Raw genomic sequence first — 59,981 nt, 5'->3', positions numbered from 1 at the left:
CTTCTCTTTCTTGTAGTTGTTCTTCTTGTAGGGCTTGGGAACATACCCAAGACCATACTTTTGATTGTTTGACCTTTGCTTACTCAAAAGGTCATCCAATCCCATCTTACTCTTGGTTGTGGTGAACTTGGCAAGTTCTTTCTTCAACCTAACATTCTCCTCAAGAGTAGTTGCTTGCTCACAAGCCGATTCATTAGGATAATAGTTGAGACCATATTTGGTTACCAAAGATTCAAGATATGTATTGGTCTCAACATGCAAAGATAGTTCCTCTTGTAAACGAACATGTTCCGCAACAAGCTTAGCATGCTCACTAGTAAAGGTGGTGGAGGAACTAGCAACATTTTTATCAACAATAGAATCATTCATTGATTCAAGAGCTTTAGAGTAGGATTCTTGGAGTAGGTCATGGTTCTTTCCAAGTTTCTTGAGCTCATCCTTGACAAGCTTGTTAGCTCTTTCAAGGTGGTCAAGATCCCTAGTGAGAGAAGCATGAGCAACTTCAAGTTCCTCCTTTGATGCATTAAGCTCTTGGGTCAATAATTGAGCCCTTTCAATAGTTTCAAGATCCTTAACTTTATCTAGTTCATAAGTTTCAATTTGTTGCTTAAGACCTTGAGATATGCACCTTTCGGTTTTTAGCTCTTGTCTTAGGAGATTGAATCTCCTTTCCTTATCATTCAAATGATATTCTAATTCCTCAATGGACTCATCCTTTTATTTGAGAGAGTCCATCAAGAAATCAAATTTGACAAGAGCTTCACCACGAAGGGTGCATCTAACATTGTAAAGTTCCTTAAGCACAGTTAATTCATCTTGATTTTCGACTTCATTGTCAAGGACACTAGACAAAGAAGGTGGGGGTTCCATTACCTTGGTTTCTCTTGCCATAAGACAAGAGCCAATGGTTGTAGATGAGGAAGAGTCGTCGGAGTCATCATCTTGAGTTATTCTTGCCATAAAGGAAGAACCAACATCATTCTCCGTGGAGTAATCCTTGGAGTAGTCATATGTGAAGAGTGACCCGGGCTTAGAGAAAGCCAAGCCGGCCACTCCGGCCTCCTTCTCCTCATCTTCCTCTTCTTCATCGGACAAGTACTCGGCCCCAACAAATGCTCTTCCCTTGTTCCTCTTGTATCGGTCATTGATTGGGTTTGGCTTCAATCTTGGCTTGACCCCTTTGATGAACTTTGGCTTGTCTACCCTTTTCTCATAAGGGCACTCATTTGCAAAGTGGCTCTCTTCATCACAATTGTAGCAAGTTCTCTTCTTCTTCTTGTCATTGAGGAGCATTGGCAACTTTCCCTTGTACTTCTTAGCAAAGAAGGCAAAGTCGGTAGCGATGTCACTAGTTGAGGTCATCTCCTCATCTTCCTCAATTTCATATGCTTCTTCTTCTCCATGGTCAGCTCTAGCCTTGAGAGCAAGGTTGTGTGACGCTTCATGGTTGTGTGAGGCTTCATCAACACGGTTCATTGCCTTGAGCCTCTTTCGGCTTTGGCCATGTTTTCATTGGCAGCCACATAGGAGACAAGATCATCGGAGTTGAGATCGGCACTCTTGGTCATGATTTGCAAGTTGAGTCCAAGGTTGGTGTCTTCTTGTTTGACGGCAATCATAGCAATGACCTTGGATTTTATGAAGGCTTCGTTCATCTCGAATCCGTCATTGTACTTCTCAGCACCAAGTCCCTTGATCCTTACTTTCGAGCACCAAGCCTAGCATAGGCATCGAATACGGATTCTCCATCTCGAATCATGAACTGGTAGGCCTCTTGCTTTGCGGTCTCATAGAGAGATGATTGGATCAAATCGGTTCCCTCTTGGAGTACTACGATCCGATCCCACAACTCTTTAGCGGAGACAATGTCATCAACTTGATCTAGAAGCTTGCGGTTGATGCCACTTCTAATCTTGTCACGTGCGGATGCATTGAGTTGACGGTTGTAGAACTCGGTGGAGGTCAACCGAACGGGATCTTGTGGCTCCCGGTATCCATGAAGAATGATCTCCCATAGCTCCACACTTGCAGCTGCGAATATGAGATTCCATAGAAGATTTCCAATGTGGAAAGTGAGTTCCATCAAAATGGGGAACGGTCCCACTATGGTTTATATGAGGCATGGGTGAAGTGTTTCTAGGATAGTCATGGTTAACTTCATGGAAGGATTCCTTAGAGCCCGAAGCCCCACTAGGAGCTCCTCCAGTAGTTAGGTTCTTAAGCATGACGGACATTTCGCCATTTGGCTTTGTAGTTCATCCTCCTTTTTCTTCCTCTCGGCATCATATGCCAAGAGTCTAGATTTCATTTCTTTAACCGAAAGGTTAGAGTCATCATCTAGACCCTCGAATAGTTTTTCCATCTCACTCTTAAGGCGGTGAAGCCCTTAAAAAGAGTCCGAGCTCCGATACCAATTGAAAGTATAGAGATGGTAAACCTAGAGGGGGGGTGAATAGGTTTCTACTGATTTTAATTCTTTCTTTGCAATATTAGGCTTTGCGGAATATAAAGGTGAGCCTAATGCAAACTAGGTGAAGCAACCTATATGAGGATACAACTAACTCGAGCACGAAGGCTCTCACAGAGCGATTAAATCACAAGTAAGGAGTTCGGTTAGAGATAACCGATAGCACGCGGAGACGAGGATGTATTCCCGTGTTCCCTTGCTTTGCAACAAGGTACGTCACGTTTGGAGGAGTGGAGGTCCCACGAAGGATTCCCCGCGCCACGAAGGCTCACCCTATTCTCCGGAGCCTATCCCACGAAGGAATAGCTCTCTCACTTGTGGTAGACTTTGAGGTAGCCTCCAAACCTTCACAATCTTGCCCGGAGCAGCATCCACGACCTGGATGCTTCCGGACTCCTCTTGCCCACCTAGGGTTTCCAAGGAACCCTAGGAAGCAAGCTTCTTGATGAATACAAGGGGGAATAAGATTTGGCTTGGTAGAACGGTAGATCGGGTCCTCCTCTATCGTTTCCCGGAGGGATTTGAGTTTGGGTGGAGGAGGAGGGAGATCTGAGGCTTTTGGTGTTTCTAACAATGGAGCATGGAAGAAGGAGCTCAAGAACAGCTTGTAGTGTAGTGCCTAACTGTTCAGAGGTAGAAGAAGGCCTATTTATAGTGTACTTCGAAATATGGCCGTTGGTCACTTGCCACATCGCCAGATTCCTCGAGGAGCCCGGTCGACCGGATCCGGCGCCGGACAGAGCCGGTCCACGGCCCGGTCCGACCGGGCCACCGACCGGACCGGCCGGTTTCCAACCGGAGCCGGGACCGGGTCTTGACCGGGCGGCGCCATTCTTTATCGGATAGTGCCCGGATGGCACAGGCGCAAATGCCGGTTGCCGACCGGGACGCCCGGTCTGGAGCCCGGTCCGACCGGGCCAGGAACCGGAGCAGCCGGATCCAACCGGGCTGGTGACCGGACACTGACCAGGCCAATCTTCATCCTTTACTGGATCTCGTCCGGATGGCACCGGTCCTGGGTCCGGTTGGTGACCGGGTCGTCCGGCGCCAGGGCCGGTCCGACCGGATCTGGGACCGGCCAGACTCGCGGACCTTGCCGATTCTTCATCGAATTGGGGGGTCTCCCGTTGCCTTCTTGTTCTATCGATACACCATTATACCTCTTTGGCTAATACCTGTGAATTATCTTGTAGACATGTATTAGTCCAAATACTCTAGCACGGTGTCATAGTTACCAAAATAATGGATAAGGGTAAAATACCCTTACATTTAGCTCTCCCCGAGAAAAAATCGGCGCCTACCCATGGTCCACCCTACCTTATCTGACGCGTAGCTCTCTTGTGTGGAAGAAAAATCGGGGGTGGCTGTTGGCTCTGAATTTCTGCGTTAGCACATTCATGATATAAGGCATTTTAACTGTCTCCGATTTTCTTGCCACGCTCTCCCTTTTCCTAATTCAATCTCAGTTCCTTCTTTGCCGTTCCTTAGACACAACGAAGCACATACCCACGACCCAGCGAGGCTTGCAGGCTACTTAGCGAAAATGGAATCGCGTGTTCGGGATGGCGACCACGCAGTTTGGCAAGGAAGAACCTTTCTGACGGAGCGCAGCGACGGGCAGCCAAATCAGAAGCAGCGGCGGCAGGAAGGACGGTGGGAACTGCTCTTGTCCACAGCTTGGCTGCGTATCTCATGTAGGCCAAGTTTTCCACTAATGTACATGTGCGCATGTGTTTTGTGGAGCTCGAGCGGGCGACATAAACAAACGCTAAGGCACCATTTGTATCTGAGCGGGTCGAAAATGTGTCAGCAACCAGCTCCAGCGGGTGACGCATAGTAACCGGGCTGTCCGCAGCGACGCAAATGCGGCGCATATCTGCGCCTGGGATGCGGCACAGACGCCCCAAATGACCGCTCACTTTTCCACCGAGCCCGCCTGGCAGCGAGCCATAGGGTTGTATCGAGGGCATCGCTTCCGTGTCTTCGCCGCAGCCTTCGCCATCAATGTCGCGACTGCCTCTTTTGCACATGCACTGGCGGGCGGCGGCTAGGCTTCTGTGCCGCCATCAATGACATCGTGTCCCGAGCGGGTCCGGCCTTAAAAGTCGACGACATCGTCTCTGGCATCGCCCACACCACGGACACCTCCACTCCAACCCCTCACCATCGTGCGCCACCGCATCACCATGGGGAAGAAGAAGAACGACTTCGAGGCGTCCCGTAGCGGCACCAAGAAGGCGGAGCGGACGCACAGGGTGCCGCTGTCCGTCAACGTGGCGCAGCTCATGTACAGCAACTGGACACGGTGCGCGGGCTGGCGGGACGTGCACCTGCCTGGCGGCGGCTGGCGGCTCAGATACCTCCGTGTGCCTGTCCCGCTGGTGCCTCCGCGCGAGCCAGAGAGGAGCGCCGAGATCCGGCATCGGCGGTGGTACCTGCTGTCGGACCTCCACGCTGATCCCGCCTACGCCATCGACTCCAACACCTGGCGTACCTGGCGCAAGACCGAGAAGGATCCGAGGAGGATGGCAGGCTTCCTCGGCAACATAGAGTTCCCTTTTGACTACCACCGCCGCCTCTTCAGCGAACACGGGAGCCGTCGGCACCTCCACAGGACGACGAGGAGGACGACAACTACAACTACGCGCTGGCATACCACAACGAGGAGGCCAAAGATGACAGCGAAGACTGCGTCGCCTGCATTTTCCAGGAATGGCAGTTGGCCATGGCGGAGGGCCGGGAGTTCGAGTACCCGGCGACAATGACGGACGACAAGATCACGAGGCTCGGCGTCCTCGTGTCGGAGGTGGACCGACCGGTGCAGCCGCCGCTGCCCTGGTACGCCACTGACATCATGCCGCCGGGCCTCACGGAGGAAGAGGCCCTACGACGGGCGCTCGAGGACTCGGCCCCGCAACCGGTGCAACCGCCGCCTTCACCTTCGCCGTACAACCCGTGGGCAGCTCCACCTCCACCACCGGAGTGGGCTGCTCAACCACCACCACAAACGTGGGCTGCTCCATCTCCACCACCGCCGGCGGCACCGGTGTATGTTCCGCCGCTTGCCAACTGGTCGTGGCTGGTACTGGAGCCCGTCGTGATCGACAGCGATGACGACGACGAGCAGACGTAGGCGTTCTTAGGCAATCCTTATGCCTTGCGTCCTTCGCTCTCGATAATTTTGTCTCGGTCACATCGACTTACTATCTCAAAAAATCCCTCCGTGTAAATCGGCTAGAATTAACAAATCTGTACTATTAAGGTGAAACTTGTGAATGTATGGTGTCACATATCTAGAAATTACAAACCAAATACCACCCATAACTGATAGTCATTATCCCTCTCGTCCTTCGCTACCGATACTTTTGCCTCGGTCACATCAACTTACTATCTCAACAAGTTTTCTGTTGATCCATGGTATATGTTCATGCTCTGGTTTATTAAGGAGTTATAGAAAGGTTATGTACCCAATTTAAATACGTTTACAATTTTCTCATTATTAAATAAATCCACGAAACATTTGGGGATCATAAATTATAGACTCTCATTTTTATCTGTTCGAAATGATAAAGATTAAACTGAGCTTATTTTCCGTTATTGTTAGAACATTATGTTGAATCTTGTATTGTTGACACTCATATGTATTAATATCAAACTCCATTATGAAATTGATGCTTTGAAAAATCTAATTAACCGCAAGTTCGTTATGGTTTTTAGGGGAAGCCTGGCACCTATTATACATCGGCATCAACACAAAAAATTTGGAGGGCTTCCAAATTTGAAAAATGAAACACTTTCCACCCTTGGTACATCTAAAATATATTAACGGTCGTTTGCTCCGTAGCAAAGCACGGGCATTCTGCTAGTCCAAATAGAGGCCTAATTTGGTTTTTGACTGTAACCGGCCCAGTTGCTCAGCCGTGGCCTTTGAGGCCGGTTCTTCGCGTGGCCCAGCAGTTCCGCGTGCATCGTGAGCTCGTGCCCCGCGCCCTTCCCGTGCTACCCCGCCGCCGCCGCCACCGCCACCACACGCCTCCTCCGTCCACCGTCCGCCTCCCCCCGGAGCAACGCGCCGCTGCCGGTGGAGGTCGTGTAAATCCGTGAAGGTCAGTTCACCTCGACCCACCACCCTCCGTCCTCTCTGTTCCACGCCAAACTGCGACCGTATTGGGTTAGGGGTTTCACGAGGGAACCTGCCTTGTAGAGGCCGTGATGACTACGGCGATGGCGATGAGGAGGTCAGTAACGGCCCTGAGCCAGACCGCCCTCGCTCCGAGCTCGAGGCCCGGCTGCCGTAGAATCCGCCGCGCCGCGTGCTCCAGCGCGTGGCAGGACGGGGAGTCCGAGGCGGCGGTGCGCGACATCGTTTGCTTCGGCGCCGGGAGCCTGGACGAGGTGGGAAGCAGTCTGGACCGCCTGAACCTGGCCTTCTCGCCGGCGCTGGTCAGGCGGGTGGTCGACTCGTGTAGCGAGAGGAGTGATTCCGGCAGGAGGCTGCTCCGGTTCCTGTCGTGGTGCCGGTCAAAGAACCCTGGGGCATTGGGGGACAGGGAGCATGACAGGGCGATTGCCGTGCTCGCGCAGATGGGTGACCTCACCGCGATGAGAATCGCCGTTGGAGATGGGGAGAAGGATGGGCGGAGGATGGCCCCGGAGACGTTCACTGCTGTGGTCGAGGCTCTCGTCAAGGCAGGGAAGGAGGATGAGGCTGTTCGGTTGTTTAGAGGCTTGGAGAGGCAGAAATTGCTGCCTCAGCAAAGTGTTGGTGCTGGAGGGGAAGGCATATGGTCAAGCAGCCTTGCCATGGTCCAGGCATTGTGCATGAAGGGCTACGCTCGTGAGGCGCAAGGTGTTGTGTGGCACCACAAGAGCAAGCTCTCGACGGAGCCCATGGTTAGCATCGTTCAACGTAGCCTCCTCCATGGATGGTGTGTACATGGAAATGCTAAAGAAGCTCGGAGAGTCCTTGATGATATCAAGTCCTCAGGCTGCCCACTAGGGTTGCCGTCGTTCAATGATTTTCTCAACTGTGTTTGCCATAGAAACCTCAAGTTTAACCCTTCAGCTCTTGTTCCCGAAGCTATGGATATTTTAACAGAGATGAGGTCCTGTGGTGTCACCCCTGCTGCATCCAGCTTCAACATCTTGCTTTCTTGTCTGGAACGAGCCAGAAGAGTGAAAGAAGCATACAGAATCCTTTATTTGATGAGGGAAGGAAAAGAAGGGTGCTCGCCTGACTGGGTCAGCTACTATCTCGTGGTTAAGGTCCTCTTTTTAACAGGGAGAATTATTAGAGGAAAAAGGCTCATAGATGATATGCTTGAAAATGGGGTGCCTCCGACGGCAAAGTTCTTCCATGGTCTCATAGGCATCCTTTGTGGAACTGAGGAAGTTGATCATGCTCTTGATATGTTCAAAATCATGAAGAGTTGTCAGTTAGTAGACACTCATACGTATGATCTGCTTATAGAAAAGCTTTGTAGGAACGGTAGTTTCGAGATTGGAAAGGAGTTATGGGATGATGCTACTAAGAGTGGCATTGTGTTAGGCTGCTCAGAGGATCTGTTGGATCCCTTGAAGACACAAGTATTCAGACCAGTTCGTCCTGCAGAAAGCCGGACTTCTGAGAACCATAAGAGTTTGGTTCGAAATAAGAAGGTTACTGCTGTTGGAGCAAGAAAGAAGGACAATACTGCTATTGCTTGCCCCAGGACAAAGTAGAGAGTCTAGGTAATATGGGACTATAGTCAACTTATATGAGTAAATTTGCTTCTCTTGGTTTTGGATATCTGATGATAACCCTTGTTTTAGTTTTTACTTAGTAACTCGATTCATCCTTTGTCAAAGTTCTCCTGAAACTGGCTTCCACTTACCAGTCTTATCTGGAATCCAATCCACGAATAGTGTTTTAATAAAGCCATGTGAACTCACTTTAATTCAGTGAAGCTGTTATTTTTGTATGCGGTACTTTATTGCTATTCTGCCCATTATAATACTTTGCAAATGAATCAGTTCGGTACAGCAGCTGTTCTTGTTATGTCAAAAATCTCTATGCAAAGCCATATGTTATGATTAGAATGTTTCTTTTATTTTGCTGACCTTTCCCCTTTCTATATTACAGTTCCGTTTTGAGTGCACATTGAACTTTATGGACACATCTCAGGAGCAACAAGATTTTGGTGTGCTACTGAAGCAGGGGGCTGAAGGAGTGAGTCAAATCTCAAGTCGTATCTTGTTGTAGTTTCTCCTTCTACTTGTTCTCAATAGTTTGTTTGCTTCTTTGCAGAGGGTATTTGTTTCGACATTTGTGGGGCAAAAATGTGTAATCAAAGAACGCTTTTCAAAGAAGTATCGGCACCCAGTGTTGGACTCAAAGTTGACTCTAAAACGATTGAATGCTGTCAGTCTCCTAAACTCATATGCTTTTCTTTTGAGATAAGCTCTTTCAGTAGCCCTTTTCCAGTTTCCTTTACTTGAAGACGAATTGAAGTACTTTCAAAGATAGACAGTATCAGTTGCAAATTTCTTTCTTACTCCCTTGTTCTTGAATACAAGACCACTACAAAAAATATAATTTTCATCTATACAAGGTCACTATCTTTTCCCGAGAAGAATTGATTAGATTTCTCTCTCGTACAATGGTGCTCATTAATGTGAAGGTTGCATGCAACCATAGAGATAGAGACACCACACGCAACATGTTTAATTAGCCTGAAACACAAGAAGTTACCAACATTATTAGTCGTGCTATTTATTAGTTGATTTTATTTTCTTGGTATCTGAAAAATGGGATAGTGGCCTTGTATACAAGAACGGAGGGAGTATTTTGTTTATCAAGCAGTGAAGAGGTCTCCAACTCTATGCCTTCAAGGATAGAATTATAGAATTCTCTGTAGTCATGTGTTAAGTTGTAACCTGTAGCCAATACTGTTTAGCACTACATCTGAGATTAGAATTCGACTTAGCTTGGTCTCCTTTCATATTTAGGAAGCTCGATGCATAACAAAAGCAAGACGGCTTGGCGTTCCTACACCAGTTCTGTATGCTGTGGACCCTCTTCCACATACATTAACCTTTGAGTATGTGGATGGCTTGTGCGTGAAAGATATACTTCTTGGATTTGGGTCAGACGGGATTAATGAGGAACGCCTCAATGACATTGCCACACAGATAGGGAATGCAGTTGGCAAACTACATGATGGAGGCCTTGTTCATGGTGATTTAACAACTTCAAATATGATGATCAAGAACAACACCAATCAACTGGTGCGTACAATATCCTTTATGTTACTCTGTTTTTCTTGTGTATTTTCTGTGTTGACTTACAAGACAAGGGTTCTTAAGAATTGCATCTGGAATTCAGTTTACCACTTCATATTTTCATGTGGCAGGTTCTTATTGATTTCGGTCTGAGCTTTACATCAGTTATTCCCGAGGACAAAGCAGTGGACCTATATGTTCTGGAGAGAGCTTTGATTTCCATGCATTCTTCATGTGGGGATGTGGTAAGGAAACTGTATAAAACAAGCCTACTATGAGTTGTATTTTGTATCTTCACTTAATTCCATCATACTGATACTTCTTTGGGGAGAAAAAGGTGTGTATGGTGCCATATTTGCATGTACCCCCTCCATGCATTTTTGGACTAGGTGTAGCCAAACTTTCAACACTTGGGGTACTAGTATGAGCAAATATGTCTGCATTGACTGAGTGAAAGTAACACTAATAGTCCATCGTGGATATGTACTTTCAGTACACTCACTTTTCATGTTACATATTTTTGATAGAAATATAGAATATAGCATTCAAAGTTCTCTCACGTAGTCCGTGCAATGTCCGGGAAATATATATGCGGAGGCCACAAGGTTGGATTCATCTGTCGTAATTATCATTCTGCGATTGTTAATATCCATGTATTGTATCACTTCCCAGCTGGTTTTCACTTGATCCTGTTTTAGAAGAATGGTGCTTCAAGAGAACATTTGTTTTGACAAAGCAAAATCTATTAGCTCCCATCTGCCCGGTCTTATGGTTTTTCATGCACGATAGGAATGATACTTGTTGCCTTTGTTACTGTTCTGGTTGTGTGTATAACAACTATTCATTCTGCTGTGAATCAGATGGGAAAGATCCTCTCAGCATACCGAAAAGCTTCACGGCAGTGGTGCTCCACTACGAACAAGCTAGCCCAAGGTGGATATATGATTCTGGCCCTTGTGCAAATTATGATAACCATTTGCTGTCTTGTGTTAACCCATGGCTTGTTTCTGTTCTTCACATGGAATTTTCAGTTAGGCAACGGGGCAGAAAACGAACAATGATCGGATGAAACTTGCGTGGAGTTTTTGGATCCTATGGAGGTTATCTCGGACAACTGCTACCACCACCGTGTTAGTTTACTTGTAGCGGTTCAGTTGAATTGACCCCTGTTAAATTTGAATGGGGGTCAAGTGATTTATCTGTAACAATGATGATTGATGTACTTCCATTAGGATCCATCACATATTTGCCCAATCCCTACCAAATCTCAACTTCAAATTTGTGAGTTTTGATGATTTGTTCTGTATTGAAGAGAACTAGAAGTTTATTTTGATGGCGATGAATGTGGGTTGGTGGAAATTTCGTGATAGTCGAATTAGATGTTGGAAAGTGGGCGTGCTCCATACATCTGTAGAATTTTCAGTCATATAATCAAGTTCTGTCGCATGAGTTCTCAAATTACTTTGCGCCCTCGACTACAACATCCCATCGCCTCCATTCTCTGTACCTTGGTAGTTTTCATCCTGCTTCACGTTTCACTATGCTGCGAAATTGTTCAAGGTGGAGCCAAATCTGTGTGGGCTGCCGAAAAAGATGCAAAATCTATGTAAAATTCGGCATCAAAATACGGTGGCCAAATCCCCAAATACAGTATGATCGGAGATCGGAGTCGACAAAACTTGGTGGGCATGAAAATAAAAAAAAAACATTCCTTCGCCCTGCCGAGTCCCAATATATTTTCGATCCCCCATTTTCCCTTTCCAAAACCCAAGCAAACCCCTCACCACTCCGCCTCCCCACCATCACCACCATGGCGCCCGGTGCCCTAGCCCGCATCCTCGTCGGCCGCCGCGCAGCATCCCCGCTCCTGGCGCGTCCCTTCTCCGCGAAGGCCCGCGCGCCGCGGCGGGCGCCGGAGCCGGAGCCCCTGTCGGAGTCGGAGGACGACTTCGCCGGCGGAGGCCAGCTCGCCCCCACCGAGGGCATCAGCAAGCCGCTCGCCGACGTCCTCAAGGAGCTCGGGAAGAGGGTTCCCGAATCCCTCATCAAGACCCGCGTCGAGGACAATGGGTTCGCCCTCAAGTACATCCCATGGTGAGCCCCCTCGATCACTTCTGTACTGATGGTTAATTTTAGGGATTTCTGCTTGCTTCTAAAATTATTTGGTCGTATATGCGTATTTATGTGTCAGCATCAGGTTATATTTGAGCAACGTCGTTGAGGGCAAATATATACTACGCAGTTTATTTTACCGTGGTGGGATATGGAGTGAGTCAATTGAAGCGTTCAACCTAGTAAAAACTTGTTATATGTTAACTACCGCGAGCTCATGTTCTATCGTCCCTTGAAATAGACTTGAATCTTAGAGCAGCTCAAAGTGTTGGTTTGAACCTGTACTTTTGTTCCCAGTTGGAGCTGGTGATTTTGGTAAAATCTACCTGGATGCTGGTGCATGCCTAATTTGGACGAAATGTATCATGTTTCTATCGAAAATTGCGATCAATGGGTTTACTATTTTGGGTTTGATATAAAATTGGGCTCTGCTACTGTCATCACTTGAATATGTATTCTTGCAGCAGCAATTCAGGAGAACTGTTATGAACATCACATGCCTTTCAGTTTATAGACTGGTTTTATCGTATCAAAATAACCAGAGAGAATTTGTCAGAAGAAAAATAAACTGAGCATTGCATGTTTTGGCGTTTGTTTGTCGTGCCTTGGAAGCCTGCTTGATAGATTCGTTAATTGAACCCTTAATTTTTCCGTTTATTGTCGAAAATTACTTTAATCGCATAGTATGAGCATACAGTTTATATATGTGCCTTTTCTCTTGCGTCCTTGTGATCTCACTTATGATGTCTTTTGCAGGCACATCGCCAACAAAATTCTGAATGTGCATGCTCCAGGTAAATTTCTGTTCTTCGTGGTATAATTTATGTGTCCTCTCGAGGAGGGCTTAAGTTCAATGCAGGCCAAATTGTTGAGAAACCACATCCCTTTTTTTCTTCTACCATTTTGTAATCCTTTGCAGAATGGTCTGGGGAGGTTCGCAACATAGTCTACTCATCTGATGGGAAATCTGTATCTGTCGTCTATCGTGTTACCCTCCATGGAACTGATGCAGAGGTACCTTTCTCCTGTCCTCGGAAATGCTGTTGCATTTGGTTTTATTTACTGGATCTGTTTTTGGTTTACGCTACTCTTCCTTATTAAGTGTTTGAATCTGTACTTAGTTATTTGATCATGGACTATGAATGCTAGAAATATATACTCCCTCCGATCCGAAAAAACTGTCGGAAGCACAGTACATTTGCGTTTTACAAATAAACCCATCTAAAACAGGAAAATGGTGATCCACTCTGTTCTAGCACGGAGGAGACAAATGGATCTCCATTGCCGGCTAGGTAGCAAGTCCGCCGGCCCTGCAACGGCGAGCTGCTGCGCTGCCACCGGCGGCAGGTCGAAGGACGGCGAATCCTTGTGGTGCGGGCGTTGCCGCCGCGTCGCCCGCGTCGTGGTGCTCGATCCCTGGAGCAATCTAGACAGGATCTTAAGTCCAGACAAGTGTGTCCTCGGCGGCGGCATTGGCTGGCCGGCGACGTGGGAGGGCTTCGAGACTACGTCGGGCTGCCGTTCGGGATGCGGCGGGATTAGTCGTGGGGGGCGCACCCGGGATGCACACTCGTGCTGGGCGCCGCCGACGCGCCGCCGTGCTTCGTCCAGGATTTGTTCTGTGCGGGAGAAAGGGGATTGGAGTGCGGGCTGAGTTTAAAAGAAAGACAAGGTTATTTCTGTAAAATGACCCGTCCGGCAGTTTTTTCGGATCGGAGGGAGTACAATATATAAATGGATCATAAGGTTTCTATGTGGATATGATGAAGTGGAGACCATAGCTATCACTCAGTGTTCCATTAGTGACACAAACTCATCTCAGTGTTTGCATCACATTTACCAGATAGTTTAAGTCTTCTACATTCAGTTGATGACACATTCTAAACTGCTGTGAATGTACATAATTTTTCTTAGTAAGGGCTAGAACTAATTAAAAAAAAATCGGATATGCTTCTTTTCAGATCTACAGAGAGGCTACTGGAACTGCTTCTGTTGCTGAGGATACAGGCTTTGGAGATCCTGTTCAGAAGGCTGAAGGAATGGCTTTTCGCCGAGCTTGTGCCCGTCTTGGTCTTGGACTTCATCTCTATCACGAAGACTTGTCATAGATGCTTATTGTTGGTTGTTTGTGGTATGGACTTCTGCATGTCTCTTGGTACGCATGCGCTTGCCCTTCAATAGGATACCCAGGCTACCCTTTGGTGCTGGACATGGTAGAATGTGCCGGCATATAAAACCAAGTATTTTAGGTTGTCGTGTAGGTGACTAAATGTAAGCTACTAAGGGGATCGCTGTCCTGAATTATATGCTTATTATGAATCAGCATGTGCCGTTTTCTGAATGTCTTTCTTCACAAATTTCATGGAAATTTGATTTTCTATGTTTTTTGTTTATTATATTTTTTATCTGCAGATTTCATTTGCGTGCTAGCAGGTTTCTTTGTTGAGAGGAAACATGTTGCTTGTTATTCATTGTTCTTTTGGTTGCTGAATAAATTTTGATCCCACACTATCCTATGGTACTTATACCATCTGTTGTATTTGCCTTCAGGCTGAAGTGTTTTAAAGCTTATTATTTCTTTGACGTTATGTCGCAGACTGGTGAGTCATTTCCTCCTAAAAAATGGCTTCATGAGTATATCATGAAATATTTCCTCTTACTACAACATCTATTGTTACTTCAGGTCTACGAAGTTACTAATTGTTACAATATCTCACTTAAGCATCTATGAATAGTGTGCCTTTGAACATTTGCATGTGGATATACTGTATCCGCCATTTTTGCATGAGAACATCTGTGGAAGTTGCATTTTTATGTGATGTTTATATTCGTTGACGTCTATTGCAAAAAAATTGATATTGTTTGCAACTTTCTCAGGCTTCGACGAATTCCTAGGTTGCAGATAGTCTAAACTACCATTAGAACGTTGTTACTATTAACTGTTTGTTGCCATCTTCACATGGAATAGCAGAAATTCTTAACTGCCATTGTATATGATGCTAGTGATGTGGTTGTACAATTGCAGAATTTGCCAATAGTTGTATAAAAGGCCTACCATAATTTCTATTAATAAACAAAATTTCTATTAATTTCTAGACCCAGGGTACATTATTATTTAGTTAGACCAAGCTTTAATAGATTGCTGCAGCTGAGGCACAATATTAATGTTATAAACTGGTTATTGTTGTATTCAAACCGAATTACACAATTTGATAGCTGGTATTATAAACAGGTTATTTGGTCTTCATATAGGAATGCAGAATTAGGCATGCACATTGTTCATACTGGTAGCAGTTAGTTGACTTTTTTTTAAAAATATCGTAGTAGTCTGAGAATATTGGCAGTTGGCACAGCTTCCCTTATGGTCCTTACCCACGAGGTAGTTTGGTAGAATCTCTACAGCTTAGAAGGCAGCGCTAGTGATTTTCTCCAGAAGACCAACTTGTAACCAAACAATTAGCTCAACGAACAATTGGAACTCATACAACTAAACTACTACTGGACAGGTTTGAATTTTGCCTTGAAACTCTCAACCTCCCAATTTCCATCTGATGCTATATGAAGTGAAGGGTGAACACTTTCAAGAGATAATTCCACATTACTTCTTTCAACTACTAAGCACCGAGATGAAATTAGATGAAAGACCATCGAATAAGAAATTAGCTAAAAACTATCGAATAAGAAATGCGCAACACAGCGGGTGGATTTTACATTGCATTACATGGTGAGCTACAATGTCAATAGAGAAGGTACTGACTATAGATTAACAGAGTATTTAGCTAAATCCGTGCGATAAAGTAATAGACTTCTTGTCCTAGAAGTACCATAGTACTACTTTATTATTACAACCACCATATCTGATAACAGTACATTAAAAGCATTAAGGCCCCTCTCCAGGCTGGCATAGAGAGAGGAAGGGAGTGGATCCTGGGCCTAACCATGGGTAGTGACACTGGGGAAGATGAACATCTAGATGAGTGGGTGACCCAAGACGATAAAAATATGTCTGTGGGTCCATTGGGATTATTGAGTTACACAGCAGTGCTTGGTATACCTCCAAAGCCATCTTGGGGTGCCATCACTGTGTTAGAAATGGCAGGAGGTAGTGCTAAGTGCCAAAAACAAACATTAACACTCCTGAACCTGTCTCTGATAAGGGGCACAGGCTCTCCTTAGAGCCAAAACCCACCTAGATGCAAACTATAAACTGAATGATAAAGGAACTGTTAGTTGGTGCATCTACTCAGTGCATGGAAAAGGTGAGTGGTTGGTTAAAATGGTAGTTATCACAGGATCTGTTGTTGTAAAGTTGCTGGTGGGGGTGGTCGGGGGTGGGTGAATATGCAGGGAAATGAAGTTATAGACTGGCTAGATGTCAAATTTATTTGCTCTAGGTAACACCCATGAATAGAATAGTAGGATCTGCTAAATGCTTCAGCCAGAAGCACTTTCCCTAAGCTAAATACAGTATGAATTCCACTGATGAAATTTTGGAGTGGCATGCTAGCTTAATAGGTTGTCTACATGTCAGTTTTGTCCAATTTGGCTCAGCATGAACTCCCACCGGGGATCATGCCTGATTGTTAGGGTTACTTTTTCCCACAGCCGTCTCATGCTAGGGCAGAAATTAACTCTCTTGGATGAAGTCCTTCCTTGGACTGTGGTTAAAATGCCTGGTTTGTGCTTGACTGTTAGTACAACCCCATCCTTGGGGCATCAAGCTTTGAGCCCATCCTGGGGCTGAAGCTCATTTCCAATCACCACATAACCATGTGGGATGTGGAGAGAGGGACACTTGGACCGATCAATATGGGATCAGATCAACGGTAGTTCCCTTTTGATGTTAGAGATGGATGCATGGACTCGACGCAGGAAGTAAAAACGAAACAATGACGATGACATAGGAGACCATGGTTAGGCCAAGGATTGCTCTGGACCAGCAGACACAGCAAAGTGTGAGGGAACGAGCCGGAAAGGATGAGCAGCTTGAGTTGGACTTGGCAAGGTTGGAGTTGCGAGAGCCATAGTCATGCCTGTTTAATGGGGATACACACTGTCAAGATATTAGTATCACAACCAAGTGAAAAGAAAGAAAATCGACTAATTTATGATAACATAATAGGTTATCTTTGCCTACAGATACAAAGAATAATATTTGTAATCATCCTTTCTACGGAGTACTTTAACTTAGATGCTTGTATTGTGGGTAAGCTGACAGACTGACAAATCCATACCGGAAGCTAATTTATTAGTGATGTGGTAGAGCAGACTGAGCTTATACTATACTGAAATATAGGCTTTTTTGCATTTTCTTTATCAAGAGAAATATATGTATTAAGCTCTAAAAGGTTGTATTTAGTGCTTTGTTTAAATAAATACGGCTGGGCATGAACAAAGAAAGCCATACTTCTAGAAAAATATCAAGTAGATGTGTACAAGATGCTAGTAGTACCTGCTTGGGCTTGAGGACTCGCTGCAAGTGACAATGGCCCTCCATATTGTTGTGCAAAGCCGGTTACAGCAGCAGCTGTAGAGGTCACAGTTGAGAATGGGAACATCTGTGGGTATTGCATGTTGTAGCCCTGTCCACTTGCATAGGTGGGCGTAGTGTTTCCTGACTGCCCAAACTGGAAATATGGATAAAAGGGACTGGTTCCAGTCACCATGCCAGTTCCTGCTCCTCCATAGAATGGGTACTGGGTTCCTCCGTAGATGTTGTAGTAGTTCTAATCAACAGAAGAATGAGAAATATATGTAAGTCCTATGTTATAATGTATATGAGGAACTCTGTTATGTACAGTTTATATCATACTCAAGCTATGTTTACATGCAGTGTGCATCTGTTTAGCTTAAGTAAATGTTACTCTAACCGTTCACTCTGTTTTATTTTCTGTCAATTTTCTTGCTTGATTTCATTAGATAATGTTGCTTTGTGTTAATGTTTCTGATATTATCAGGGAATTTAACACAGCAATATTATAGCATCTGTTGAACAGAAGACAAAGTACTTTCTAATTTTGCCAGATAATATCCTTCTATATTGAAATCACTAGCTTCATCTTCCCTCCCTCCATATATACTCTAGTTCTGTTGCTGAACCTTTTTTATACAAAATGGATTTCTCACCCATATCTGTTGATATAGCAATGCACTCCAATTTTTTGTCTGGCTCACACTTCAGTATTTAAATTCTGATATATATCTTTCTATTTGACCCAAACAAGAACATCATTGGCATCTAGAACTTGCTACAGATGCGCTGCATGCTGCCTGACTGTATATGTCATTTGAGCTGGATCTAACTGGGCCATAGCTGAGTGTTGCGGCACTAACTGCAAACCAGTACTCTGGCCTAGAGTCAGGTCAAGATTCACAAGATCCAGAGTCCAAGCAGGTAATTTGGGTCCTTCTGCAGCCAAAACAGAGGCAAGAGGTTGGCCTTGGATAGACTTGGCGAATGGGGACACAAGCATGTGCTGTCATAATTTTATTGGGTTAACAAGGGGCGCAGCTGATGGAAAGATGGACCAAGTGTTTAGCAGGTTTGGTCTAGACAAACCAGGGCCCATGCCATGTGCGCTTGTACAAAGGTAAATATAAGTTGCTAGGACCACAAGGCACTATGTATACTTTTAGCACTGCACTGCTTCATAGACGATTCGTAATTGATTGGTGTTTTTCTAGAGATGGACACTGTAGAAAAATTGGGCCTTTGATCATATTCATTCATATGGAACCATGTTTTGAGGGAAAATAGAAAACATCCATCTATCCATGAGTATAAGCAATACTTAATGTGGCAGCCAACCAGTTACACTCTCCAAGTTGAAATATAATAGTTTTGGAAGGATGGTTTCGAGGCAATCAGGGCACATCATTACCAAAGAACATCTAGGACAGCTAGATGGATCTTTTTAAAAGTGGCTACCTTATTTTTCTAATGACAAGTATGCCACAAGAGTTTTTTCAGGGATGTGTCCAACTAAAAACTACTTCAGTGTCACTGTGCTAGTTGTACCACCATATGCATATCATTTTCACAGTACTCAGAACCAAAGGAAAATGGAGATTTATATCAGCAACAAAACAAAACGAGTAGGCCATGGCACCATGCATCATTTATGTGGTTGCATATGGCAGTTAAAATTGTTCAGGAACATTGAAATCACAATTAATAGGTTTCCCAGTAGGAAAGTGGAAGCATGATCGTGCAGATGGCATTTTTCTTAATTATTCTATCTATGGTTAATTGTTATGTGTATTTAGTGGTAGAACTGATAGAAAATATTTAACATGTTATGCATTGTCGAGTTGTTACTGCCTTGCTGGTGACCATACTGTTAATTCTCTCGTTTCCATTAAAACAAACATAGGCTGCATTTGAGCTAATATATAGGAGATTACATGCAGGTTTGATCATCAGTCCAACTTAGGAAAAGGTGATTCTTTAGGAGCAACGAGCGACGATTGCAAACTACCAGTGCATAACAATGTGAGTATGAACACCATTAGCCTACTTGTTTTGTTTTGGAAGCTCCGGACTGGCTTGCAGAGCCGGAGGCAAAAACGGTCAGCATTCCTATGGTTATTGCACATGATAGCATTTTATGTTAATGAAACATATTTCGTTGACATGATGCCCACCATTAGCTAACATTTGTGTAGTGCTATTTTCCATACACCATATATCACAAATGCTTCTATCATGGTCCTTATGATAAATGCACAATGCAAACATGCAAGGATGCACTTAAGAATGTCAGCATAACATCGTGCAAACTTAAAGATAATGCACTTTATCTTTTTTTTCTCCACCCCAGTGAAAGGAGCATAATTCATTAGTAGCAACTCTTGGTGGATTCATAGAACTTATTGACAGTGGGAAGATTAACTTACTGCAGGATAACTGTAGTCTGCAGAATAGGGAGAATACCTGCCATAGTGAAAGATTAAGAAACGTTAGTTGTGTTTTTACAATTTAATCATGATGCATTACATGATGTACTTCATAAACCAGCTAGCTGCTTAGCATGGGAGGGAGAGAGAGTGACGAGTATAAGATTGGGCCGTCATGTGCTAGAGCACGCACCGTCACTTTATGGAGTGTGTGTAAGAGAGAGGTGTGTTGCATGCAAGCTAAAAAGTTTACAAGCCGGTCGCCATTGACCAAAGATAGCATGCCAAAATGCACATGTCATGCATGTGACAAGCGCCCCCGTCATAGCTGGTCCTTGCACATACCGAAGCGGATTGCTCACCACATGAGAACGAGAGTGGGAGAGAGAGAACTTACCCATAGACATGGTAAGGGAGCCCCTGTGGGATGGCATAATGAGGGAAGGTGGCCTGCGAAGGAAAAGCTGCACCCAGCGCACCTTGGATCCCTGCCTGCTGGCTAAAGGACTTCATCACCCTAAAGTTCCTAGCGCCTCCTGTAGACATCATTAGGAAAACAAAGGTAAATTACCCTACCCACATTCCTTGCTTATAACATTATCAGCAAAAGACCGGGAAATTCAATTCGGAACATGGGAGCATATGCTCCTGCCACCGGAAAAATATTTTGAAATGTTCAAAAAATTCGAACAAAAAATTTCTTGCTTACGTATCAACATTTTACGTGTGTAGACCAAGTCTTGCGAAAAACCGACATTTTTTGTGACTTGTGCGAAAAAGATAAACAAAACGTCTCATACACAACCATTTTTTACAGAAAAATTTGTCTTTTTTACAGATGACACTCAAAATGTCGGTTTTCTGTGGAACCACTTTGTGAACGTGTAGAATTTCGAGATGTATCTACTAAATTTTGTGTTCAAATTTTTCAACATTTTAAAAGTGCATTTAAAATGAAGTTTAAAAACCGGGAGCATATGCTCCCGGGTGCCAAAACGCCACTCCCAAAAGACCCTTCTGTAAAAAGCAAGGTAAGCATGCACTTGTTCCAATGCACCTCTGATGAATATATTCACAGTCAAGCCATTCCTAGTCAGTCAGTCTCTGAATTGCTAGACGACATAATAGAAGTAAAAGATTCTCGAATCTGGCCCTGGTTACTTTAAGATTAAGGCTTCACCGGTTGGATTTGTTATTTAAGGCTAAGATTGTTAATTAATATAGTATTGCACATTATCGAGAACAAGGCACTTATTCCGAGGATGACTAACAACTTTCTACTTCTAAATGTTGTTTCCCCTCTTATCTACCTTTTCCAGCAAGTAAATGGTCAGAGGTTATCCTTTTTAAGGCTATCTATTTGCAGTTGCAGAGAAAGTTTCAGTGATATCAATGGACGTAGGGCAATCAGGTTGCACTAAGCAAAGTTAGCCATTTTTAGCTTTTTATTCTCTACTAAATGCCAAGCCAAGATCCTAATGGACCTAATCAAGCACTTAGTTAAGGAGCAAAGCTAGGCATGTTTTGCTTTTTTAATTAAGTTCCTTTGTTCCAATCGTACGAAGGTGCTTTTGCGCATAAAATCATAACAGCTAAGCTTGTGATAATGGAGCTACGTACATAGAACTCGCAGAAAAATGCAAGAGACAGTGCATCTATAATGATGATGCTTTTTCTTTCAAGAGCTAGCTTTTAGTGTTGGCTGTCCCCAACTCAAGACAAGCTGTCATCAAAAGCTTTCAATTAAGCTATAGCTAGCTATAGCATTTTTTCACTCAATGTTACTTTACTTTGTGTAGCTGGTGAGTGAGATAATGGGAGATGTCTAACCGTGCTGAGGGGTTGGAGGCCTGGATCTCTGCACCCCAAGGGATGCAAGGTTGCAGTTGGCCCTCCTCCCGTCGATCACCGGCGCCGGATCAACGCAAGACCTCATCGCCGCATCCGGCTCCCGGAAGGTAACCTACAACACCGAATTTCCAGTGCATCCATTGATATTGCAGCAAAGAAAAAAGGTAGGAAAGAAAGCAACACATACACTAGAAGATTAGGAATTTTGCAAACCAAAACCGACTGCAAACATAAAGGGAAATCAGGGAGTGTGTCTATAGAAGGAAGATAGAAAGCATACAAATCCGTAGCCCTTGGATCTTCCGGTGTTCTTGTCGGTGATGACGACGGCCTCGAGGATCTCCCCGAACTGCTCGAAGTACTTCCTCATGGTCTCCTTCTGGGTCTCCCACGCCAGCCCGCCCACAAACACCTTGGTGTAGGTGGTGTCTCCGAACTGCCCCATCACACTCGGCGGACTCATGAGGCTAGGTTCCTTGATCTTCTTCACCGACGCCGGCGAGGAACCAACTAAACCAGCTGCGACTAAGGATCTGAATTGGGCTAGGACTAGCAGTTCTTGTTAGAGGAAAATGGTGAAGTGAGGAAAAGCTAATGGTTAGAGGAAAGGGATGAGAGAGAGAGGGGAAGAGAGTGTGTACAGCGGAGGGGCAATATATACTGGCGTCTGCTATGATGCACCATCCTTGTCCTTTTGGTCCAAGCCATGCCTCGTATAATAATACTAGGCGCCGGGAGACACACCCACCCCCGCCAGGAGGGCGTGGAATGACCCAAATGCCCCTGGTGGGAGTGAACAGTAGTTACAGGGTGGCGTTAGGCTGTCCTTGTCTGTAGAGTGGCAAAAACGGAACGGAGTTGGGGAGGGGATTCTGACGGGAATTATGGGGGCTTGGGACCTGGAGCTGGAGCTGGAGGACGAGTCGTAGGATGTGGAGGTGCTGGTCTTTGCCAACTTATCCGAATCTCTGCTCTTTTCTCTCTCCTTTTTGGTGGTATTTGGACCAGCTGAGTCGTCATTGCTATACCCCTAGATAATAATCTTTTGTCTTCAGCTCGTGACACAAACATTTGGGGAGCAGTTTAAGCGGGAGTAGAGGTCATCGGTGGTGTTCACTGCGACGGCAACATATTTGGGGTCGGTTAGCACTTTGTTAGGCACAAATTGTTTTTTTTGCATTATTTTTGTTAGTAATATTTAAGCATTGTTTGCTTCCGTGTTCATCCGAGTCGTTGCAGCTGGCGCATTTCGCCAACCCGCGAATATCCTAATCCTCTACACCGAACATTGGGCCACCAATCGTGGAAAGTTGTGTTATTTTCAGCTACATGAAGATGGACGCACACCATCGATCTGCAAACGAAGATCAGCGGAGCAATGGCTGGAGATTATGGTGACAGCTTGTTAAACCCTTGCCCCTTTGAGAGATCTGTGGTGGAGCCTCTGTTCCTTCCCTTGTGCATAAAGCACATACAAAAGCGTGAGGAGATATTCGATGATGTGCACTGGCTGGCAAACCTGAGGAGAGTGCGCGATGCGGAGTGCCGTCAGATCCGATCTGGAGATGGACGGCCAGGGTTGCCCAGACCAGCTGGAGTGGCCGGGGACAAGGACGCTGTGCCAAAGCTTTTACCTATTATCTCTCTCTCTATAGCTCCTACTAACTACGTTTCTCCCTTGGCCTTGAAGCCACCCCTGATAACAACAGCGTTGTTCCATCACCCGGACAGCAACGATACAATCTTTGACGCCCGTGTGTATGTACCTATCCATGCAATATCTTGCTGCCGACGAAATAGTTGTCCACTTGTTTTCACTGACAAAGAATACACCAAAATGCGTATGTTGTGAGGTTAACCTGGCCCCAGAATATAATTGTTTGCCTTGTCTTGGTTACTGTGGGAGTTGAATTATTGAATTGTTTCACATGGAACTCCTGTGTCTTTAGAGACCAAATTATTGTGTCGATCGTAAAGATATACTTGCTTGCAACCGGATAAGAGAATACAAAGTTCGTTCAGGTGGTCGATCAGGAGTGCGAGAGGTTAGCGAAATCAATAAAGATGGGTGGAGCGTCCTTGTCTACTTTGTGAAGGTTAGCAGATATATGAATATCAACCTGACGGCTACTATGTATATGTATGGTCTGCCTTTTAGCCGACGGAGAGTATAAACGTGTGAATTCTGGCCGCCCAGCCCACAATTCGGGACAAAGTGCACACCTATTTGTGAACTGCATTTTGGTGGGAAGTATTCTTTCCGGAAAGGCAATCATACGTACATATGTCGTTTTCATAACGTCAAGAAAAGTGGAGAATTTCCTGAAATATGTCTCTCTGCCCTCTTGCCTTTTGCCGTCCCGGCTTAATCAGGGAATCATACTGTGTATTGATGTTGTTATTGGTAATTGCTTATCAGTCCTTTTGTAGGTTGTTCTTTCTCTAATCATTTGGCCACCTGCTTTCACTGCAAGGGAATCTTTTTTACGATCAGCCGGAGTATTTCCCCTCGGAGAAGGGAGGAATCTGAGGTTATAGTCCAGTATAACCTGACTCTGTTTCAGAGTCCTTGGATTAACTTCTCCCCGTGCCTGCTGTCCTTGTTGACCGGTGACCGAGACCGGCGTAGAACAGGGACACCGCCGTAATTTTTGACATGCCGCTTGCTGCTTGTGCGGTTGCGCCTGGAGCGGGACTGTTCAGTGTTCACGTCCAATTTATCTCTTTTGCAGTTTGGAACTTTGGATGCTCTGAACGCGCCAGGAGCATGACCTCCAGTCGCTGTTCATCTTCGTATGGTTGCCGTTGCATCATCAGAGCACGCGCAAGGGCATGTTTGGAGCTCAAAAGTCACTCTGAATTCCTACAAGGGATGAACATTTCCCGGTGAATTTCTAAAAATTGTTGAGAAAACAGGGTCTATTGCCTAGCCATATATGCTGGCACAAGAATTGCGTTTCGAAACGCAGTGTTGGCCATCTTTCCTCTCTGCGTATGGGTACAGTGCATATGGTCCATTGCAAATTGAAAGTGATGGGGGTTCGTGTCACCCGGCGAGCACGGAAAAGAACAGCGGCGGCGATGAAACCTGAAGGTTGTGGAAAGAGCGTGCTGTGCGCCCATGCTGCGGAGGACTTCGGATTCCACTCTCAAAAGCCTCTCGACTTCTTCCAGTAGTGTGCGATCTTGGCCGGTGCCGGTGGCGTAGGAACGGGCATGATAGTCTCCCCCGTGAAAGAAAAGATTCGTCTGAATTTTTTGTTGGTAGAGCAGCAATGAATTCTCGCCTGTCACTTCAGTTGGTGGCATCCGGTCCAGCACCCGTCAGCGTCTGGTCTAGCCAGTTCTGCCTGCTTGTCCTGGCACGCAGCTGCCATGTTTGATCTACATTAGCATGACTCGTTACGAGGATTGCAGTTCATGAGGTTAGATTAGCTACTAGCTTGTACACATGTGGAGAAAAATCCACCTGAAGTATACTCAAAAGAAACATACTCGATACATGATATGTGATCCCATCAAGACATTGCAGACGCCTTTTAGATCGTTTTTTTAAACGATATACTCCCTTCTTGCCTGTCCCCTGAACCCTGTCCGCGTGCCGTTTTTTAGCCTTTTTCTCATTTTCATCATTTTTCAGAATTATAAACTATGTTTCAACATCATAAATAGTTCAAACATATGAAATAGCAAACTTTGAAATCCAAGTACCTCACATCGGGCATAGTACCAACTCCAAAAGGACAACAAATCCCACAAAGTATGAATAAACAAATAAATTGATCAATCTTCTCGATTGATGGCCACTTGTTTGTTTCCTCCATTCTCGAATTTCCCATCTGTCCCCACTCGGGCTCTCTTTGGCAAAATCATCTCTCAAAGATTCATACAAGGCAATAGTGGACATCTCATGCTTCAAGACTTACTTCTAAAGCTTCTTTCCCGGTGCCGAGGCGAGCCGCATTCTTGGTGGACTGATCATTGCACCTTCCATTTCGACTCTTGGTTTGGTTCTTGGTTTTTTGCTTGAGAGATGCAACAACATCTATGCATTTGGGAGCTTTGTGAAGCTCGAGCCAAGAATGAACCAACTTGAAACTTCACCCTTCATTTTGGGCTCACAAGACATCCAAAGCTTAGGTAAATCGGGCGGTCATGCCAACACCACTTACCCTCCGCCCCTTGATACTATCATATGGGCCGGTCAACTTGTTGCATTTCACTAGGAATGAATGGCGCACTCGCCAGTGGCTATGGTGTGATCTCTTCTTATAGGCAGTGGAGGTGCATGGGGTTTCATAGGTCCTCTGTTGATGAGGGAATATCCAACGGGATAGGCCCATAGGAGCGATTCGCTATTCAAGACTAGCGTGGCCCATTACGGTCTCTTCCCCGTCCGGACTCGCAGAGGTCCAGGATGACCTGAAGGCCCAATTGACCCACCGAAGATCAACGTGAAGAACAAGCCAAGGGATCAATGGTGGATAGCCAAGGGATCAATGGTGGATATTCGAGTTAGAGTTTAGGTGACTTACCCGTATGATGAAAACCCTAGGTCAAGTCACCTATATAAGGCTTGGCTAGGGGATAGTAGCCGAAGATCACATTCGCCTACCTTAGCCTCCATCTACGCCTCCAGCAACTTGTAAACACATCTATCAATAAAATCAAGCAGGAGTAGGTCTTTACCTCCATCTTGAGGGGCCAAACCTAGGTACATCCTGTCATGTGTCAATCTCGTCCAGGACATCCAATGTCGCCATCACTCCCCACCTCATATAAGCTACCCATGAAGCATCTGTCTCGACAATACCACAACATATGTTGCGAATTTCCTACGGGGGCCTTCATAGAAGTTGTTCGGTTTGGCATTGCGGAGCCCATCATTTGGTGCAACTGACATGTATGGTTGGAGCCCACCATTACTGATGGCTGTTAAGTTTCGTTTCACATTATTTTCTAGTCCTTTTAACTTTTTTTTTTGAGAAATAGTCCTTTTAACTTCGATAATCTTCCATCAAGTGATTCTTCCCATATATGATTGGATATCATCATAAAAACATTCGTTTCTGCAAAGAAAGAAATTTCCAAAGGGATTTGCACATCTATGCATTGATTAGTGATTAATGGAAGGTTTAAGAGATAATTTCATCAACATCTTGAATATTATCCGGTTTAAACGAAGATAAAAAATGGTTGCAAAACCATTCATCAAAAACCCAAGCTTAAACCTTGATCATCCTCAATTAGGAAACAAAATCATGAGGAGCTTCGAGTTTAAACCGAAACAATGAGAAGGTAGAGGTTCACTTACGATTGGTAATCTTAGTAACTCACACTTCTTTCACCTACAAGCTTAGTATAGATAGAGTAGTAGAAAGATCATTGTATATGCTTTGCTTTGCGAAGACAACTAAAATAAAATTTTCATTAGCATGAACAATCATACGAGTAACAATTATTCCAGTTCTTTTAGTTAACACTTGCTGCTGAGGGGACACTTTTGGAAGATTTGAAGCATAAACATATTAAGAGTGTGAGAGCATGTTATAAAATGCATATGATTACACTATCTCATTAAGCACCAAGATAATCAAATCATGCCTCTCTAACACTGTTTTCTAATTAATCATTGTTTATTTCTAGAACTTCGGTTCTTTGGTAACCAGACCATGAAAAAAAGTGGCATATGTCAATCTATTCGGTTTCGTGATCTCTCAAGTTAGCAAGGGGAGTGCCCAAATTAATTTGCAACATAGAGCCATGAGACAGCCAAAACTCTTATCCACAATAATTTTTCTGATACATATGTTTTATCAATTCATAACCAAAATCCGAGAGTTATCTCGAGTTGATCGTTCAAAACCCAGCAGAGTTTTCAACCCATTTATGGACATGGAGTGCAACAAAAAAAAGTGCAAGACACATGTAAAGCAATACCTTAACTTTGATTTAACATAGAATCAGACTATATCTCTCTCCAAACGAACAGAAAGAAAGAGAAAAACAAAAAACTAGGATCAACTAGGCCCTCTTGAGGGATTGCTTAAGAATAAGAAAGAAGAGTGATATGAACACATCATAGAATAAGGTTGGAGGGAAAAGTCCGGTTTGAACCTGGGTGCATGTGAACCCTAGTTGGAAATGCATTTTCCAAATGTTAAAAAATTCTGAAATGAAAATATCCGGGTACATACGCATGTTCCATGTGTGCGTAGAAAGTTTTCGCGGAGAAACCACTTTTTTATTTCAGAATCTAAAAAAGACAAAATACGTCACATATATACTGCTATATAGCCCTGCAAAATTTCACTTTTTTGCCGAGACAAAATAAAAGGTTTTTTCGTCACGTAACTCATGTCCAGAACACATATTTGAGATCATCTAGAAAATCATTTTGTGTTTCGATTTTTAAAACATATTTTGACATCACAAACGAAACTTTTCAAAAAGTAGGTTCACATGCCCCCATGTTTCATATATGCAGTCTCAAGGTTGGAGCCTATTTATAAAAATTATATAAATATATATGTAAGCAACCCTTGTCGAAAAAAAATACATGTAAGCAACAAGACCACCGGTAAAAAGCTCAGTGCATCAGAATTAAGCCATTAATTGCAGACTGATCCTCCTACTATTACTGATTAGACCCTAGTCCAAAATGTGATTACAACGACTGCGCCCGTACTCCACTTGTATTAAACCACACGAGGCGTCGTACCAGCAGCGGTAGAGCTAGGCTGCCCCTCTCAACATCTGCCGGTGGGCCTGGCGACGCAATAATTCCCGAAATAATTGGCACCCAACTGATCCGTGGGAGAGAGTACTCCGGCTGTCCCACGTGACGGCACAGATTGGAGTGTCCCCCGGCGAGGAAGGAAGAGCAGAGCAGCTGTAAAGCGGGGCCCACCCAGTTGTTTCTGCCCGGAAAGCCACCGTCCACTGCCTCCCCTCGCCGTCGCCGCGCCACGTGCGGTCCAGGGTACTACTACTAGCCCCAGCGTGCTACACTCATCATGTGTCGAGCCCACTAGACTGTTTTACCTGCACTGCTGGCTGCTGCACCTTGTGATTATCAGTGGGAGTTTTTTTTTTTTTGAGAAACACAGTACAAACGTAGACGCTCACATATATGCGTATACCAGTGGGAGTTCATCGTGGAGTTCAGGAAAAGTAGTGGCATCTTGGCAATTTGGATAAAAATAATTCAACATTGAAACAAATTTTAAAAATAAAATTTCGCGAAATAAATTCACATATCTAACATTTTTATGTCCCGCCTATCATTGCGTGCCACCTCATTATGTGGTGATAGGCTTGGGGCGTGGTGCAATGGGGCAATTTACACAAAAATAATCATTTTCTGAAAGAAAAGCACAAACTGACTCTCTGGTCGAACTATTTCACCCATCTAATCCTTTTGTGTGGCGCCCTTTCCATCGGCGCCACACCTCACTATGTGGCGCCCATGCGATCGGCGCCACACGTCCATGCAGACGTGGCGCAGTGGACGCTGACCAGCCGACATGGCAGGATGTGTGGCGCCGTTCACATTGGCGCCACAGATGTCAACTTATATGTCGAAAACATCCAGGGGCTCCAGACGCTTAGTCGCCATTATGTTGTTTTCGAGAATTGTCTTACAGTATGTTTCGGACCATTATGTTGTATGCGTGGCGCCCATGGCATCGGCGCCATACTGTGAAGTGTGGCGTCCACGGCGCCACATATTGAGTTGGGTATAAAAATCAAGAAAACTGACTTGGCATGGTTGCAAAGTGACTACTCATATCAATAGCAATTTCATACCACTGTCAGCAAAGAGAGTCCTCGAAAGCATATACCACAAGTACACTCGGGTGTATGTCTTGATAGTGTCACGGTTGGCCTCTGGCGGGCAAGTACCAAAGTGAGTCCTGATCCAAAGGAAAGATGCGCTAGCGGGAGCTCTATCCTTTTTATCTTCTGGCTCCGGAGGAGCCATGCCAATAAGCCCCTCCATCTGCTGGCGCCACCCATCAGAAGCTGTGTTCATACACAGTGGCTCGCCCTGAATAGGAAGACCAAGGATCATGGAAATATCCTGAAGAGTAGGGGTCATCTCGCCGACCCTCAAGTGGAAGGTGTGCGTCTCCGGCCTCCACCGGTCGACAAGGGCGGTGAGTGCCGCTGCGTTCATGTTCGGCGCCTCCCGGCTTACAAGCGTGATGAAGGGGAGAAGACCGGTAGGCTGTGTCAACACCCGGATTTTTAAGTCCAGATGCCTATTATGCCATTCATCGCAATCCCAGGAATATTTTTTTTGCGAGACATAATAGATTGATATCACAACACATCATTCATTACAACACATAATTGTCTTACAACAAAGGATCACATGATCCAGTCTTAATACATCATAGTGGATCTAGAGATTCAATTACAAAACACATAGCGGAAGCGAAGTAGCGGTCTGGTTCATCTGTTTCACAGGCAACCGTTGACGTCAGTAGTAGTCCTAGTTGTCGTAGACGTCCTGCTGTCCATCTTCCTCGTACTGTTGTTCCTCTTCATAGTCTGGCCATTTGAATAGCCAGGGACAAAGCCATGAGTACTTTAAAGTACTCGCAAACTAATACTAGTGTAAGCACTATCAATTTTAGTAATGGGGTGCTAAGCTCTAAGTTTATTTGCATAAAGCCAATTTTAGTTCACAAACATTTAGTAAAATCCTCTTCATTTGCTAACTAACTCAAGTGGGAACATTAGTGTCATTCCCACAACTTTGTTGTGATTCAAGTCAAATTCACCATTCACCTTTCAAGTCACAAGTCACCCTTCACATGTCACATTTTTGAAAAGTTCGATGACGGAACAAGTATGGCCTTTCCAACCGTCCATAACCGTGGACGCGGCTATTCGAATAGTTCTACACTCTGCAGAGGTCGTACACTTGTGCCACAACATTTGCAATAATCCGTCGTGGTTAATCGGCCCTGATTTATCACACTCCGTGTGCGGACTACCAACCATAACCTTTCACTTACATACCCTAGTATAGGCACCTCTCCCCATGAGCTTGGCCTCCCGGTGAAGACAGAGACGGTCGCACTGGGAACTGCACAGGGTTTGGGCCGGGCATTCACCTCATTTCACGTCATTTCACATCATTTCACATTCCACGGAGGCAGCCTCGGCATAACCCCTATGACGCTTGTTTAGAGGGAACCCATACTAAGGTACATAAACTTCTAGTTAAGCCCTTACCCATAATCAGGTATTGTGGGGGTACTTGCAAAATTGGAATGGTATCGCATCCGAACCCAACCATCAGTTTTTGTAAAGTTCACCATGTCATTCACCAATCATATTCACCTTCAAAATCTTTCAATAGAATGACTCATCATTCCAAGGTTTTCAAAGTCATTTCATTTCACAAGTTCCCATCTAGAGTAGTCAATTTTATTTGTTAGCACTAGCAACTAGTCATGAGGGGTGCTAACTAGCTCATAGCTTTTTAGGCTAAGTTTGATGCTCTTGTTCTACTCTATATCTAGACCAAGTGAATCATGAATCAAAAAGTAAACTTTGATAAACCAAAATCAAAAGATAATTTGTAAGGCAAAAACTTGGGATGGGATCATCAAGCATAAAGTAAAGGTAATGGTGCCTTGCTCTTGTAGAGCTTTGCACTAGGTCAACTTGCAAGAATATTAGCTTGCCTTGGTTGGGAAATTGGTCAAAGTGGTCCTCTTCTCCTTGGAAGTAGACCACCTCCTCCTCTTGATACTCCTCGGTACTAGCGTCTTAAATCGAATACGAGGTATACAATCATCATACCAAACTTAAGTACTACACTAGGCACACACACATGAGTCACACAACATAAGCTAGCATCACACATTACTACTAGGTTGGTGGACTTTGTTTTCTTATTTAAGAAAAATAATTTCCTCTCATACTAATTAAGGTGATACTTTTAATTCCCTAGAGAAATAAATTCCTCACATTATCTTATTTAAGATTTAATTTCCTTCATGAATCATATATGACCTAGGTTGACCAGAGTCAACCTCTTCATACTCATCATTTAAGAAAATGATTTAAATGAGGTGAATCACCTCATACAATTTAATCCTAACATGGTAATGATTTAATATCATCCAACAAATCATATGAGAACCTATAGACCAGGGTCTCTATCTCATTTTGAAATGTTCATGATAAGATTTAAATGAGAGAGAAACTCCCATGTGATTTTTGAATAGTTTTGGACAATATCATTGACTAGAAATAGCCATATAGTCCCTTAATTAAACTAGGCCATGATCATTCAAAGTAAGCATGGCATATTTTTGCAGAAACAATTAGTGCAAGTGAAATTTAATTTATAGGAGTTGGAATCAACTCAAAAGCATTTTTGGTTGATTTTTAATAATTATTCTAAATCACAAAAGTCCCTGTCTTGTTTACATTGCTACTTTAATTCTATAACAGATCTAGGATTCAAACCAGTGGCATTGTGTAGATAAAACTCTAAGCTTTCCAACAATATAAAATTTGTAAAATTTGGCCAAGCAGAATTGTCCCTATTGATTTTTGAAGTTGATATCAGATTGCAAAATTTATCTAATCTGGAATTTTCAAATTTAAACTACGTGGGCTTGGCGGAAAACGTTAATAGGCTGCGCAGAGAGAGAGAGACTTGGGCCGGCCCAGCTTCGCAGCGGGCCAGCTTCGCAGCGGGCCAGCTGACAAGGTGGAACCACCTGTCAGTGGGTTTAAACGAGCGAAGCGGTACGCTGGATGAGAGCCGTGCGATTAGAAGGAGATCGCACGGTCGAGGGAGGTCGTCGTCTCCGACGGGAGATGAACTCACTGGCGGCGGAGGTAGGGGGTCGACGAGCTCGTCGGAGCTCCGGCGGTCGTCGGAGGTGTGCGCAGCGACCTTGTCGTCGACGAGGAAGCGTCTGGTAGCAGTTGCGTTTCCTGGGGCGGCCTCCTTCTCCGGCGATCTTCGGCGACGGTGCGCGGCAGCGAGCTTGCAATTGAGGCTCTCTGGTGGCTAATCGAGCAAGGCGAGGTGGCTAGGCGAGTCCGTGTGAGGAGAGGAAGCTGATGGTGTGATCGATTTGAGGAGCGGGGCGCTCCTTTTATAGCAGCGAGGGGTGCTGCGGGTCGGTGGAGAGAGGCGATCATGGCGACGGCGTCTGGAGCGGCGAAGGGGCAATGGAGTGGGCGAGTACGGTTGGTGACGTCCAGGCGATCATCACGTTGCTCTTGGAACAGCAAACGGTGGTCTGACACGACGATGAGCTTGATGGAAGCTTGCAGGTCCGTGGCGGACGGTCGTTGGCGTGGGCGTCGTCTGCGGCGTTCCCGCGGACCAATGGCGATGTCTGGGAGGTACACGGTGACGTCGTGAGTCGATTGGCGCAGAGAGTCAAGGCGGAGGTGACGCGAGGGAGCGGGGCAGCTGGTGCTCTGGGCGTGCCAGGGTGCTCGCCGTGCGCGCACTGGCGCGTGCGTGTGCACGTCTGGGCGCGTCTGGTCGCGTCGAGTTCTGTACAATGCGATGGGATTTCTCGTCGAGGCTGGGGCTGGGCGTGATCAGGAGAGTGGGAGGAGCGTGCCAGACATGGTGGTGCAGGTTGGAAGTGAGAGGTGAGGGAGATGGCACGGGGTGGCCATGCCATGCCACGTCATGGTCATGCCCTTGTCATTTTGAGCAAGTGGAGGTCGCCGGCAAGGAGGGGCACTGGTGCTCGAGAGGTGAGGAGTGTCTCCGTAGCTGCAGAGAGGGCAGGGTTGGACTTGGTCCAACTCAAAATCTCAGCATGGGCCTCATTTTCCTCTCTGCCCACAATGTGTTTGATAAAATGCCCGAAAGAAAAATATTTTGGAATTTTGAAAAGATTTTTGGTGGAGTGTAAAGATATAATAAGAGAAGTAGAATGGAGGTGGTGGTGGTCAAAAAGAAGTTGAAATGCAAAATCACATATTGCATATGATCTTACATATGTTTCAAAGTCCATACTTTGCTTGCTTACCATTTGAAATTGAGAAAGAATTTGGGGTGATGGTTTTGGGCAAAGTTGTTCTCCTTGATGTTGTCTTGGATGAGGTGCAAAGAGTTGGCAAAGCATAGTTTAGAAATCTCCCAAACCAGGAGCTCAAAGTGGGCATCAGGCTAAAAATGTCACATGTGACCATATTGTATGTAACTTGGAATTTGCATTTGATTTCAATTTGATTTGAGTTTCTTTGATCCCAAAAGGGTTTAAAAGTGTTTAGTAACCATATCCAACCAATGGTGCAAGCCAAAGTGGCCTAGGTTAAGAATTTGCAAAAATGGCATAAGCCATATGTGTGTGTTGAGGTGAATTTTATATTTTCTTTTCTCCTTTCTTTTTCCTTGTAATTGGATGATCAAGAGATCATGGTTAGGGTTTGAGTGTAAGTGTAGTCACACAAGCAAGAATCATGGCAAAATGCACACTCAAATAATTAACAAGGTGATCTATATGCATAGCACTATATGTTGATAAAAAGTTTTTGTTGGTTCTAAATTTTGGGTTTTTGGGAAACTCTCTCTTTCTTTCTTTATTGAAAAGTTGGGATGTTACAAACCCTTCCCCCTTAAACAAATCTCGTCCCGAGATTTTAAGAAAAGTTAGGTTCCTAAGAAAGATTGAGCAATGAGATTAACAGGAGAACATACTTGGCATGGCCTGGGGTGCTTCCTGGGCTTCAGTGGCAGTCATGTGGTAGAGACGGCCGTTGTTGTTGTTCTGGTTCCTTCTTCCTGCAAAGCGGCGCTGTTGCTGAGCAGGTGCTGTGGTATTGGCGGCAATCTTGGCAAGCTTCTTGGGGCACTCGTTGGAGTAGTGACCCACAACTCCACATTCATAGCAGTTTACAGTTGACTTGTCCTTGGGAGTGACGGGAATGGCATTGATTCCAGTCCTCGGGCCAGTGTTGGTGTTGTTGTTGTTCCCATTGTTGTTGTTGTTGTTGTGGTTGTTATTGTTGTTGCTGGGGTTGTTGGTGTTGTTGCCTCCGGGCTTCGGGGGTCCTCCGTTGTTGTTGGTGTAGTTGGGGCGATAAGTCTGAGTAGTTGGCTTGTTGTATCTTCGGGTGAATCCTCCAGAGGAGTTATTGCGGTACTTCTGGGTATGGTGGGGTCCATTCTGGTTCATCATTCTTCTCTTGCGGTTCTCGTTGGCTTGATGCAGCTTTCCTTCCATCTGGATGGCTGAGTCCACCAGCGCTTCCAAGTCAGCGAACAGAATGTTCACTAACACAGTTTGCATCTCATCGTGCAGTCCGTTCAGAAATCTCTCCTTCCTTTTCTCATTGGTGTCGGTTTCATCCAGGGTGTACCTTGACAGAGTGAGGAATCTGTCGCGGTATTCCACCACGGACATTCTGCCTTGCTTAAGTTCACGAACTCGTCTCTCATCTTCTTGATCAGTCCTTGGGGCACGTGATACTTGCTAAACTTCAGCTTGAAGTCTTCCCAGTTCATTATTTGTCCGGCATTCATTGCGCGGGCGCTTGTCCACCAGGCTCTGGCAGGTCCTGACAGATAGTGGGTGGCAAACAGTACTTTCTCTGCGGCCTCAACTCCCGCAACTTCTAAATTGTTCTCCATTGTCTGGAGCCAGTCATCGGCGTCAAGTGGCTCTTCAGTCTTGCTGAACATCGGAGGGTTGGTGTTCTGAAAGTTCTTCAACTTGGATCCAGGGTGATCATGGTTTCCGTGGCCTTGATTGTTCTGAGCTATCTGTTGCAGTGCAGCTATGTTGGCTTGTCGTTCAGCTCTCCCGGCTTCGCGGTCTGCCATCATCATCTGGAGCATCTGTATCATTGCGTCTTGGTTGGCGCTGCGGGTTGGTGGGGCCATCTGATCATTGGGGTAAATGATAAGATAAGAGGGAAATTTCTATGGTTTGTTTGAGTTAAAGTTCACAAAGTTTCAAAACTTGAGTAGTGTTGAGGGGGTACAACCAACAACACTTTTTCATTCATTCCAAGCATCACACATTACAAAGCTAACACACCGTTTGTTTGAAGAACCATTCATCGTTCTACGATACAAAGGGATCCTGATACAAACTCACACCTACTCAAGTGATCAAGTGAAACTACTACTACTCACTACCCACATCTATCGGGATGTGGTCATCCTTTCCGGCTTCCAGAAACTCCCAGTCTTCCATATCAGCGTTCTCATCTTCTTCTAAATCCTCATCATCACTCAGGAAGGCTGCTCCTCCCTGAATGTCTTCATCTTCTTCGGATAGCTCCATCAGCTGGTCCTCTTGGGCCTTGACAGTTGCCTCCAAGGATACTATCTTTGCGCGGAGGCGCGCAATGGTTGCGTCCTTCTTGGCACGCTGCTTGCGGAGTGTCTTGCGCTCATAGGTGATACGTCCAAAACGTATCTACTTTCCCAAACACTTTTGCTATTGTTTTGCCTCTAATTTGTGTATTTTGGATACAACTAACACGGACTAACGCTGTTTTCAGCAGAACTGCTCTGGTGTCTCGTTTTTGTGCAGAAATCCAACTTTCAGGAAAATCCTCGGAATTTATGCAGAAGGTCCTATTTTCCCAGAATATTGGCGGAGCCAGAAGGGCAAGCCAGGTGGGGGCCCGAGGGCCCCACACGCTAGGCCGGCGCGGCCTAGGAGGGGGGCGCACGGCCCTAGTGTGTGGCGGCCTCGGCTGGCCCCCGACGCCCTCCTTCGGACTACTTATTGCCTTCGACCTAAAAACGCACGGGGGATAGTCGAAGTCGCCAGAAACCATCCAGTACGCCGCCACCGTCGCGAAACTCCGTCTCGGGACCAGAAACTCCATTCTGGCACCTCGCCGGGACGGGGAATTGGAGGAGATCATCGCCATCATCACCACCGACGCCTCTCCATCGACCAGCCATGTTCCCCCCATCCATGTGTGAGTAATTCCCCCGCTGTAGGCTGAAGGGGATGGTAGGGATTGGATGAGATTGGTCATGTAATAGTCATAAGATTGTTAGGGCATGGTGCCTAGTATCCGTAGATGTTACTTTTATGATATTGTTGCAACTTGTTATGCTTAATGCTTGTCACTAGGGCCCGAGTGCCATGATCTCGGATCTGAACATGTTATTGATTCATGAATATATTCGTTGTTTATGATCTTACCTGCAAGTTGTATACACATGTTGCTGTCCGGAACCCGAGGCCCCAAAGTGACAGAAATTGGGACAACCGGAGGGGAAGGCGGTGATGTGAGGATCACATGTGTTCACGGAGTGTTAATGCTTTGCTCCGGTACTCTATTAAAAGGAGTACCTTAATATCCAGTAGATTCCCTAGAGGCCCGGCTGCCACCGGCTGGTAGGACAAAAGATGTTGTGCAAGTTTCTCATTGCGAGCACGTACGACTATATATGGAACACATGCCTATTGATTGATTAGTATTTGGATACCGTTTTATTATTATCTCGCAAATGCCCTGCTTTGATTGTTACATGAGTTTCTCTCATCCATGCAACGCCCGTTCATCCATCCCCGTGCCTACGATATTTTAATCCTGCTTGTTTACTATAATCACTACTGCTGTTTTTGTTACTCTGTCGTCGTTATTTCACTACTGCTATCGCTATAAAACTGTTACTACTGATAAACTCTTGAGAGCAAGTCTGTTTCCAGGTGCAGCTGAATTGACAACTCCGTCGTTAAGGCTTTCAAGTATTCTTTGTCTCCCCTTGTGTCGAATCAATAAATTGGGTTTTACTTCCCTCGAAGACTGTTGCGATCCCCTATACTTGTGGGTTATCAAGACTATTTTATGGCGCCGTTGTCGGGGAGCATAGCTTTATTTGGAAGTTCACTTGGATTGATATTGTTCGCTGCAAATTCTCCATCATGGGTAAACCTCGCGATACTAAGGTCGCCATATTACCATCCACTACAAGAAAAGGTACAACTCGAGTACCTCTGCTCGCTCTTGATTCACCATCTGTGATTGATAAACTTGTTTCACCACCACATGCTTCACATGCTGGTACTTCGCTAGATCTGAAAATTCTTATAATATTGATGATGCTTCCGCTGTGCTTGATGATAGTGGTTCATTGGGATCTTTTCTAGATGCTACAATTGCTAGGTCTAGACAAATTGAAAATGCTGAAACTCCTAATGAATATGCTGCTACACCTGTTAATTCACCCGAGTCTGTTGAATACTCTAGTGATGATCTTGATGAAGATTATGTAGAACTTGATGATGATTTTATTGATAAATGCAATGCTACTACTGATGCAAGAAAAATTAAAAAGTTGCTTGCAGAACATACTGTTAGATATAAACTGTCTCCTGATCCTAAATTTGCCACATCTCCTATAAACATTAAGGATAAGGATTATGATTTTTCTCTTGATCTATGTCATATAGCTATTGTCGAGAAAACACCCTTTTGTGGTACTGAAAAAGAAAGTGCTGTAGAACATATGATTGAGCTATCTACTCTGAGTAGCTTGTTTTCTGATGATGTTAAGAAGCGTACTTATTTTGTTGCTAAAATATTTCCATTCTCATTAAAGGATGATGCTAAAACTTGGTATAATAGTTTGCCACCTGATTCTATTAATAGTCCAAAAGAATTGCTTGATGTTTTCTTCCGGAAATACTTTCCTGCTAGTGCTCAACATATTGCTTTGCGAGAGAATTTATAATTTTGACCAGGAAGATGGAGAGAAATTGCCCGAGGCTTGGGCGAGATTTTGCTCTCTTATTAGAGCTCGGCCTGACCATGATTTGGAAAAGCATGATTTACTTGATATATTTTATAGTGGACTAACCATTGAGTCTAGGGCATACCTGGATAATTGTGCTGGTTGTGTTTTCAGGAAAAGAACTCCAGACGACGCTGGGGAATTATTGGCTAGAATAGGCCGGAATCATGATGATTGGTCTACACCTGAACCAACCCCGACACCTATATTGAAGAAGAGGGGCTTGATTAAATTAAATGATAAAGATATGAGGGAAGCCAAGAAGTCTCTTAAAGAGAAGGGTATTAAATCCGAAGACGTGAAGAATTTACCTCCTATAGAAGATTTATGTAAGATAACTCCCCCTTCATCCATGATTGAGGTACACTCTCTTGAACGCTTTACTAGAGAAGATATTCCGTATTCAAAACCTCCTGCTCAATGCTTAGATGAGTTTGATAATTATATTGTTAAGCAAGAAAATTTCAATATGAGAATAGAGAATCATTTAATGGAAAATTCTCAAGCTATTAGTGAATTGCATGGTATTGTGGAGAGAACCTCCAATGATGTTAAGATGCTTGTTAAACACTTTCATATGGTTCAAACTCAAATTGATCAACTCACTAAAGTGCAAAATGACTTGTTGAAAAATAATTCTAAAGAAAAACATGCTTATGAACTAACAACTAGAGGCGGTGTTTCTACCCAGGATCCTCTATATCCTGAAGGGCATCCCAAAAGAGTTGAACAAGATTCTCAACGAACTGAAACTAGTGCTCCATCTAAGAAAAAGAAAAAGAAACATAAAACTGTTGTGGAATCCTCCGAGCCTCGTTAATGATCCTAATAGTATTTCTATTTCGATGCTGAAACCGAAAGTGGTAATGAACATGATAAAGATAATGATAAGAATGATGCTTCGATAAAGAAGAGGTTGATGAAGAACCTGAAAAGCATGCTAAAAATAAGAAGTATACTAAAGAAGATTTTATTGCTAAGAAACATGGTAGTGAAAGGGAACCTTGGGTTCAAAAGCAAATGCCTTTTCCTGCTAAGAAACTAAAATCAAAGGAAGAAGAGCACTATAATAAATTCTGTGATTGGATGAAACCTTTATTCCTGCAAATACCTTTGACTCGTCGCTATTAAATTGCCTCCTTATTCAAAGTATATGAAAGATATTGTGTCTAACAAAAGGAAAATTCCTAATGAGGAGATTTCCACTATGCTTGCTAATTACTCTTTTAATGGTAAGGTTCCAAAGAAGCTTGGCGACCCGTGTATACCGACTATTCCTTGTTCTATTAAGAATAATTATGTTAGAACTGCTCTATGTGATTTGGGAGCGGGTGTTAGTGTTATGCCTTTCTCTCTTTATAAGAGAATTTATTTAGATAAGTTGATACCAACTGATATATCTTTGCAAATGGCTGATAAATCTACTGCCATTCCTGTTGGTATATGTGAGGATGTTCCTGTTCAAGTTACTAATAACTGCTTGATATTAACCGATTTTGTTGTGTTGGAAATGCTCGAAGATGATAATATGTCTATTATTCTTGGGAGACCTTTTCTTAACACCGCTAGGGGCTGTTATTGATTGCAATAAAGGAAAAGTTACTTTCAATGTCGATGACAAGGAGCATACCATTTATTTTCCCAAGAGGATTGAGAAAGCATGTGGAGTTAATACAATTTCTAATGTGAGAACTATCAAAGTGGGAACCATTGATTGTCCTATATATGAGCCTGAACAAGGATATCAAAATATTATGATTGGATCAATGTTAATACAATTCAAGGTAACATGATTGATTTGAGGTTTAATTCTTCTTATGTTATGTAAAATTTATTTGGTGGCAAGACTTGATCACCCTTGTTAACAAATTCATTTTATATGCATAGAAGAGCTAAACAACATCTCTTTCTTCCTCCACTTGATCTACTTGCTGTAGCACTTTTGTTTTGCAAAGTTCTTTAGTTAATTAGAGATTTCAAAATCTTTTTCTGCCCAGTAATAATAAATTTAACACCCGAAAATGTGCATTTTTCAAAGTTTTCAAAAATTCACAAAAATTATACCAAGTAGTCCTATTTTTCGACGAGGCACTCGGGAACACCTGGGAATGACCAGTGGGGCACCCTGGGTGGCACCCCACAGGCCGGCGCGGCCAGCAGGGGGCGCGCCACCCGGCGTGTGGGCCCCTCCTTGCCCCACTTCATCATCTCTTCCTCCCACTCTCTTCTCTCTCCCGAAAAACTCGCACCAGGTTCCTCTCACTCGCGTTTTTGCTCAAGAGCTCCGCATTTCTCGATCTCTTTGCTCAGCCTGGATTTCTGTCTGAAATTTGGCACATTTGCTCTCCGGTATGTGACTCCTCCGATTATCCAAGTAGAATTTTGTTTAGTGGAGTATATCTTGAATATTTTGCTGCTGTAGGTAACATGTTTACTGAGCTTGCATGCTTGTTCTAAGTGGTAGAAACTAGTTTTGATGCATGTTTAGTACTCTAACAAGTTCCTATGGTAGTTTCCCTCAAATATATGTCACCAAATCAAATTTTATAATGTTTGTTGAAAAATTTCAGAAAAGGAAGATGGATAATTGTAACTTTGGAGAAGTGTTTGAAAGAGAGACAACAAGCACAGGGAGGCCCTCGAGGTCATCCACCCGATTCAGGAAATCCTATAATGAGGACCTCATCGCACCAAGCTTCGCACCCGAAGAGGACAATGGAGTCCCTAACGCTTCATCCTTCCCATGTTATGACTTTTTGAGAAATGCAGGTTTGTTGGATGATTTCTTGACCCTTGTCGGTAAGGCAGGCTTAACCACCTATGTGGGAGATGAGAGTGAGCAATACTACACGCTCACTAAAATCTTTGTGGAGAGCTTCAAGTTCAACAGTAAGCACTTTCGCCCGACAGTTTCATTCAAGATCTATGGTAAACCTATTACTATGAAGTTGGAATTTTTTTGTGCTGCATTGGGTATTGCCCCTGTAGGTACAGCAAGGAAGATCGAGGATAACCCCAAGGAATTGCTGGAACTCTATCGAGGGATCACCAATGATGATTGTCGCACCATTCAGCGTGGCAAGATAAGAAACATTCAACTCCCCGCCATTAAGTATTTTGCTTATTACATCGGTACTAGCATTCTTGGTAGGGAGAACACTAGTAACATATCTAGCTATCACCTTGGTTTCTTAATTGCTGCACTCACTCGGGGACACGCCTTATCATCTTGGTGCTCTTGTTGCTCGCCGCTTGTCTAACAAGGGGCCTATATTTGGAGGAATTATTGCTTCGCGCGTTTTAGCATATTTAGAGCTTTCTCTTGACCCTACTAATGTAAAAATAACCCCTATGAGGCTCGATATTGCTGCTATGAAGAGTCACCAATTTGTTACGGCCGACTCTAGTTTAGATAACATTGTCTATAGAATATTGTTTGCTGACGGGGAAGAGAGGGAAATCCTTTTGCCGCAGCCAGATTTGTTTAGTATTGACAGGAAACCATGGTCGCGCTCTAAGGAGGAGGTGGATGAGAAATTGAAGATACAAGGCTTCCATCAGCAGCATGACTCCGAGGACGCCGAGCCCTCTTATGACTACACCGTCACGTATCCGGGTGCTTCTTCCAGCACATACCCGGAATATGATCCATCTTCGTCGTACTACGGAGGTGCTACTTCATGGGCACCATGGGATTGATCTCCGCTTAGGCAAAAGCCTAAGCTTGGGGGGAGGTATACCGGCATCACTCATTCTTTGCATATTATGGTTGCTGGATACTTGTATATACTTGTTTAGTTTCTTTGAGTGGTTTTCTAATGAGAGGGAGATGATATTTGGGGAAGTGCTGCCAGAAAACAGATTCTGGGCTGTTACTAAAAATATTCGTGTGCACAGCCAGAACGTTATTTTGAGTTGAAATTTTTTGTGCATGTTCCCCAGGTTGTTATCTAACTTTCATTAGTTGAACACTTTTCGAACTGAGCAACGGAAGATTTTTGTAAAAATCGATTTCTGTACTGCTGTCAGGTTTTGGCAGATTTCTGCCATCCTGCTTTTCTGTGTTTCTTCTAGTTTTCATTCTCTTGTTTTTGCTTTGTTTATTTCCTAAAACACAAAAAGACCAAAAATATTTCTGTTGTTTCTCTTCGCCATTTGTTTATCTTGGTTTATTTCTTTGATTTTGCTTTGTGTGCTATAAGAAAACCCAAAAAGATTTTGCTTGGTTTGCTTGTTTCCTTTTGTTTTTGTTTTTAATTCGAAAACACCAAAAATATTTGCTGTTCTTCTTTGGTTTTGTAAAGTTCATTATGAGTTCAATGGTCTTCGGTGGCTGGAGCGTGGTTTTCATTTCATATTATTCAAGCTACACAAGTGAAAAGGCAATAATGACGATATATGACAATCCGACTGTGGTGAGAGGCTGGTATGAACTCTATTTGTTTTCATTTTTGTACATATACTCATCCATGTGAGCATGCTTAGTTGGTTCATGTGAGGTATATGTCATTTAAGAAAGTCTAGTAGTTCATGTTCTCTCATGATTAGCTCCAATTTATTAATATGAGTAGCATGTCATAAATATTTGCTTGCATTGCTTTATTCATAGATAGATATGACTTGTGGTATCCTCCTCTGAATAATTCACTTGAATCAACTTGGCACATGCTCACGCATGCATATGACTGAACAAATGTCAATTAAGCCTCGAAGATTTACTTTACCTCAGAGTTCTTGTATCACTTTTATGCCTCCGTTAATTTATTTTTTGTCGCAAGCATGATTATGACAGTTACTGCTCTCTTGATTGTCGCTTCCCGGCCTATTGCTAGCCTTCATTTGTACTCGAGCGGGAACGCTGCTCGTGCTTCCAAACCCCTGAAAACCAAGTTATTCCACAGTGTCCACCATAAATACCTATGCATGGCATTTCAAACCATTCCAAGTAAATTCTCATGTGCTACCTTTAAAACCTTCAAAATGCTTCTCAATTTGTGTTTATGTTTTATAGCTCATGAGGAAGTATGTGGTGTTTATCTTTCAATCTTGTCATTTACTCCGGACGGACTTTCACCAATGGACTAGTGGCATATACATCCGCTTATCCAATAATTTTGCAAAAAGAGCTGGCAACGGGGTTCCCAGCCCCAATTAACTAGTTTTCACAAATTTACAAATAGACACTCCTCCATGGTATGTGATTGTTGGTCGGCACCCGAGGATTCGGTTAGCCATGGCTTGAGAAAGCAAAGGTGGGGAGGAGTGTCATCTAAATAAAACTAAAATAAAAATGCACTCCTTCATGGTATGAGATTGTTGGCAGGCACCCGAGGATTCGGTTAGCCATGGTTTGTGAAAGCAAGGTTGGAAGGAGTGCCACCCAAAAATAAAATTTCATGGGAGCCGCTCTTGGAAGTCCGGTTGATGAGGTAGTTAGAGTACCCATTACCATTCGTTGACAACAACAAACACCTCTCAAAACCATTTTACTTCGTCTTCGAAAAATGAAAAGCTCTAGCACATGTTAATCCCCGCTTCCCTCTGCGAAGGGTCAATCTTTTACTTTTACATTGAGTCTCCATCCTTTCTTTGAGTACTTTCTTGAGAGCACAACTCGTCATTCTTAGTATAATATGCTTGTCCCAAAATGTGATTAATTGTGGTATAACTTTGATGCTTTTATCTTTGATAATCTTTACTTCCAGTCTTCTCATGAACCTCAAAGGTGCCCAAGCATTTATGTTTTGCTGTACAAACACGGGCAAGCGAGATACCACTTTATCATATCCTTTTATGAACATTGCAATCCTGCTGATAGACATAATTCATGATGCTTTTTATTAATTTGTTGGTACCTTTTCCATGATTGATATAGCTATTAGATGATTTTATTTGCATGTATCTTATTATGAATTGCTTAAATACTTGCCATATCATGAGAATATTTACATCATATGAGCAAATGTGTTCGTGAAAGTTCTTTTATCGCACTCGGTTGTTAATCGAATTGCTTGAGGACAAGCAATAAGCTAAGCTTGGGGGAGTTGATACGTCCAAAACGTATCTACTTTCCCGAACACTTTTGCTATTGTTTTGCCTCTAATTTGTGTATTTTGGATACAACTAACACGGACTAACGCTCGTTTTCAGCAGAACCGCTCCAGTGTCTCGTTTTTGTGCGGAAATCCAACTTTCGGGAAAATCCTCGGAATTTATGCGGAAGGTTCTATTTTCCCGAATATTGGCGGAGCCGAAGGGCAAGCCGGTGGGGGCCCGAGGGCCCCACACGCTAGGCCGGCGCGGCCCGGGAGGGGGCGCGCGGCCCTAGTGTGTGGCGGCCTCGGCTGGCCCCCGACGCCCTCCTTCGGACTACTTATTGCCTTCGACCTAAAAACGCACGGGGATAGTCGAAGTCGCCGTAAACCATCCAGTACGCCGCCACCGTCGCGAAACTCCGTCTCGGGACCAGAAACTCCGTTCTGGCACCTCGCCGGGACGGGGAATTGGAGGAGATCATCGCCATCATCACCACCGACGCCTCTCCATCGACCAACCATGTTTCCCCCATCCATGTGTGAGTAATTCCCCCGCTGTAGGCTGAAGGGGATGGTAGGGATTGGATGAGATTGGTCATGTAATAGTCATAAGATTGTTAGGGCATGGTGCCTAGTATCCGTAGATGTTACTTTTATGATATTGTTGCAACTTGTTATGCTTAATGCTTGTCACTAGGGCCCGAGTGCCATGATCTCAGATCTGAACATGTTATTGATTCATGAAGATATTCGTTGTTTATGATCTTACCTGCAAGTTGTATACACATGTTGTTGTCCGGAACCCGAGGCCCCAAAGTGACAGAAATTGGGACAACCGGAGGGGAAGGCGGTGATGTGAGGATCACATGTGTTCACGGAGTGTTAATGCTTTGCTCCGGTACTCTATTAAAAGGAGTACCTTAATATCCAAGAGATTCCCTAGAGGCCCGGCTGCCACCGGCTGGTAGGACAAAAGATGTTGTGCAAGTTTCTCATTGCGAGCACGTACGACTATATATGGAACACATGCCTATTGATTGATTAGTACTTGGATACCGTTTTATTATTATCTCGCAAATGCCCTCGCTTTGATTGTTACATGAGTTTCTCTCATCCATGCAACGCCCGTTCATCCATCCCTGTGCCTACGTATTTTAATCCTGCCGTTTACTATAATCACTACTGCTGTTTTTGTTACTCTGTCGCTCGTTATTTCACTACCGCTATCGCTATAAAACCGTTACTATCGATAAACTCTTGCGAGCAAGTCCGTTTCCAGTGCAGCTGAATTGACAACTCCGTTGTTAAGGCTTTCAAGTATTCTTTGTCTCCCCTTGTGTCGAATCAATAAATTGGGTTTTACTTCCCTCGAAGACTGTTGCGATCCCCTATACTTGTGGGTTATCAATAGGCAAGGATCCTGACGGTATCAGTCTGCCGTGCTAGGTGGGCGCGAATCTGGTTGGCGTAGACGCGATAGTTGTCCAGCTCTTTCTGGGTGTCGTGCAGCATAACATCCAGGTGCTCCACGTGCTTCTTCAGCTCCGGGTGGGGTGACAGTGCCCTGGGTCCTCCGATGGAGTCATGCATTGCAAGGTGAGCAAAGCGAGTCCCATAAAGCTCAGTCACATGCTGCCCACACAGACGGGCAAGTGCTTCCTGCATGGCTCTAGCTAGTCCAGCTAGCCAGTGGCTTTCCATGACAGAAAATGGATCCTCATAGAAATAGGAGGCTCCCGCTTGCCTCTCAGGTCCGCAGTGATAACCCACTGCAGTTCCCTTCCGGGCTGGTTATCCATTTGAGTTCCAAGGAACTCCGGGTGCGGGCGTCCAAGATTCTCAGACAAATCGTCTAAGTCCTTCTCGAACATCATGTTCCCACCATTCCCCAACCGGTAAAACTTGGTGTTGTGGGGCAACGCCATCTGAAAATGAATTCGATGAGTAAGTTAGAGATGTGAACAAGTGTGACAAAATTTTATGTGTAATTTCAAGAAAAGTATAGCATGAGTTTCTCTTTTGAAAAAGATCTCAAAGGTAAGAGTGTGAATAAGTTTTCAGAGATATTTACTTCATTGGTTTTTGAAACTAAAATTTTCAGACGTCCATTCTAACTAGGGTCTCCTAAGGTCAACAATGGCTCTGATACCAACTTGTCAACACCCGGATTTTTAAGTCCAGATGCCTATTATGCCATTCATCGCAATCCCAGGAATATTGTTTTTGCGAGACATAATAGATTGATATCACAACACATCATTCATTACAACACATAATCGTCTTACAACAAAGGATCACATGATCCAGTCTTAATACATCATAGTGGATCTAGAGATCCAATTACAAAACACATAGCGGAAGCGAAGTAGCGGTCTGGTTCATCTGTTTCACATGCAACTGTTGACGTCAGGAGTAGTCCTAGTTGTCGTAGACGTCCTGCTGTCCATCTTCCTCGCACTGTTGTTCCTCTTCATAGTTTGGCCATTTGAATAGCCAGGGACAAAGCCATGAGTACTTTAAAGTACTCGCAAACTAATACTAGTGTAAGCACTATCAATTTTAGTAATGGGGTGCTAAGCTCTAAGTTTATTTGCATAAAGCTAATTTTAGTTCACAAACATTTAGTAAAATCCTCATCATTTGCTAACTAACTCAAGTGGGAACATTAGTGTCATTCCCACAACTTTGTTGTGATTCAAGTCAAATTCACCATTCACCTTTCAAGTCACAAGTCACCCTTCACATGTCACATTTTTAAAAAGTTCCGATGACGGAACAATGATGGCCTTTCCAACCGTCCATAACCGTGGATGCGGCTATTCGAATAGTTCTACACTCGCAGAGGTCGTACACTTGTGCCACAACATTTGCAATAATCCGTCGTGGTTAATCGGCCTCGATTTATCACACTCCGTGTGCGGACTACCAACCATAACCTTTCACTTACATACCCTAGTATAGGCACCTCTCCCCATGAGCTTGGCCTCCCAGTGAAGACAGACAGTCAGCCTGGGAACTGCACAGGGCTTGGGCCGGGCATTCACCTCATTTCACGTCATTTCACATCATTTCACATTCCACGGAGGCAGCCTCGGCATAACCCCTATGACGCTGTTTAGAGGGAACCCATACTAAGGTACATAAACTTCTAGTTAAGCCCTTACCCATAATCAGGTATTATGGGGGTACTTGCAAAATTGGAATGGTATCGCATCCGAACCCAACCATCAATTTTTGTAAAGTTCACCATGTCATTCACCAGTCATATTCACCTTCAAAATCTTTCAATAGAATGACTCATCATTCCAAGGTTTTCAAAGTCATTTCATTTCACAAGTTCCCATCTAGAGTAGTCAATTTTATTTGTTAGCACTAGCAACTAGTCATGAGGGGTGCTAACTAGCTCATAGCTTTTTAGGCTAAGTTTGATGCTCTTGTTCTACTCTATATCTAGACCAAGTGAATCATGAATCAAAAAGTAAACTTTGATAAACCAAAATCAAAAGATAATTTGTAAGGCAAAAACTTGGGATGGGATCATTAAGCATAAAGTAAAGGTAATGGTGCCTTGCTCTTGTAGAGCTTTGCACTAGATCAACTTGCAAGAATATTAGCTTGCCTTGGTTGGGAAATTGGTCAAAGTGGTCTTCTTCTCCTTGGAAGTAGACCTCCTCCTCCTCTTGATACTCCTCGGTACTAGCGTCTAAAATCGAATACGAGGTATACAATCATCATACCAAACTTAAGTACTACACTAGGCACACACACATGAGTCGCACAACTTAAGCTAGCATCACACATTACTACTAGGTTGGTGGACTTTGTTTTCTTATTTAAGAAAAATAATTTCCTCTCATACTAATTAAGGTGTTACTTTTAATTCCTTAGAGAAATAAATTCCTCACATTATCTTATTTAAGATTTAATTTCCTTCATGAATCATATATGACCTAGGTTGACCAGAGTCAACCTCTTCATACTCATCATTTAAGAAAATGATTTAAATGAGGTGAAGCACCTCATACAATTTAATCCTAACATGGTAATGATTTAATATCATCCAACAAATCATATGAGAACCTATAGACCAGGGTCTCTATTTAATTTTGAAATATTCATGATAAGATTTAAATGAGAGAGAAACTCCCATGTGATTTTTGAATAGTTTTGGACAATATCATTGACTAGAAATAGCCATATAGTCCCTTAATTAAACTAGGACATGATCATTCAAAGTAAGCATGGCATATTTTTGCAGAAACAATTAGTGCAAGTGAAATTTAATTTATAGGAGTTGGAATCAACTCAAAAGCATTTTTGGTTGATTTTTAATAATTATTCTAAGTCACAAAAGTCCCTATCTTGTTTATTTTGCTACTTTAATTCTATAACAGATCTAGGATTCAAACCAGTGGCATTGTGTAGATAAAACTCTAAGCTTTCCAACAATATAAAATTTGTAAAATTTGGCCAAGCAGAATTGTCCCTATTGATTTTTGAAGTTGACATCAAATTGCAAAATTTATCTAATCTGGAATTTTCAAATTTAAACTACGTGGGCTTGGCGGGAAACGTTAACAGGCTGCGCAGAGAGAGAGAGAGACTTGGGCCGGCCCAGCTTCGCAGCGGGCCAGCTGACAAGGTGGGAACCACCTGTCAGTGGGTTTAAACGAGCGAAGCGGTACGCTGGATGAGAGCCGTGCGATTAGAAGGAGATCGCACGGTCGAGGGAGGTAGTCGTCTCCGACGGGAGATGAACTCACTGGCGGCGGAGGTAGGGGGTCGGCGAGCACGTCGGAGCTCCGGCGGTCATCGGAGGTGTGCGCAGCGACCTTGTCGTCGATGAGGAAGCGCCTGGTAGCAGTTGCGTTTCCTGGGGCGGCCTCCTTCTCCGGCGATCTTCGGCGACGGTGCGCGGCAGCGAGCTTGCACTGAGGCTCTCGGTGGCTAATCGAGCAAGGCGAGGTGGCTAGGCGAGTCCGTGTGAGGAGAGGAAGCTGATGGTGTGATCAATTTGAGGAGCGGGGCGCTCCTTTTATAGCAGCGAGGGGTGCTGCGGCTCGGTGGAGAGAGGCGATCATGGCGACGGCGTCTGGAGCGACGAAGGGGCAAGGGAGTGGGCGAGTACGGTTGGTGACGTCCAGGCGATCATCACGCTGCTCTTGGAACAGCAAACGGTGGTCTGACGCGACGGTGAGCTTGATGGAAGCTTGCAGGTCCGTGGCGGACGGTCGTCGGCGTGGGCGTCGTCTGCGGCGTTCCCGCGGACCAATGGCGATGTCTGGGAGGTACACGGTGACGTCGTGAGTCGATTGGCGCAGAGTCAAGGCGGAGGTGACGCGAGGGAGCGGGGCAGCTGGTGCTCTGGGCGTGCCAGGGTGCTCGCCGTGCGCGCACTGGCGCGTGCGTGTGCACGTCTGGGCGCGTCTGGTCGCATCGAGTTCTGTACAATGCGATGGTATTTCTTGTCGAGGCTGGGGCTGGGCGTGATCAGGAGAGTGGGAGGAGCGTGCCAGACATGGTGGTGCAGGTTGGAAGTGAGAGGTGAGGGAGATGGCACGGGGTGGCCATGCCATGCCACGTCATGGTCATGCCCTTGTCATTTTGAGCAAGTGGAGGTGCTGGCAAGGAGGGGCACTGGTGCTGAGAGGTGAGGAGTGTCTCCAGAGCTGCAGAGAGGGCAGGGTTGGACTTGGTCCAACTCATAATCTCAGCATGGGCCTCATTTTCCTCTCTGCCCACAATGTGTTTGATAAAATGCCTGAAAGAAAAATATTTTGGAATTTTGAAAAGATTTTTGGTGGAGTGTAAAGATATAATAAGAGAAGTAGAATGGAGGTGGTGGTCGTCAAAAAGAAGTTGAAATGCACAATCACATATTGCATATGATCTTACATATGTTTCAAAGTCCATACTTTGCTTGCTTACCATTTGAAATTGAGAAAGAATTTGGGGTGATGGTTTTGGGCAAAGTTGTTCTCCTTGATGTTGTCTTGGATGAGGTGCAAAGAGTTGGTAAAGCATAGTTTAGAAATCTCCCAAACCAGGGGCTCAAAGTGGGCATCAGGCTAAAAATGTCATATGTGACCATATTGTATGTAACTTGGAATTTGCATTTGATTTCAATTTTATTTGAGTTTCTTTGATGCCAAAAGGGTTTAAAAGTGTTTAGTAACCATATCCAACCAATGGTGCAAGCCAAAGTGGCCTAGGTTAAGAATTTGCAAAAATGGCATAAGCCATATGTGTGTGTTGAGGTGAATTTTATATTTTCTTTTCTCCTTTCTCTTTCCTTGTAATTGGATGATCAAGAGATCATGGTTAGGGTTTGAGTGTAAGTGTAGTGACACAAGCAAGCATCATGGAAAAATGCACACTCAAATAATTAACAAGGTGATCTATATGCATAGCACTATATGTTGATAAAAAGTTTTTGTTGGTTCTAAATTTTGGGTTTTTGGGAAACTCTCTCTTTCTTTCTTTATTGAAAAGTTGGGATGTTACAGGCTGGATGAACTCTGTGTACCGCTCGTCAGACGGCATGCCCTTGATGGTACCGTGGTAACGAATCTTCAAGGGCTCAAGAACCTACAAGCACATGCAGACACACAATATTATGCCATATCCAATGGAATAAAACAAGAGGTGTTAACAAAACTAAATATTAGTACCTTCCCCTTTTCCGACTGGCACTGACGGTACAAAAGCATGCCCTTGATGGGAGTTCATCGTGGAGTTCGGCATCTTCGATGTGATTAGTGATTTTTTTAAAGGTACAACCATCTAGTGCTCACTCCGATCTATATTATTTGCCACTAAAATAGATGTATCTATAATTAAAATGTGTCTAGATATATTAGTATTACTGTCAAGTAACATAAATAGGAAGGAGTATTAGAAATCACCAATAGTAGTACTACAAAGTAATGAAAATTACAAATATGTCCTTCCACCAACTAGATTACCGACTGGCACTGACACGGTACAAAAGCATCTGCCCGTCCTCGCCACTTCATTCGAAGCTGGGCAAAACTTGCCTAGTAAAGTTTGTTGTACTCGGCAAATGAAAAGTCATTGTGCTAAGAACCTAAAGCACTAGCGCAACAAAGAAGCATCCATCACTATGATCTAGATCGAAAGAGTAGGATTTTTGAAACCACAACAATGAACGTAAAAAAACCGTCGGTGCATCTTGCTAGATGCACCGACAGAGCAAGGATAGAGCGATGACTAATGACTTCGAACTGATGTACATCATTAGCTCGGATAATTTCGATTCCACTGCTTGGACACCATGGTAACTCCAACACCAGTGGCGGTTAGAGCATCTACATCTGCGTCCATCAAACGGCGCCCTGCAAATGCACCAGACAAATAGAATTAGGGGGAGGGGTGTGGCGCTAGCGCGGGTTGCTGCTTTTGGGGGACGCCTCTGCCACATCCTCCAAAACGGCGCTACAGAAAACACCAGATTCTACATGATTTAATTTTTTTACGTATATATATTTGAAAGTTGAATGAAATTCCACAACAATAATTTAAACTAAAACACTTGCTGTGTCGAGCCTAGCTAACTGTTTACGTAATTACGTGCACTGCTGGCGGCTGCAGCGTGACTACAATTGGGGTTCGGGCCGAGATTAGTGAAAAGCTGCTGTTTAACTGTTCTACCCGTATCATTAACTCTGACGATTTCGGGTTTACTGCTTGGACTGTTGGACAGCTTGGTTCTCCAACACCGGTGGCGGTTCAGTTTACCTGGGCGAACGAACAATGGCCGGAACAGAACGCATCTCGACTAGCCAAAACGGTTAACCGGCGGCGTGGCTTGGCAGGGCGCTAGCTACAGCAATCCGTGGTAGGGTGGCAGTGCAGCGTGGGCTCTACCACGCGGCAAAAACCACTGCTGTTACCGGTGCAGATCTCGAGGCGGCAAAGCAAAGCACACCCCAGATCCTCCGGCCCAGTACTACTATACTCCGGTGGGCGGAGCAGTAGCACTAGTGTAGGCCGCACCACCACCCCCATCGTCGTCTACCCTCCCTATGCACCCAATGCCACAAAATATGATTTCCGTACGGCGCTACACCTTGTTTTGGAGTACTTGCACACTTGTTAGGCACCGGTACCATGTTTATAATCTTGCTCATCAAGTACTGATTCGGTACCACATCCCATGTGCATTACGCCTCCACTGGGTGATTAGTACTTGCAAATCATAACGTGATGTATAAGAGCATCTTCGGTTGTACATCCACACGGCGTCTCCAATCATCCATAAGAGCATCTCTACCCGCGTACCCTAAATAAACGCTGGTAGTAACGTCGGCAGTGCTGTTTCACGGACGCTGACATGCCTTCCTTCGTTTGGGGAAGGATTCCCCACACCGGCGACCCCAACAGAAATTTTTTAACCACAAAAAAAACTCTAAAGCTAAGGCACACCTCGGCCGCGGCGTCTACTGCCGCCTCGGCTTTGTTCGCTTCACCACCGAGGCGACTGCGGTCCGCTATCAAGATGGCACAGCGCCGCTTCACGTCATCCCACTCCTCCTGCGACATGGTCGACGACTTCTCTTCGGTGCCACTATCCGCGGTTTTGCCGACACCTTCGTTGGCTTTGCCAGCCCAAAAAAGGGTATTGGGGTCGCTATTGGCGCCACCGGTGGAGATGCTCTCTAAGTGCTCTACCGAATCATTTTGCAGCCGTGATGATCAAATTCGCCACGGATCTCGTGATGTGTGGCGAGAAAATCAGCCAATGTCGTCGGCGCCCGGTGATCAATAGCGGTAAGAGGACCCTGCTATCATCATTCGTCGGATCTCCGCGCTCACTCTCGATGATCATGGTGTGCATGGTCACACAACCATTCATCACCTTCCCCAACTGATCTTGAGACCATCCAAGAGCAGGGTACCGGTGTAAGGGTACATTGCTCCTAAGTGTGTTTTTGATAATTAATGACAATCCTCTATGGATTAATGTTTTTGTGCGTTTATAGAAGGAATATTTCATAGGTATTTCTTGAAATCCATTGGTTGGATTCAAGTGTGAATGCCATGAATATAATGTTATACCTATGGGCATCAAGATCATCGATTTAAAGAAAAGAATATGATATGATCAAGAAGTAGAAATGAAGATAGAGTTCTTGTGTGGAATTGAAGTTAGCCATGCTTTAGCTTATGTGTTAACCAATGAATGATCAAGATATTATGATAGAGCATGAAGAGATACAAGGTTGATCAAGACTAAGAGTGAAGATTGAATTCAAGTTGGTCAACACATGAAGCATAAAGATAGTACCACTTTGGATCATGCGATCTAGCTTGTGGGCGGTAAGCCTTGTCAATTATGCTTTATGAGCTAACTCACTATATATGTGCATTTGTGTTGTCTATATGGGTTAGTATGATCTGATATAGCCCATGAGATGATGGCATTAAGATTGGATCCCATCAAGGTTGTGAAGGGCAAGTTCAGATGAGCATATCGAAGATATCATGCTTGAAGCTTGCCGTCCATACGGTGATAATGTACTTGTGAAGATGTGCTGCAAATGAAGCTTTACCATAGTGGTGTATGGGGAGCAATCATGAGTCTTCATGAAGCAACAATGATCAAGTAGGCATTCCGCCTTGAATGAAGCATGAAGAGCCATCATCAAGATCAAGCGAGATGCGAAGGCAAAAGTATGAACTTGCTAGGTTTTCCTTTTACCGGTCTCAAGGTGGTTGTTGGGAGACCGGGTTGTAGTATAGATAGCCGCGCTATCAAGAGGGGCTTTCGGTTGGGTAACTTGATCGCATCGTCTTAGAGAGCTCAATCCTTTGCACGCTTTGAATCCCTATTCTTGTTGCTTCTTGGTGTTTCTTTAGTTTAGGTTCTTGATCTTGTTGCTAGCTTTACAATAAGTTCAAGTTCATCGAAAATGGAATTCATATGCATCTTCTATTACGTTTTCGTGTTTGGAGGTTTTACCGGTTTGCTTTTTATAAATTGGCAAACCCTTTCATATTGTTGTTCTTACTCAGTGGTTGTACTATGATGTTTCTGTGCATAATGTTGTAGAGCTTTTTGTCGTGATTCCAACAAGCCCAAGATCATCGAAATCGAAGTCCGGATGCAAAAGTTATTGCATTTTTCTTAAAGGTGGTTTTTCTGCCAGAAGCATCCGCGTATAGGTCGGCGCCGCCGGGTTCGGTGCCGAGTTGGCCGGTATATAGGTCGGTATGCTGGGTCCAGTGCTGGGTCCAGTGCTGGGTAGGTTGGCATGCTGGGTGCGGCTGCCGGGTGACGATCTGGGGGTTTTCTGGACCATTCGGCACCCTGGTCGGCCCGCTGGGCTCTATGTCGGATAGGTCGGCACCCTGGTCGGTCCCGCTGGACTCGATGCCATGTAGCTCGACTTTTTGCCCCAAATGGTCATATTGGGCTTCTTCCCTAAAAAAAATTCTAGGGTTCTGGAGCTTATTTTCTCCCACCATTATTGACTCTTCTTGAGCTTGCTTCCTCTCCCATCCCTCCTATGATTCATGCATCTTTTTGAGGGCTTTGAAAGAGGATATCTAGATCAAAACCTCCACCAATACATTCCTCCTCTAAGTGAGGGGAACTCTTGGAATCTAGATCTTGGAGTCATTGGTTGACGCCCACCATTATTCTTCCTCTCTAGTTCATCCATACCATTTGTTGCTTTGGTGGGATTTGAGAGAGAATGACTTGAGCACTTTTCTTGGTGTTCTTGCTTTTTTTTTTTTTTTTTTTTGAGAAAGGGCTACGTGTTCAGCTCAAAGAGATACATTACAACGCACACCCGCTGGAGCCAGCTCGAAAGATCGAGAAACGCCACGACCCAAGAACTTCGCAGAAAGACCCTCCAAAAAAACGAACATTACAAAGAAGCCCGAAGCCAAACTGCAACCAGCCACTTCTCCGCTCACCGCCGGCAAACACCGGCAAGGAACACGACGGAGCCATATCGCCCAAACGGGCTTTAGGAACCGCATCGGAAGCCCGCAGAGCGCGGAGCTGATAAGGATTCTGAAGACCATCGGCTGGGGATCCACCCCAAGCTCGTCGCATCCCGGACCTGGCGCACCAGATCCTCCGCCTCCCGACCCCGTCCCGACTTGGGCCAGCATCGCTTCTCGCCAATCGCCGGCGAAGCCCTCGAACCAGCAAGCCAACAGGTCCCAGCAGAAGCCACCTCGCCCCGCCTCCACGACGGCCATCAAAGAACGCTCCCGCAAGATCGGGACCCGCAAAATCGACCTTATTTGTGGAGATTCGCGAGTCTCCCCTCCCAATCGCATCCGGCTGCGACCATGGAAGCACCACGATGAGGAGGGAGAGGACTCCACAACACCAGACCGTGGTCGCCCGATCCGGAGTCTCTCTCCCGGCATGAAGCCGAGGTAACGGCATACGCCGACATAAACCAAAAGAGCAACTATATAATATCTACAAACTATCCTACAAACTCCGGCACCTCGCCTCAGCATCACCCCGCCGGCATCGCCGTCGAGGAAAGCCTCGGGTCGGCCCGGTTCACCGGGGTCGACTCTCAAACTACTGTAGGACTCTGAGAGAGGAGAAGGGGAAAAGTCGCTGCTTTCTTGGTGTTCTTGCTTTGCATCCTTGCATAGTGTTGAGCTCTCCAATACGATTAGTTTAAGTGAGAGACCGTGAGCTTGTTACTCTTCGAGGTGTGATCTCCTAGTTGGCTTGGCGGTTGGTGCTCCGGTGACCTCTTCGTGGAAGATTGTGAAGAGGCCCAAGCTTCTCCTTCGTGGAGTTTGCCATATCCGTAGTGGAGAAAAAACTAGCCATAAGGGAAATGTTTTTGTGTTTCGTGGTATTGACTTGGAGAAGAAGGTGAGCCTTTGATGCGTTCGGGAGACCTTCGTGGTAGCCCGCACCTATCCAGTGTGACGTACCTCACCTTGTGTGTGGGTACACGGGAATACATCTTCGTCTCCGCGTGCCTCAGTTATCTCTATACCCGAGTTTACTTTCCTTGTGATAACCATCGTGGTTGAAGTACATGTACCTTGCTATCACTTGTGGTACATATATCTTGTTTCTATTTTGCTTATCTTGAGTTGTTGTTGTTGCTTAGTTGAGCCTAGCATATTTTGGTTTTGTGCTTCTAAAATAAACGTTAGTTTAATTACACATTTTTACAAGTCAAATCCATAATTCTTTTAAAACACCTATTCACCCCCTCTAGGCCATATCTCATCCTTTCAACCGGATAATAGGAAAATGAGATGAAGCACACCAAATGCCCGCCTGACATTCTTCTTGCAACACTCCTGGTGCGAAGAAAACTAAGATTTTTTTTCTAACATTTCGACTTGGAGATTGTGTTCGCAAATGTCGACCACCTTGTATAGATTACATCGGCCAGATAATACACTTAGATATGGTGGACAATGATCTTATAGTTGCACTTTGGAGTATGGCCTTCAACAAGTCCCAGAAACATTGGCGAGCGCTGCAAGATGTCGATGTCATTGTGAGATCCCGCCATGCCAAGAAAACATGCCAAAACTGTAGGTCATGATATGCCATAGCTTCAAGTATAACACTGCACTCTCCATGATGCCTTTTTTTACAAGTCTTGACACGCAAAAGGAAAATTCTTGCACGAGATGACCAATGCATGCAATTGATGCTTCCAAGCATCTAAGGAAATCTTATATTTTCATTCTTTGCCATGAGACGAGTTGTTTCTCCTTCATTGGGATCTCTCAAATAGTGAGGTTCGAACACTCCACCTACTGCCCTACAAACATCGGTATGTAGTCGTCTTGTGTATCAGAAGGGGCTCCATATGCTAACATCCTCATAGCAAAAGTCCATTTATGAATTTACGGAAAATCGGGAAGTCCGAAAATGTGTTTCTTTATCAAGAAGTAGGTTACCTCCTCACACCATGCACCAACTTCATGAACAATTCCTTGTTCATCCTAAATTGGTGCCAAAATTCCTTCCAAATAGATGTTAGGAAGTCGAAAAAAAATAGTAGTCATATTGCAATATAGCATGGCATGATCCTTCATCCCCTGCCTTTACTTGACATTCCTTATCCCAAACTTCGAACATCCATGGCTGGGAGCATTCTTCAGCTCTTCCGCTTGTAATTGCAAAAGACAAGCGAGGATCGTCAAGTGCTCGTCCACATCAGTGGAGCCATTGACTTTCTCTTCCATGTAATGATGGATCATCAACTCTCTTCATGGCATCCATAATCTTTGAATCAAACAATGGATCAATCAATGAACCGAATGGCGGCGAGAGCACAAAGTTCTAGAAACAAAGTCTATGAAGCAAACGGCCAGTCGTGGCTGCAGTATTGGGAGCACCAAACAAAAAAAAAGCATGCCCAGTCATGGTCCTAGTAGTGTTATCACTAATAGGGAAAGGCCTATAGCCGTTGGGGTTACCGCCGACGCACCAAAAAAAAGTGCTCGCTAGTGGTATTTGCCACACACGCACGGATGTTTTGGCGCGTCGGTAATAACTTCATACCGCCGGCGCACGTCTGTTTTGGTGCTGCAGTAATAACTTCATACTGTAGGCGCACGTCCGTTTTGGCGTGTCGGTGATAAGCCTAGGCCTGGTTCGGGAGGGTGCACGGACGTCCACCATACTTACCACCGGCGCACCTGCATAGTGGTGTGCCGGCGATAAATCGACCACCACTGGCGCACCACTATGCAGGTGCGCCAGCGGTAAGTGTGGTGCTAGTCTGACGGGAATCGCCTGTTCAGTTTTGAAAAAAAAAAGTTAAATATTTCAAAAATAAAATCCTTCGAGATGACAACCAGTTATGTGTTCGAGTTGTTAGGATAGTTAACAAACATGAATTTTGATATATTATGCAAATTTGCGTCATGTTCGGTAAAACGGCTTTTCTCGTTATATACGACCTCCGATAAAAAAAGATTTTTATATGAAAATGTATCTACAGGAAATTTTACATCTGATGACCCTTTACCGAGTTTTTAGATTCCTCAAAATCGAAAAGGAAAACAGAGATTTCAGAAGTTTTAAATTTTGGTGAAAATATTTCAAAAAAAATACCACTGGCGCACGAGCATAGTGGTGCGCTGGCGGTAACCTATAGTTTATATGGGAAACCGGCCCTCTGCCTCATCTCCTTCCTCACATCTCCTCTTTCCCTCCTCCTCCTCCTCCTCCTCCTCTCCTTCCTCTTCCTCGTTTTCTCCTCACCGGACGGCCTACTCCTACTGCTGCATGGACGACCTTGTACTCCTCCCTGACGGACTCCTCCTTTGGCATCCTCCTCTGGCATCCTCCGCTTCCAACTCAGGCCTCCTCCTCCACCTCCAGCCTCCTCCTTCGACGGCCTCCTCCTTCACCTACACCGCATCTCCGGCCTCCTCCTCCTGCACCTCCTACACCGGCCACGGCAACGACAACACGGTGGCCCACGGCCACGGTTTTCGGGGACGAGCCTGAGCTAGATCTAGATCTACATTTAAATCGCCTTTTCTTCCCTGACGGCCTTGCGCGTCTAACTTGCACGCAAGGTGTTCGGCCGTTTGCTTCGGTTTGGTTCGTTCAGTTATCGTGATACCCTGGATGACAATGGCCAGAATCTACAACCATCCATGCATGATGCACCTGGATATATGCAACATTTGTGCGCGTCTATAACTATAAGGACATGCACATGAATCCATAATTGATGATGCTCGATGCATATGCATGATCCATCCAACCTAACCCTGATTCCCCTATATCATCTGAAACCAAATCAAGGAACAAGGCCACAGTCTCTTTTATCAGCAATCAATTAACCACCTCGGCCGCTTTGCAGACCAAACATTCTTATATGTAACCTCTAGTGCTTTTACAACATCCGGGGAGCATAATCTTGACGGGAGAAAGCGGCAGTGGCCTGCATAAAATAGTCGGTGGCAGCTGGCTCCAACTGCAAGGAACGAGAGGCTTCTTTGACTGGACTCCCTCTCACTCGACGATCCAGCAGCAGCACCAGCACTAGCAGGAAGTTGCAGAAGAAGAACATGCAGCGAAAAGCTTGAGCGACACAACACCACTGCACAGATCTACTACCGCAATAGAATAGCTTGTCGACGCAGCAGAGGAGAGGAGACTGGAGACCGTTACTCTGACGCGTAGCAAAGCAAATTCATGGCGCTCGCTGCTGCAGTCTGCGGCGGATTAACTAAAGCACAGCTGATCGTTCTGAGGGCGATGATCATGATGAGTGCATGTGATGGTCGGGCAAAGGCAGCGTCCCTTATGAACACACACAGAGCACAGCATACCATCGTGTTCGTCAGTGGTTTGGTTTCATGGAACAGGAGGCCCAGCCGATCCAATACCGGGAGTGTGGTAAACAGGTCTATCAGGACGATTGAAGGGCTCCTTGCTGTAGTTGTTGCTTGACCTTGTATGATCGCCATGTATGCAGTGGACCCTAATGCTGCATTAGCAATGCAACTAGTAACTAGTAAGTATGCTGAAGAGAATCCAGGATGCTGGCCCATTTTGAAAACAACTGGCAGTATCCTCCAAATTCTGCCAGGGTTAAGATTT

General features: G+C 44.7%; 3 protein-coding genes across 4 annotated transcripts; 2 read left to right on the top strand and 1 right to left on the bottom strand.

The window, feature by feature from the left end:
- The first annotated feature begins 6,691 nt into the window (after positions 1 to 6,691).
- LOC124662666 (pentatricopeptide repeat-containing protein At5g61370, mitochondrial-like) lies at positions 6,692 to 11,047 on the top strand. The gene is made up of 7 exons (XM_047200472.1): positions 6,692 to 8,110; positions 8,544 to 8,675; positions 8,754 to 8,867; positions 9,455 to 9,733; positions 9,859 to 9,972; positions 10,588 to 10,660; positions 11,040 to 11,047. Exons 1-7 carry the CDS (start codon positions 6,692 to 6,694, stop codon positions 11,045 to 11,047), a joined length of 2,139 nt encoding a protein of 712 aa, XP_047056428.1.
- A 490-nt stretch (positions 11,048 to 11,537) lies between these two features.
- Positions 11,538 to 14,180, top strand: LOC124667354 (DNA repair RAD52-like protein 1, mitochondrial). The gene is made up of 4 exons (XM_047204648.1): positions 11,538 to 11,821; positions 12,596 to 12,633; positions 12,759 to 12,853; positions 13,801 to 14,180. The coding sequence occupies exons 1-4, from the start codon at positions 11,538 to 11,540 to the stop codon at positions 13,945 to 13,947; spliced, it is 564 nt and encodes a 187-aa protein (XP_047060604.1). The 3' UTR covers positions 13,948 to 14,180.
- Positions 14,181 to 15,528: 1,348 nt separating this feature from the next.
- On the bottom strand, positions 15,529 to 22,260 carry LOC124660393 (RNA-binding protein 24-like). Of its 2 annotated transcripts, none has more exons than XM_047198199.1 (6): positions 21,867 to 22,260; positions 21,566 to 21,698; positions 20,133 to 20,271; positions 19,736 to 19,772; positions 17,292 to 17,565; positions 15,529 to 16,872 (listed from the first exon to the last, which is right to left on the bottom strand). In XM_047198199.1, exons 1-6 carry the CDS (start codon positions 22,047 to 22,049, stop codon positions 16,754 to 16,756), a joined length of 885 nt encoding a protein of 294 aa, XP_047054155.1. In that variant the 5' UTR covers positions 22,050 to 22,260; the 3' UTR covers positions 15,529 to 16,753. The 2 variants fall into 2 exon arrangements, with proteins under 2 accessions (XP_047054155.1, XP_047054156.1); XM_047198200.1 differs by having other exon boundaries at positions 16,759 to 16,892.
- Positions 22,261 to 59,981: the final 37,721 nt, after the last annotated feature.

The sequence above is a fragment of the Lolium rigidum genome, chromosome 6, assembly GCF_022539505.1.
Source record: "Lolium rigidum isolate FL_2022 chromosome 6, APGP_CSIRO_Lrig_0.1, whole genome shotgun sequence".
Taxonomy (NCBI): domain Eukaryota; kingdom Viridiplantae; phylum Streptophyta; class Magnoliopsida; order Poales; family Poaceae; genus Lolium; species Lolium rigidum.
This window is presented reverse-complemented; position numbering and strand designations above follow the sequence as displayed.

Coding starts and splice junctions, on each gene's coding strand:
- LOC124662666 (XM_047200472.1), top strand. CDS start 6,692: ATGGCGATGAGGAGGTCAGTAACGGCCCTGAGCCAGACCGCCCTCGCT. Junction 8,111..8,543: donor CTGAGAACCATAAGAGTTTG/GTTCGAAATAAG, acceptor TGTTATGATTAG/AATGTTTCTTTTATTTTGCT. Junction 8,868..9,454: donor CTCTAAAACGATTGAATGCT/GTCAGTCTCCTA, acceptor TTTCATATTTAG/GAAGCTCGATGCATAACAAA.
- LOC124667354 (XM_047204648.1), top strand. CDS start 11,538: ATGGCGCCCGGTGCCCTAGCCCGCATCCTCGTCGGCCGCCGCGCAGCA. Junction 12,634..12,758: donor TCTGAATGTGCATGCTCCAG/GTAAATTTCTGT, acceptor AATCCTTTGCAG/AATGGTCTGGGGAGGTTCGC. Junction 12,854..13,800: donor TCCATGGAACTGATGCAGAG/GTACCTTTCTCC, acceptor GCTTCTTTTCAG/ATCTACAGAGAGGCTACTGG.
- LOC124660393 (XM_047198199.1), bottom strand. CDS start 22,049: ATGAGTCCGCCGAGTGTGATGGGGCAGTTCGGAGACACCACCTACACC. Junction 20,272..21,565: donor GCCTCCAACCCCTCAGCACG/GTTAGACATCTC, acceptor TGATGTCTACAG/GAGGCGCTAGGAACTTTAGG. Junction 17,566..19,735: donor CAGACTACAGTTATCCTGCA/GTAAGTTAATCT, acceptor TCTGTTGATTAG/AACTACTACAACATCTACGG.